A 72,089-nucleotide genomic window follows, 5' to 3' on the forward strand; every position below is an offset into this window, starting at 1 on the left:
GTGGAGTTGTTGATATAATTTAACCCATTCCTGGAAAATTATCTGCCTTCTACCTTGCTTTTGATTTATAATATATAACTACCATATTGTTGTATAAGTAGCTTAACAATTGGAGAAAACATTCTTTTCAGTTTCTTGTTGCCAATATTTTATACCATTAATTGCGCATTAAAGGAAAACCATCCACGGGGGCGTTATCACATCTGCTTCGTTATCTGTCTCCACAAGTTTTTAAGTGAATGGATCTGCCTCTTATACCAGGGCTGAATTATTTCAAATATCACAACAAAGATATGTTTGTTTGCTCTTCTCTTCTTTGGGCTAACGAGTATTAATGCACGTTTAACATCAAATATTCTATTTTTAATGTTTAATAAAAGGTTGGCAAATGAAATGTCAATATGGCATATTTTTAATTTGGGATAGGAAATATTTATGCATGATTTTTCCCCCCAGGGAGGACCTAAATAGAAGGAATAATGTGGAAAAGTGTATGACCGAGACAATCTGAATCTAACAAATAAGACTCCATTAATTCTTGAGAACTAATTCTTTTTTTTTTTTAAGATTTTATTTATTTATTTGACAGACAGAGATCACAGTAGGCAGAGAGGCAGGCAGAGAGAGAAGAGGAAGCAGACTCCCTGCTGAGCAGAGAGCCCGATGCGGGGCTCGATCCCAGGACCCTGAGATCATGACCTGAGCCAAAGACAGAGGCTTCACCCACTGAGCCACCCAGGCGCCCTAAACCACACAATCTAATCTAAGCACACTAGTCATTCAACCAACAAGCCTCACTCATAGCAGGAATTAAAGAAATCTGAGCCGGATGAAGAAATAATGAATGAGTTGGATCGTGAAGGTCTAAGAAGGTAGGAAATGCAAGGTAATGTGTTTATGAACTTTTTATTTGTTTGGTTATCACCGTAATGGCTGTCAATTTACCTACCTGTCTCTAAACCTCAGTTTCTTCTTTAGGAAAATATATATAGTAATAATACTATAAATTAATACTCCTTCCTACCCCAGAAGACTGTCGTAAATTTCAAATGAGGATACTCTGGAACTTACAAATGCTGTACACAATTAAGTAGTTTTTGTTTCAGTTCCTTAAAGAAAGTGAAAAGCCACTGGTATGTTTACACAGATTTTTTTTTTTTCCTCTCAACCCACCTTTCCGTATCTAGAGGTGTGGGGATGCAGTAAAGTGTGGAGTGTTAAAGGGAGAAATCGTTATTCCTAGGGAAGGCAGGTGGAGAATCTTCAACTCTCCTTCCCTCTGATGGTTTAGAGGGAATGTCTGCAGAACCTGGGAAATGAGAGAAGGAAGTCAGCATCGATTTCCTCTGCGAGTCCAGCACCGGACGGCTTGTACGGAGCAAGGTGTGGCCCCGGAAGAGAAAGGTGAGCGATTGCAGCTGGCAAGTTGAAGAACAGTCATCGCAAGTTCAAGGTGTGAGAGCACTATCCGTCCAACGGAGCTGTTTCAAGCCTCTCTTGCACTCTTGTGAGCACTGTGTGAGGGATGGAGCCGGCCCCGCCTGAACGCAGCGGGAAGACGGATCAGAAGGGGGAACCACAGTTTCCTGTGTTAAAATATTAATTATTTGTGGGTGGTACTTTTTAAACATAGCCATGAGTTGCTATTGAAATGCAAATGTGTGTTTATTGCCCTGAGGGAGATGTTATTAAAAAATTAAAAAAAGACAATACCCAGAGCTGGAAATTGCCCCCTGGGCCAAGGGCAGATGTTGGGCAAGAGCACAAAGTCTCTGGGAGGACAGGAAAAAAGGAGGAAGGGCAGGGGAAAAAGGTCAGAAAGAAGTAGACATCCCGTGAGAGCCCATTAAAAAGTCACAGCTGAGCCCAGTCATTGTCAAATCCAAGAAGGATTCACAAGATTCAACGAGGACAGTAGTCAGCGGGCGAGGACTGACAGACACCTCCCCGCGGGAGCAAGTACTTCGAAGCCCAACTGTTCTGCCTTCACGGTGGGAAATGACTCTGCACCTGGTGAGCCAGCGACCAGCTATGCCTTCCCCAGCAGTAGAAGTTGGCTTCGAAATAAAACAGCCTCTGAGCACCCGAATACAGAGCAGAACACCGGAACCACTTAGAGAAGCAATAGAAAAGAGACAGAAAAAGCCGAGTTTTGAAATACTTAGTGGAGAGGTTTTCCACTCACCTTTTTTGCCCACTGGATGGTGGAAGAAGAGAAAACCAGAGACTCACTAGAAAAGCACCTGAAGAAATCAGGGGAAACCAAACATCAAACTCCCATTGCTTCAGCCACACTGGAAGATAAATAAAAACAACAACTAGAAACAACTGAACAAACAATTAGAGATACAGGTGGACTTAGAGGCACTCAGTCAACCAAGCACCACGGCTATTTCCAAACAACTGAGTATATAAAAGCAAAATGTTGAGGAAACCCCAGTCCCTTATAGGTTGGCAGGAGGCAGAGCTGGAACTACGTTCCTACCTGCATGTCTCCTGTAGACTCAAAGCTCCTCCGTAGGTGACGCCAGCACGGTGACACGAAGTGTCCCAGAAATATGTATTTCTTTTTTTAAAAAAAGATTTTATTTATTTATTTGAGAGAGAGAGTATGAGAAGGCGGAGGGTCAGAGGGAGAAGCAGACTCCCCACGGAGCAGGGAGCCCGATGTGGGACTCGATTGCGGGACTCCAGGATCATGACTGAGCCGAAGGCAGTCGCTCAGCCACCTGGGCCACCCAGGTGCCCCGTATTTCATTTAGAAGTTACACCCAAGCCAAATGGAATTGAAAAATCGGGTTTTTAATTGATCTGTTCAATCAAAAATGATGCATGAGTGCTTCCTTACGTCCTGTGCCCTACAGGATCCTGGGGTAGCGCTGTAATGAGAGAGAGCATAAACTTTACAGTCAGACTGTAGACATGTAAGAGCGTTGGTGAGACACCCCTGTGAAGTTCATACCTTGAGGTAGTCAGGCTTTTTTTCCTTAATCAGATGGACGACAAGGAACCATGAAATGTGTTTTTATCAGAGGAAAGGCAGAAGCAATTTATACTGCAGAAAGACTGTGGATCAGGTGTATGCAAAATGGATGGACGGGAAGAAAAATCACGAAATTGAAAGGTCAGGGAGCCGGGGTGGCTCAGTCCTTAAGCGTCCGCCTTCGGCTCAGGTCATGATCCCAGAGTGCTGGGATCGAGCGGCACATGAGGTCTCTGCTCAGCGGGAAGCCTGCTTCTCCCTCTCCCACTCCCCCTGCTTGTGTTCTGTCTCTCACTGTGTCTCTCCGTCAAATAAATAAATAAAATCTTAAAAAAAAAAAAAAAAGAATTTGTAAGTTTGGAAAACTGTTTCTTGAGGTTGCCACATTAACTTAGTTGTCAGGACATAGAAATATGAATCCGAGTGTCAGTGAGAATATTTTTAAATGGATCAGATCTTTAACAGAAGAACTGGCAAAAGTTGGGAATAATTAGAGACAGAGGATACAAGAAGAGGGGAAGATTGCAAAATGATGGAATGTTTTCAGTTACAAGAGCCCACATGATAGAGAATAATTTGTGTGTGTAAATGACCTAGGTCATTCTTAGAACCATAGAAAACCAAGAAATCAGAAACTTTTCCTCAAACCGGTGGTAACTGATAAGACACGTCAGAATGCTCACAGCTTTCCAGGCACCGGGGTCAAATGTTACTTATCTTAAATTCATCGGTAAGATCCTTAATGTTAACATACGCTGCATTAGAGTCAACGGTTTGTTTTACAATTCGTGGAGATATCTTTCATTACACCAAAAAAAAGTAAGTGTTGGAGGAAGAAAAGCACATTTGAGAATGACCCCTTATTTATTCTGAAGGACGTGGACATGCTGACAGACTCACCACCTTTCACAAAGCAAAAGATCTCCTTGTCAGAACACAAAATAGGTCTCAAGGATCCCAAATGTAATGTTAGAGGGTAAAGATAAAGGATAAGGTGTGAATAACCTTGGATTAGAAAGAACAATTTTTTTGCTAACCCTGCCCTGTCCACTAGCTATGTGAGCTGAATTTAAAAAGCCCTGTGTTTTAGCTAACACACACACCACACACACACACACACACACACACACACACACAGGAGGACTTGAGTAGGACTCATTCATTCATTTATTCATTTAACATACATACTTTCATTAAGTCCTTTTTGTACCGAGCACCGTCCAGGACCCTGGGGAACAACTGAAGAAAACAAGGTACCAACAGTGAAACACAAGACAAGACAGCTTGTTGGGAGCATAACCAAAAAAGACAGTCGGGGTCCCTTGGCTCTGGCAGGACTTCACAAAGGAAGTCAAAGCTGAACTCTCTGGAGGCTTGACCAGGAGTTTCCCCCACGTCCCCTGCTGAGGATGACTTTCCTAGAAGGAAGCACTGCCTGGTGATCTTAACTTTAACTTGTAAATCATAAACTTGAAAGTATTTTCTTCCAGAGAATAATACATGTTCTTTTGAGAAGGGGTAAGAACATGTGAGAAACTCCCCTCCTTGAGAGAAATTATTAAGAAATTTTATGAAAGCTTTAAAAAAAGATGAACATGATTCACATTCTCATATTGTCTGAGGAACATAGATCAGGGACGTTTCAAAATATTGACTTATTAATTCAGTATTTATACAAAATATATTAAGTTTTGTTACAGGTTTTTTTCAGTGTGTTTCATTCTTTTTATTCTACTGAAAAGACCTAGTTACTTGAAAAAAAAGTAAAGGATTCTGTTCAATTGTACAAGTGTTTAGAAGCTTCTTAATTTTTTTTCGAAATTAATGTTTTGCTCTTATGATTGGGAGAATCAGGGCAATAAGAGTTTGTCTTTTGAAGTGGTAACAAACTTTTTGAGTTTGTCTTTTGAAGTGTCCTGTTCCATAATTGTATTTGTCTACACATAAGGATTCACAGTAGATCTAATAGGCAACAGTTTTTGCCATATATCTTCCAATGTTAACATTCCAAAAAGTTTCCTGTTCTTTCTCTGAGATATAGTTTACAACATATATTTTTCTTTTAATTTTTATTGTTATTGAAGTATAGTTGACATGAAATATATTAGTTTCAGGTATACAGCATAGTGGTTTGAAAATTCTCTACATGACGCAACGCTCCTCACAGTGAGCATAGCTACCATCTGTCACCGTACAAAGTTTTTACACTATTATTGACCAAATTCCCTTTGCTGTGGTTTTCATCCCCACAATGTAGTTATTTATAACTGAGGGTTTGTACCTCTCATTTTCACTTATTTCACGTATTCCATTGTAACATGTATTTTAAAGGTAGCTTTTAGAAGTGACGTGTATAGGAACAACATAGTAAGATTTGCATTAAATGATCTTTAAAATAGGATGAAGTGATACAGTATCTTGGAAGAGAAAAAGATCTTCAATTTGCTCAGTTTCTTTGTGTCAAGTGCACTAGATTATTTTATTTAATCTCTACAATAGTCTTAAGAAATAGTCAATTCTTTCTTATTCCCCATAGTCGCCTTCTATAAAGTCACTGTAAACACCGTATTGGAGAATATGGACACAATGTTCCTGGGCAAAGAAGTGTAGGGTTAGGTTCCTGCAAGCCTCTGACCACAGTTATTTTCATTAACTGATTGATGCACAGACTTCTTTATGAGTGTTTCTGTTTAAAGATACCTAATCTATTATATATTGCTGTTTTATTAACATTGAACTCACGGCCAACTTTCAAGCATAACTCACGCCTGGTAAAGTTCCTTATGCACATCAAGCCTTCTTACGCGTAAGAACACTAGACAGCACTTGAGCACACTTGGGGGCTATCATGGAGGCACGTGGATGCTTTTTTGGTGAACAAAAAAAGCACAAAAGTGTGAAAAAACATGGAATCCAGTAGACTGTGAAAAGGACACCTGTTTATAGTATGAGAGCTGAAATTAGGGGGAAGAGTGTTGCTTTGTCCAGCTTCAGCTGGGGTCGTGCACATTGGACAACTCACATTTTTCACCGCTCTGCACATGTCCACGAATGACCGCAAAGGTACCAAACACTGATTTTGAGGATACAAACAAATATTACAAGGAGGTGAATTTGCACATATAGAATCTGCAAATATGAAGACTGATTGCAATGACTGTTACTCCTATTTAATTGGGAAGTAGAGACCCAGAGAACTTAAATACTTTGCCCATGGTCATCCTGTTGGGGAATAACGGGCTCAATAATTGTGCAAAATTAGCCTCATCTACAGACTTCAACCTCAGCTAATATTTCCATATAGTCAATGTACTACAAGTATTAGGAGCATAGTGGTTGGGCTCAAACCCTACTTCTTTCAATTACTAGTTGTTTGGCCTTGGAATCTTGGTTACTACCCCCACCCACCCCCCCAAGTCCGAAGATCTGCTGATGAAGTGGGGACAATAACAATTGTAATTAATTGGGTGGTTGTGGGGATTAAAGGGACTAACCCACTTCTTAGCCTGTGGAAGTGCTCGGTGACTATTAACTTCATAGACTCCACTATGTAGCCACCATATATATATTGAATGTTAACGGAGTCATACACTGAACCCAGAACATGGAATTATGTACTCCTTCCAACAACCTAGGACAAAGGTTAAAACACATTTTACACATGAGTAAACTGAGGCTCATAGAGGTTTAAGCTAAGGCTAAGTTTATTTCTAAGCTTAGTAGAGAAATCCAGATTTGAACTCAATTCTGGTGCTCGCTTCGGCAGCACATATACTAAAATTGGAATGAACTCAATTCTGACTCCTGCCAGCTTGTTCCGGATGCCTTCTCCCATTGCCTCTTTGGCCCATTGTTGTAGGATCTGTATTCGAATAATAATTATTTAAGTGATTACATGCACAATAGTCTGAAATGCAACCCTCTTTCATCTGCTTTGTGCTCTTACATACAATTTCACACCAATCAAAAATTCTGTAATTGCAAGTACAATTATGTCAGCACTGTGAATGAAGTATCGGTTATACTTTTATGACCATATTTTATGACCTGAAAAGGATACCAACAATATCCATATTTTTCCTTGATTTCCTTTTGAAATATCTTATCTCCATTGCTTCCTTAAGACTGTAATGCTGTAGAAATTTGAAGTTTTCAAGAGTCATTTAAAGTGAGGCGATTGTGGGGCGCCTGGGTGGCTCAGTGGGTTAAGCCACTGCCTTCAGCTCAGGTCATGATCTCAGGGTCCTGGTATCGAGTCCCGCATCGGGCTCTCTGCTCAGCAGGGAGCCTGCTTCCCTTCCTCTCTCTCTGCCTGCCTCTCTGCCTACTTGTGATCTCTCTCTGTCAAATAAATAAATAAATAAATCTTTTTAAAAAATAATAAATAAATAAATAAATAGATAGATAAAGTGAGGCGATTGTGATGATTGATTTTATGTCAACTTGGCCAGGCTGGGCTGCGTAACTGTTTCATCAAGCACCAATCTAGATGTTGCTGGGAGGTATCTGTGGATGCGACTGATAGTTACAATCGGTTGACTTTAAGTAGATCAGATTATTCTCCATGTGTGGGCCTCATCTAGTCAGTTGATGGTTTTAGGAACAAAGCTGAGAATTCCCAATGAAGAAGGAATTCTGCCTGGAGACTATATAGAAATCCTGCCTGACTTCTAGTCTTCCAGTCCTATTCTAAGAATCTGAGATTCAAGACGGCAACAACTCTTACCTGAATTTCCAGCCTGCTGGCCTGCGCAACAATCATGTGAACCAAATCCTTCAAAGAAATGTCTTGAAGGATATATGATAGATAGATAGATGACATATATAGATAAATGATAGATCTGTGTGTGTGTGTGCACACATGTGTGTGTGTGTGTGTCCTATTGGCTCTGTTTCTCCAGAGAACCCCGAGTAACCCAGTGACCAAATATCTTATTTTTCCCAGGACAGAGAAGTTGTGTGGGACATGGATATTTCTGTCCTAAAGTCAGGATGGGCTTGAGTCAAACAAAACAAGTTGGTCACCCTACAATTATCTCTCCCCTGCAGCAAATTTCACAGCGAAAGGGGACATTAGTGTTACACCAATTTATAGGTTCCTTCTAATTATTGTTGGTACAAGGTATCCAGCTAATAACAAGTCAAACTATGTTAACTTTGCACTTTACTAGGTTGTGTTTGTTCATGGTAAAGCACACATAACATAAAATTTACCATTTAAACCAACTGAAAGTTACACATCAATGTGCAACCACCACCCCATCTACTTGCAGAATTGTTGCATTCCCCCCAAATCGAATCCTATACCTGTTAAGCAGTCACTCTTCCCAGCTCCTGGCAAGTGTTAATCTGTTTTCTGCCTATTCTAGATATTTCAAACAAATGGAATCATACTTGTACAGAAACTCTAGGAACACGGATTATGAGACAGAATGAGGAAAAGTGTTTGAGGATTTAAATCATTCATTTATGCATCCAGCAACTCTTTATTGAACAGTTACTACGAACCAGATGCTTTTCACGGTTCTGAGACCATAAACATCCCTACAGTCATAGCATTTACACAGAGAGCAAGCCTTCAGTGCAAAATGTTATTGAATTTATGGAAAAACGTCAGCAGAGGAGAAGCTGATAAAAGATAGAGGCCCTTGAACTCTGGACTGAGGAGTTCAAATGTTAAATACTAGCACTTAGACCGTCACTATAGGTTCCTGGAGCATAAAGACAGCAGCCAGACTTGGCTCTTCTTGGCTTGTTTGTGTGTGTGGAAAGAGACAGGGAATGCAAGCCAGGGATTGTTCTGAAGTGGCGGAGATACGGGTGCGGTCTGTCATCACACAGGAGGACACCGGTATGCGCCTGGACGTGGAAAAGAACGCCTTCCCTCTTTTTCACAGGGTTTTTAAAAACTCCTATCAAGACTGACTTTGAGCAGGGCTTAGTTACACATTCGGCTATTACTGCTTTCTGATAAGAAGCACCATAAAACACCTGTGTTGGGTAATAGAGGCCAACAGTATCTCCTCGGGATCAGGACTTCCTCCGTCCTCATCAGTATGCGCCAGGAGTTCTTCCATGGCCCAGCGAAGAGATACAAACCGGTCCACCTCTCCGCAGGAGTAGAGATAAGTACTTGCGCAGAATATTACTATAAGATGTTACTTGGGTCTCCTTTACAATCCTATAATAAAACCAATAATAACACTTTGAACTGATAAACTCCTTCACACTGAAAGTCTCAAGTGTTTTATAGACCATAAATTCTCCCAACACCCTTTATGAGATAAAGAATAATCACTCTCTCCAATTAACAGTTAAACTAAAAACTAGCTTGGCCGAATGACTTGCCCAAGGCCACTGACGTAAGTCAGAAGTCCACTTGTTCTGGAGACTAAAGCAGGGCTGATCCTCAACGCGGGAGTGCGGGAGGCAGTCCTTCACCCCAGGTACCATGCCCTCGTCCTCTCTCTTTCTCTACCCACTTCAGGCAACCTCCTCAGTCTCCCTCAAGGTGCTAACGGACACCAGTTGACAATTCTCAAGGTGCCAGCCTTCCCAGGAGTATCTGCCTTTTATTAGGTGGCTCTCGACAGCTGGCTGAATTTCAAGAACACACAGAACAAGCTCTTTGACTTGCTGAGGGAGAGTCTGTTCTCAGAGCTCTGGGGTCATTCACCCCTGTACTCTGCCACTAGGAGAGGAGCCTCCTTCCCCAGAGAGAAGCCGCCCCTCTTCCTACATCAACCAGTACGCTGGGGTTCTGCTTTGTCCTAAGGACAGAAATAGAAATGAAAGTCATCTTTCTGCCTAGAACTACCTGATACCAGGACCCATCTGGTCCTGCCTAAGCTTTTTGTAACTACATTCATTGTGTCCTAATATTGTTGGCAGGTATATTGTCCCTCGAAGTGTGCTGGGAATACAACCCAAACACTGCCACCAGGTGGGATCTCTTTCACCTAGCAGGACAGACAGTTTCACAGCATTTCCAAGTTCAACAGCATTGAAGATCTCTCCTTACTTGAAAAGGGGGGAAATGGAACAACTTGAAACCACTGGGAAATGCCTGGTGGCCATTGTCTTTCGTTAGGACTTAAATCCAGTTTTCTGTAATTTCACATAGCCAGTCTGTTTACACATGATTGAAGAAGAAAGTGGGAACTTAGGACATGAAGTTTGCTATATGGTCACTTGCACACCTTTTATGACCCGCATCCCTTCAAAGCTCTGGAGAAGGCAACCACACATTATGTATAAGGGCTGAATGCACGGGAGGAAATATTGAGCGTTTTTTCCCTCCCAACTGTAAGACAAGTAGTAGTGTGTTTCACTATCCAAAACGGAGAGAAATTTCTATTAACTTGAAGTTCGTCTGTGTAGCTCTGTGGTTGCTGCAGAGATGTAATAGACTATGCCCAGGTTTAAAAAAAAAAAACAAGGAAGCCTCTTTTTTCATCTTTCTGCCATCCTGGTGACAGCATTAGGATGTCACTGGTTTTGCCGACGTGTTCTTACTCCAGGGGCTCTCCTAAGGGACATTTAAGGAATACCTGCTGCAGGCAAAATGCTGTCCCAGGCGCTGTGCAGGACTCATGCTCAAGAAGCTGTGTTTTAAATGGACACGCAAATGTACACAAATGCCCATTTTATGTGGTCAGTTAACTTCTCATGTGTTTATGTATCAAATAATAATGGCCTTGAGTCATCAAGAAGCATTATGAAGACATTGAAATGTTTATATATTATACATTATTATATATTTTATATAATAAATACATTATTATATAAATATTTATTATCTATTTCTTATAGTTAATATTTATTATGATTTTATAATAATTAAATATTAATTAAGTTAATTTTATATTTGTTATAAATAATTTATTATATATAAATATATTACACATATTTTATAATAATTTTTTTTTAAGTTTGGTTTTGGCTGTGTGTCATATGAGGAGGAAGTTTGTACCAGAGTCTTTTCAAGCAAGAAAACTGCTACAGGACAGCATTCCTTGTTGATGCGTCAGAATTCAAAAATACATATTGACCTAGCTGCAAAGGTCATCATGAATCCTTTTTAAATTATTTATACTTCCTCCAAAATATGAACTTCAATAAAAATGTGTTGCATACGTAGTATAAATGTGGGAATTACAAAAATGGAAAAGAAGCAACCATTGGTCTCATGGAGCTTGAGATCTGTCCGCTTCCAGTCGACTGAAATTCCTGCCCAGACCTGGGTTCAACTCTGTTCACGCAGCACCAGCGGGCACTCCTGCTCTTTTTACGGCTCAGCAACAGTTACTACGATTGACAACACGGAGACCTGAAATATTTATATAGCTTTATTCCTAGGTATCTTATGGTTTTGGGTGCAATTGTAAATGGGATTGACTCTGAAATATTTATATAGCGCTTGTGCAGTCAATTCATTGCCCAGTAAAAGAATTGGTTTGCAGGACCTGGCTCCTTGCCAGAGTTATCTAGATCTTAATTTTATAAGGCAAAAATTTACCCTAGAGTTCAAAAATTGAAAAACAGGGTGGAGGAGTTATAGGGGGTGATCATTTGTGGCCGAAGAAAGCTGTTTGCTTTTCTATGGGCAGATTTCCAGGGGCAGTTTAAAATGACTTCCCACAAGGAAGAAATACCAGAAAAACACCTGGAAATCCTGAAGCAAAAGTAAAGAATAAAATTAGTTCCCAATGGTGATATTTATCATTTCCACACCCCATCTGTCCATATTTCTAGGGCATTCGTCACTGTACCTAAACAACGTTAATTGATCCTGCTCAGCTTTTACATAGGCGATCCGAGCAGCTGCACCTGGAAATCTATAGGGTGAAAAGGCAGATGCTTACAAGCATGACAATGATTGCATCCGTGGGCTGCAGAGGTGACAAGTGAGATCACCTCCCGCTAACGCCTTTCAGCCCCAAGTTCCTGGAGGGCCAGTTACCTCTTCTGTCCAGTGTCCTATTGCCTACCGTCTCCTGGGCTGTATTTAGGGGTAGTCTTGGTGGGAAGGAAAAGGGGCAAAAGGAACATGGGAGAAGGTAGAGAGAGGAGCTTGAGAGGAAGGAGAGAGTCCCCTGTATTGCAGCAGCGTTGCCAGCTGAGGGAGTTTGGAGACAGGGATCCCTGGGAAAGTTCTATGGAAATAGGAAGGAAAATGGTCTTTAACTGCTTTGGCACCATCGCTTGGTCACAAAATCATCTAAGTGTTATGCTTTTAGAAACCCAATTTAGAGGTGCCTAGGTGGCTGAGTTGGTGGGGCATCTAACTCTATTATTTTTTAAGGTTTTACTGATTTGCTTGAGCAGAAAACAAGACAGCACAGAGGGAGAGGGAGAAGCAGGCTCCCCACTGAGCAGAGAGCCCCACGCAGGGCTTGATCCAGGATCCTGAGATCGTGACCTCAGCTGAAGGCAAATGCTTAACTGACTGAGCCACCCAAGTGCCCAGGCATCAGACTCTTGATCTCAGCTCAGGCCTTGATCTCAGGGTCATGAGTCCAAGCCCTGCATTGGGCTCCATGTTGAGTATGGAGCCTACTTGAAAAAGAAGAAGGGGACGCCTGGGTGGCTCAGTTGGTTAAGCAGCTGCCTTCAGCTCAGGTCATGATCCCAGCGTCCTGGGATCGAGTCCCACATCGGGCTCCTTGCTCCGCAGGGAGCCTGCTTCTCCCTCTGACTCTGCCTGCCTCTCTGTCTGCCTGTGCTCGCTCTCGCTCGCTCTCGCTTGCTCTCTGACAAATAAATAAATAAAATCCTTAAAGAAAAAAAAAAAAAAAGAAAAAGAAGAAGGAGAAGGAGAAGAGAAAGGAAGAAAGGAATAAAGGGAAAAGATAAAGGAAAAGAAAAAGAAAAAGAAACCTCACTTAGGAAACTATCACCAAAATGATGAGGCAGAAAAGAGAGATGCATTTTAAGAAGACTTTTTAAAAGTAACTATTTTCCCCAAAAGACAAGAATCCGACTCAATAAACTGCCATGTACAGGAAGGGCTAAGTCCAAGAGGGAGAAATCTTCTGGTAAAAAAAAAAAAAAAAAAAAAGAAGGCTTTAGGAGGCCATAAAAATTCAAACACAGATTATAGAGGAAGGACGCCCTCTGGACTGCCTGCAGGAAGAAACGGGTAGGATAGGGAGGAGAGTCTGCATGCAGATCCTGTAGACAACGGGTGAAAACAATGCAAACAGCACCCAAGGAGACACCCTGACGATCAGATCACAAGGGCTAAATTAACAGCCAGGGGAAGAACCTTCAAGGTGGGCCTGCCAAATTTCTCCTGCTGTGATGCAAGCGCAACACAAAACATTCTACCAAGGAGAAAAACAGCAGTTGTTACAAGTAAAATTCTTTCCATTTTTTAGGGGGGAAGGAGTAGGTGTCGTGGTAAATTCTGACAGCACCGTTATCAGTAGAAATTTTCAGGATGGGTGGAGTTGTAAAACACAAGCAGAAATGGGACTAAACATGTCAGTTAATTATACAATCTTAGCGCATGGTTTTTCTGCTATGTTAACCATGAATCAGGATATAAAATAGCATAAAAAGGGATCCAGTCACTTCACAATATAATTCCTTTTTAATTAAATAGAAAAGGTGAAAATAGTGTATGACCATAAAGATATAATGAACACATGGAAATAGTCTCTGTTCTAGGTATAGAAAAAGGGAGACTGAGAAGATATATCCCATGACACTAATCTTGGTTTTGTTTGTTATGATGACAGATAATATGAAAATACATAAAACAGAGTTTCTTCCCTCGAGGAGCTAATTCTTTTTTTTTAAGATTTTAAATATTTACTTATCAGAGGGAGAGAGCACAAGCAGGGGAGCAGCAGGCAGAGGGAGCAGCAGGGTCCCCACTGAGCAAGGAGCCGGATGCGGGACTCCATTCTAGGACCACGACCTGAGCCGGCGGCAGATGCTTGACCGACTGAGCCACCCAGTGCCCAGGAGCTGACTAATTCTTATTCCTTATTATATTTGTTTAGTCATCTTTAATTTTAATGATTAAAGTTCTAAGGAATGTCTTAAGTGAAAAACTATTAAAATGAATGCAGAAAAGAAAGGAAATAAGCAAAGCTCAAACCAAATAGGAAGTAAGTGTATTTTTGTTCTGTCTATTTCTAGAGGACCACAAATTTACTGGAGGGAGACATTTGATAAAACAGCCCTTCAGCTTATCACTACGCAACTGAATTCAATTCCACAAATACGGGTTAAACACATAACCGGGGATAAAGATACCCGGCGAAGGCAGTGGGGGCGAGAGACGAATGGTTATCTCTGCCTTCAAGGCTCTTGCTTCCAGTAAGAAGTAAGATCAGACATTACTTCTACCTCTTCCTACCCCCAACCTGTGCCTTCAGTTCTTGTCTGATTTTATTTACGATCAAGAACAGGGCCAAGCATTGGGTAAAACCCTCTGAGTGACTAACTGTTCTCCGTGTAAAACATTAAGAAAACGGGAGATCCTCTATCACTGGATGGCTCTCAGCAGGGTCTCCTTTCCAATTTTTCCTGGGGCTAGAACATTTTTCTGCCAGACCCTCTTCAGGCTGACTTTTCCATCATTCAGGTGTCAGCTTCTCAGAGACACCTCCTTGACCACCTCACCATCCTGGAACAGCACCCCTGCCGACATTCCCTTCCCCATACCTGCACTACTTTTGATCTTGTTCTTTTGTTTTATTGTCTCCATGGTAATTCAGTGAAATCCTTATTTTTTTTTTGGTTTGGGTTTATTGCCCATTTCTCTTAGAATATCAGCTCCATGAGGGTAGGGATTTCAAAGTCTTTTACAAGGCCGTGTCTCTAGCTTCTAGAATAGTATAAGGTTTACGATGTATAGTCATTGAATATTTATGAACAAATGAGAGAGAAAACGCCTGCCTCTCTGGGTCTTACTGTTTTGACCCTAGATTTTCTTTAAAAAAAACAAAAAACAAAAAACAAAAAAACCCCACTCACTCACTTTGTTCCCAGCTGCATCTGCAGCATCCGAAAGACTTATTAGTACATAATGATGTTCAGCCAAAAAAAAAAAAAAAAAAATTTTTAACAGAATAATGACAGGATCCAGGAAGAAAAAGACCTAAAAAGCAGAAAAATCAAGAGGAAAAATATTGTTTAAGCCAGATCATGGAGCTGCGTGTAGATTTCCTTGTGTTTATTTTCATAAACCTTTTGTCCATTGTTGTTTGCAAGTTCCAGGCTTGCCTCAGCTGTGTGACAAAAATCACACATTGAGGATGTGCTGTGTGTGTAAACTTAACCAGAGTAATTGAGGAAGGAGGAGCAGAATCCTTTGTGCAGTGCAGTAGTAAAAACCACGATGAGCCAGAGAAGGTCGGACAGATGGGAAGTCTCCAGGGATGGAGAGTGGGACAAGAGATCCAGATCCAGGTGGAGGTTCTCCCATCACGGCCACCCCTGGGGGAGCCTGGGTTTATTAGAGAAGGAGCCGTTTCTTCATAAAAGTCAATAACAGCAGCATCAGATAGAATCTCTTAAACACTAAGAGAAGTCCTGAATGCTCTGGTGACTTAAAGGATTAAGAGCTCACAAGCCATTAGACTGATTAGGAAGCACTTCATGGAAAAGGGACCATTTTCAGATGGGTCTTGAGGAGCACAAACCAAGCGTATGAAAACGACACGCGAGGAAAGTCGAAAAGGACCATCCAGTGTGGCTGGAGCACAGGGGACACGTGGAAAAGAAGAGAGAGACACATAAAAATTAGGTCAAGGACAGATTATGGAAGCCTGTGAATACAAAACTGAGGTTTGGTTTTGTTCAAATTTAGTTTCTGCTTTTTGAGAATGCTTAAAATACTACTGAACTAAGTTCTAGGAAGACCAGTCTAGTAGTATTCAGATGATCACTAGGGTAGGCAGGATTCTAAAATGGCTCTTGGTCATTTGCACCATCACCTCCGTCTTTAGTTCCCAGGGTAAGAAGGAGCTCCACCTTCAGTGTAAGAGGACGTTGTGCATATGCTGGAGGGTCCGTTTGGTGATGAGTTTATGATATATGGCAAAACTGAGTTTAAGAAATGAGGTTATCCTCAATGGCTCTGAACTCAGGCAAGTTCCTTGAAAGAAAGGGAGCTCTTTCAGGAGAAAGAGATTAGAAGTACTATATTTAACACATAAGACACTCTCCACTGGTGGCTTGAAGATAGAGAAATGACAGGTGGCCTCCAGAGGCTGATCACAAGCCCTGGTGATGCCCAGCAAGACAAGGAGACGCCAGTCCTGAAACTGCTCCGAGCTGCAGTCGGCCGGCAGCCGAACGAGCTTGGAAGAGAATTCTCGCTCAGAGCTTTCCAACAGAACCCCACCTCCCCGACACCTTGAATGTGAGATCCTGAGCAGAGAAGCCGGATGAGCTGACCTGGACCTCTGACTCACAGACCTGTGAAATAATGGCAGTGGTTGTAAGCCCCTAAGTTTGTGGTGACTTGTCACACAGCATTAGACATCAAATACAGCTGGGAGTGAGGAGGAACAGAGAACCATTCGGGGGACTCTGAAACTAGTCTCCGTTAGAATAAACTAGCAACTTAAGGAAAGAGGTTGCAGTCAAGATGAAGAGAGGAGACGGAAGGGAGATGGGAGACATCGCCTCTGTGGGCCTCAGGGACGGGGCAGCCATAGCGGTCGCGGCAGGGGAGGGGGCGCTGCGGGTCTGACAAGGGGGAACTGGAGAGCTGAGAGGACGTTCACCGAGGACCGAGGACTGGAAACCAAGAATAGTATTGGGGGGGTGACCAATCATCTCAGATGTGCAGAATTTGTGATGACAACAGCCTATCCACAAGTTTATAAAAAACGGAAGTCAAAGATCTACAGAGAAGCTTAGGAATGTTGGTTTTTGGAGTGTCTACTAAGTAAATAAATAATGCATAGCTACCGTGAGTTAACTGAGGAAATTACTGGAGAAATTAGCATGAAGTCGGATGAGGATTCCCAGAGGCAAGTCCCCTCTCGCTTCTGTACTCTTGAAACTTCCTCTGTCTGGAATATCCCATCTGAAATTGTCTTGGAAAACCACCGACTTCAAGCATCATCTCCTTCTTAAAGCAATTCCTGCCTCACACCGTCTTTCAAAATTATCTGGAGGTTCCTTAAGTGACAATATCCCTATCTCCCCAGCAGACTAAGTCTTCAGGAGACAGCGGCCGTCTTATTTCATCTGCGCATTTTCAACACCAAACCAAGTGTCAAGAGTACGACAGACACTAAGTATTTGTTGAGTGCGTGAAACAAAGATAGGAATAAGCAAAAAGATAGGAAGGAACCAGGATAGTGACACATACATAAGATAAAAAGGGACGAGTTCCCAAAAGAGGGTGGTAAATAGTGTCAAACGCTTCAAGATAAAGGATGAAGGCTCGCTGGTGGAGATGTTGGTTTGGTCATGGGAAGTGTAGTGCCTAACACAAGAACAGCTTGAGTACCAAGATCACATCACAGATGGTCAGAAATAAAACCAAGTGATGGGGTTTAGAGGTAGTGAGAAAGTGAAATGGTAGGTGAACTTTTTAAAGAAGTTCAAAGATCAAAGAAAGGAAAGTGACAAGGTGATAGCTTGTGAAATAGATAAGGAAAGGGGTTTTCATTGTCATTATTATGTTCAGCTGGCCACTGTAGAGTACATTCTTATTTTTCGATGCAGTTTTCAATGGTTCCTTAATTACAGAAAACACCCAGTACTCATCCCAACACAGATGTGTGTTTTGTTTTCTTAAGATTTCTGTAAATATCCTTTTTATTCTCTTGACAGATGTATGCTCTTGGCTTGGGACTGGAGAAAAGCTAAACAAGTTCACAAGCAGAATAGAAAATAACCCATAAATGGGTTGAAGACTCATAGACCGTTCATGTTGGATGGGTCCTTATACAAGACCCTGTTAGTTACTTTCTATTTTCACTGTTCCTTCTTCCTTGACAATTGAATTCAGAGTCCTCTTGCAACGGCGGTGCGCCAGGGCCCAGACAAGATGCGAGATTTCCCAGACATCCTTGCAGCTAGAGATGACCAATGTGACAAAATTTTGACCAGTGAGATAGAAGAGATACCTGCCAGGGCTTAGAGAGCTTTTGCTTTTCCCGATGAAAAGGAAGAGATGGAGCCAGGGCTTCCCTTCTCTCTCCTTTCTCCCTTGAGAAAGCACTTGATGGCTGAAGTTGCAAGAGGCATCTGGTGACCCTATGGCAGTAAGAAAGAGGAAAATAAGTGAGTCCCATAAACACTGGCAATGACATTCCTCAAGCCACTGAGCAGATACCAACAGCTCCTTAGGCAGACTTTCTGCAACAGGAAGAAAAACGAACCCCTAAGTGTTTAAGCCTCTGCGAATCAGTTACACACAGACAGATACATCGATGCATTGATACGGATACAGACTTTGTGCATAGATACGAATTTTATTGCCCCCAAATAACTTTGCAACTAAAAAGGCGTTAAATATCTTCAGTCAGCCTGCCGATATTTGAATCAGCCCTAAACTCTCTTTAAGTTGTCATCAACCTTATGTGTATCTACTTCCAGGGGCAGGACACTGATGAGTTAGTAAAACTGTCCAGACCATTTTGGAGAATTCTGACCATTAGAAAGCCTTCTCTTCTCAAAAGCTTTCTACAGTTGCCTCCTTTCCCTGATCCGGGCTCTGCAGAAACTCATTCCGCCCCGCATCCGGTCTCTTTCCGCTGTGCTCTCCAGCATACAGACTCTGTACAGCCAGGTCAGCCTTCGTCCCAGGCGACGCGGCCTCAGTAACAGGACAAGCTCACGCTCACTCCCACACCTTCTCTCTAAATTGCAAGTCCTTTATGTTTGAATCTAAAAGGTCACCCATTTTTCAAGGTTAAATAAAGCCCCGCCTATTCCAGGAAACCTTCCCTGGCTCTCCTATTCCCCACCGATCTCCTCCTGAGGCTGGCCCAGCAGACTGTGACCCGGTCTACAACGCACGGTTGATCTACAACGCACGGTTGATCTACAACGCACGGTTGAACACCGAACCGATCCTTCTCCCCTTGTCCCGTGTGGGTTTCTTTGGCTCAACCACTAGAAGGTAAACTCCTCCAAGCCCAAGACACATTCTCCTCACATATTCTGCCCACAGCCGCTAATGTGGCCTTACAGATGTACTCAATAGTTTGATGGAGTTTTGGGACATGAAGGTGTATAGTGTTTAAAGGAACTAACAAAGACACACAGAATACACATTAAACACACAGGATGTTGTGGTCAAAGTAGAGCCCAACTCAACAGAACCCACTGAAGGTCAATCTAGTGTTTGCTTTACAAAAATGTCTTTCTTTAATTCTCCTTCTTTTTAGGAAAAGAGACTGATAAGTATCCTCTGATTCACTGATGGGGAGGAGTGGTAACCCTTATTCTCTAGCATAACATGGGAAATTCCTGTTATTAAAATATAAGGCAAACTTGTTAACAAGACTCAAGAAGAAATCAGACGCAGGCACGTGTACCACCATTCTATTCAATTCTGAAGTTCTCCTTTCTGGCTAGTTCTACATCCTCCGCATGTCCAATAAGCCAGTCGCTCGGCTGGAATTATGAGTCCTCTGATCTACCCCGTGAGGGGGGCAGGAAGGCATCTGAAGATGCCAGCCTTCAGAGACTAGTTCGTCCATCCAGACCCAAGCTTCTGCGGACTTTGGTTAAAGAAACACTGTCTTGAAGCGTCACAAGATGGCGTCTCCAGATGTTCTGATGAAAGATCGGTTAATTCCAACTCCATTTGCTCGCAGTTTCCCAGCAGATCGCTCAGCGGGTCTGGCATGGGTCCCGTGAATGTGCCATAGCCGGACGGGCTGCTGCTGGCTTCCTCTGTCTCATCCCTTGCTCCAGCTTCTCAGGTGTAGGCCAACTGCCAACGAGGCTTGCTTTGGTCCAGCATTTCGTGGCCACCAGTGTTCCTTAGCTCGCTGGCGGTCACCCACACTTTGCTTTCCAAACTTGCCCTTACAGCCGCAGGCCCGTGCGAGGGATCATTCTACCTGCTTATCATCTTCTAGTGACCTTGTTTATTCTGAAGGTGCTGGCTGGGCCCTGAAATGTAAAGGTGCGTATGGCTTTTCCTCGGCTTTACACAAAAATGCACAAGCAATATCTCAGCTCACGGCTGACTCCTGTTAAGCGTTTGCTCTGTGGTAGGGGCTGTCTCCTGACACGGACTGCTCAGTGATTCTCTACAAGGACCTTGAGAGACAGGAACCATTATTCTGTACTTACAGCTCAAATAAGAAAATAGAAGCACAAGAAAGGGAGAGTGCACGGGGCATCTGGGTGACTCAATTTGCTAAGTGTCTGCCTCTTGCTTTCAGCTCAGATCGGGGTCGGGGGTTTGAGTCCTGAGCCCTCTCCCTGAGCTCGATGGAGAGTCTGCTTCAGGATTCTCTCTCCTCTCCTGCCCCTACCACCTGCTCACCTGCACTCTTTCTCTCAAATCAATAAGTCTTTTTTAAAAAAGCAGGGGTGGGGGGAGTATGTGAGTCTAAGAAGTGAAGGTCGGCATTGAAAGCACGCGGCCAACCCCAGCACCCACAGCACAGCCCCACCCATGGAGAACCACATCGAACGTGGCGTTGCAAAGGTTGCCACAGATACACACGAGCACTCAAGGAAGACAAGTCTCAGGGATGGTGACACAGGTGAGAAGGGAGAGATTTGGGCATTGCAGAAAGGGTGGGGGTTGCTGGTAGAAACCCAGGACAATATAAATTTAAAGGTCAGAGGTGACCACCAAAGCAGAAGATTTTTCTTCTCAATTTGGCATCTTCTGGGACTGAGTATACAGATGTGAGGAGCACTGGAGGCAGCCTGGGAAGAGGAGGCCGCTCCCAGAGCCGAAACAAAGCAGAAAGGAGAAGGAAAGAACCAAAGAGTCACAGAGAAAAATCAGAGGGACAGAGTTTCCAGGGCCTCTTGAATTTTGCAATTGGGTCTTCATTATTAATCACGAAAGCTATTATGTTCTTTATGCCAAGCGAAGATCATACACATGAACCCACTGAATCCTCACCACCACCCTTGAAGTACGCGTTATTATCTGCAGAACCGTTCTGGGGGTGGCTCGGGGCAAAATCCAAACCGCAAGGGGCTGGGGAGTGACAGAGTCGGGAGGATGTAGTCTGCCTTTGGGATAAATTTGAGATAAAAGGGGATTGAGTCCCTGCTAAAGGCCAGTCGGGGAGCCAGTCATTTCAGCACTGGTTTCCAGTCTCATCCAAACTAAACTCTCAAAGGGACGCGTCCTTATTCTCCTTCAGAGAAAAACGTGGACGTGGAAGCCCAAGGGGACGCGGGAGTCTATCTTCCTTTCAATTAGGCCCGCTCTGCGCCCCCAGAGGGGACAGCTCGCTGGAACAGAGGCTCACCGAGGGCTTTACTGCGCCGGGCTAGGCTCCCGCGAAGAACATTCACACAGTTGTCACACTGGAAGTCAGTTTAAATGCTAGTCGCATTATTAAGTCTGTGGGGAGGGCCAGGAGCCGCACTCCCTGAGCTGGGAGTGTGTTTTTCCTGTTTCCACGTCTGCAGAATGGGCTTCCCTCGGAAAACTCTTTAAAGAGAGTGAAGGGCACGAGGCTGGCTGGGTTGGTACGGCCGCGCCTGCCCTCGGAGCTGCGGGTTCGAGCCCCGCCTTGGGGGTGGACGTTGCTTAAAAAACGCGCGCGGCGTGCGGTGCGCAACGGGTGCTTCGCGCGCGAGAAGCGCGGGGCAGAGCGCTCGCGGGTCGTTAAACCTCCATTTTGCAGCCAAACGTAGGAGAATGAGTGACGGTCTCAGAATCCGCGACCCGAGAGCTTGCCCGGGACCCCCGGCTGTCGCGGGGTCACCCCCAGCCGGCGGAGAAGCCGCTGCGGGAGGTCAGCGGCCGGGGGGCTGCGGTGTCGCGCGTTTGCGTTTCTCGGGAAAGACGGACTCGCACGTGTGTTCGTCGTGGGGCAGGCGAGCGCGGCGGCTGCGCCGGGGGGGGACCGGGCGGCCGCGCAGGTGCGGCTCCGCCACTTCCATCGGGGCCGCGCGCGGGGCGAGGCCGGGGCCCACGTCGGTTCGGCCGCGTCCGGGGAGGAGGGAGCCGGGCGGACGCGCGTCCCCCCCGCCCCTCGGAGGCCGGACCCGAGCGCGCTCTCCACGGGGTCCGGAGAAACGCCCCGTCCCCTGCCCGGCCTCCGCGCACTCCCTCCCCTCCTCTCCCCGGCACCCACCCCTACTTCCTCTCCTCTCTCTCCCCCTGCTGGTCGGCCGTGGCTTCCCCGTCCCGCGCCGCCGCTCGTAGCAGGGGCCGCGCGGCCGGGAGGGACGGGGCGAGGCCGGCGCGCTCGGAGCAGGAGGCGGCTCGCGCCTCTCCAACGCGCACACACACGCGCGCACACGCACACACACACGCGCGCACACGCACACTCAAAACTCGGGCCGCGGCACCAGCTGCTCCAGTCCCTGGAAGAGGCAGGCGGGCGCCCCCGCCCCGCTCCGGCCCCCGCTCCGGCCCCCGCCCCGCCCCGGCCCCCGCTCCCGCCCCGCGCGGCCGCCTCCCCCCTGCGCGGCGCCTCGGCCGGGCGCTCCGGACCAGACGGGCAGGGAGGACAAGACAGACCCGAAGGCGCCCGCGCCGAGGTCTCGCCCGCGTCCCGGAGAGGTCGGCGCGCCCGGGGAGCCACCTGCCGGGCCGCGGTCGGTCGGCGCCCGAAGTGCGGCTCGCGGCGTCCGGCTCGGGCAGTGCGCGGAGCTCCCGGCGCCCCCGGCCCGGCTCACCTGAGTCCCGGCCTCCGCCGTCGCGGGCGCTCGTGGCCCGGAACGTCCCCCGCCCCCGCCACGCGCGGAGAGGACGCGCGGCGGCCGGAGCTCGCCATGGCCGGGGCGCGCCGGCTGCTGTGCCTGTGGCTCGGCTGCTTCTGCGCGGGCCTGGCGCGCGGGGACCGGCTGAGGCAGAGCGTCCCGGAGCCCCGCGGCGCTGCGACCGGCGACCGCGCGGCAGGTGCCGACCCGGGCCCCGCGCTGCGGCCGCACGACCCGGTGTCCGCGCACATGCTGCGGCTCTACGACCGGTACAGCGGCGGCGGCGCGGCCGAGGCGGAGCGCACCCCCGGGTCCTCGGAGCGGGGCTCGCGGCCCCCGCGCCCCCGGCCCCTGCGCGAAGGCAACACGGTGCGCAGCTTCCGAGCCGGAGCAGCCGGTGAGTGCCCCCGGCGCCCCCTTCCCGCGGTCCCGCCCGGATTTCTCGGGGACACCCCCCCCAGCTTCCTCGCCTGCCCTCCGCTCTCTGATGCCACCGGAGCCGCTCTCTCAGCCTCCGCACTGGCCCACCGAGCCCCCTCGGTCCCCAAGCACCCCGCGTCCGGCCAGCGAGGAGCCCCCGTTTAGAGCCTGGACCGAGAGGGGATCTGCAGAGCCACCAAGGAGGTCGCGGGGGGCTGGACGGACGGCCCGGGGAGGGGCAGGGGCTCCCCCGCGCCCCGCAGAGCCCTCCTGCGCTGGGGTCTGCGCACCCCGGAGCGCCTCTGCGGGTGTTCCCGGCGCTGGGCCCGAGCCAGGTTGCCCCGAAGGCAGATGTCATTCCATGCCAACCCCAAGGCACCAGAGGGAAAAGTCACCCTCGAACGGGACGCCTTCCCCTCGCCTTCGAGACAGTCCCTTCTCCAGACCGTGCGCGCCTCTTGACTCGCGTCCCCTGTGCTCCTGAATTGGACACTTTCCCTCTCACAGTCCCGTGGTGACAAACACAAAAACTAACCCAGGTGGTCGGTTTCCGATTCCTTAAACCCATCGGGACAGACGGGGGCTGCACCTATGCCGCCCCGGGGGAGCGCGGGGGCGGGCGGCGGTGGACGCGGGCACCTCCTGGAACCTGCCCGGAAAATCTGCTCATCCCGTGTCAACACAGATCCCTGCGGGCCGAAGTTCGAAGTTCGTGGCTTAGCAAGGTTCCTCCGGTCCCCTGTGGGGAAGCCAGTAACTTAAGGGATCAGCCTGCCTCCCTTGTGCCAACAGCTTGAGGGAAAGTTTCCTGGACACTGACTCGGTTTATATGCTTTGAGGACGCATCAGGCTTTTTCTGCTCACTGCAGGCATGGCACAGGGAAATGCAACTGCAAAGCCTCCAGTGAACCGTTGAAAAATAGCCAAGAATCTTCAAGGAAGGAGGCCTTGCCTCGCGCTCTGTCAGTTCTGTCAGAATCACTAGAAAGAAATCTCCCAGAGCTTTGATAGGTAGGACTCCTGGAAAAAGGAAAACCAGAGCATCCATCAAGGAAAGCCCTAGGCTGACCCTGTGAATACACTCTAGAGCCCCAGGCAGGACTCCCAGTAACTGTGAGTTATGCTTTCTGACAGAGGAGCTGGGCCAGATTTCACTGTCTTCCTAAAACCCTGAGCGTACTCTGTAAGGGGCTGCCCTCTGCGAAGGAACAGGAAGCTTCTCGGAGTTCTCCACAGCCGGCCAGCCCCTCCAGGAGGCTGACCGCTGACCACACCAGCGCATACCCTGTTTATTTCCGTGCAACTCCGGGGGCAGAGCTCAAGGCAGGCGCGGTGTGGGAGCCGCAGGGATGGGGAGGACGTGGGCTCGGTAAGGCAGGCGGCCGTCCTGAAGATGCACTCGGATTGCTCTTATCCTGACGTCATTTTCTCGGTGATATTCCCAGGGAGTAGCTAAAGCACCCAAGAGAGGAGTAGTACTTTTTGTATCAACAAGTTTCATTTTTAGTCTGAATCACAAGTTTGGGAGGTGGAATGTGCGTTTTTTCACTCACACCCATTGCCTGGTTGTTTGTCCGTCTGTCGTGGGCTGAGTGCCAGGTGCGTGGGAGATGGGTAAGGGTTTGAATAAGGTGGGCCGTGTTCTTTGGGGCTTTGGCTCACTCTGTGCACTATAATTTCTAGTGCCCTTGATCAGCCTCACGGGTCTTACACCCGCAAATGACAAGCTCTGATAGGGAGGCCAGAAGTCCCTGGAAATGAGGGATGGCAGCCTGACGCATATATACAAGGCTGTGTGCCCTGATAAGAAAAGTAATCCCTTTCGCATCCCGGAGACGGTCTTAATGACTTATTCATCAACTGTAGACACTGGTTTTGTGGAAGCTGAAGTGTCGTGTTACTGCATTGGATGGAGACTCCTGGAGAGGTGGTTCGTGTTGGACCCTTTCCAAGCGTGTTTGGTTACTGGCACACTCAAAAGCCCTTATTATAAGGCGGTCCTGGCTCCGGGAAGGCACGACTTCAGGAAGGTGCTAAGGCTTTCACGTGTCCCTCTCCTTCATCCATATCAGCGTTTCCAGAACACTCTTTGTCTTGTGACTGTGTTCCGATGTGGGTGAAAGATGCTGTCTGCTTTAATAAATCAGATGTGTTTTCTAGTCTGTGGTGTTTGGGTTTCACAGCCTATGGGTTTCTCTGCAGCAGCGACGTCCCGAATGTTAGTGGAGGGTCAGGTGGTCTGCTGGGTATGTGGGGTGGCGGCTGAAGGGCGGACTTTCCACGGGCTTATCCAGGCTGACTTACAGCCTTCCAGCCCTGCTTGCTCCTTGGAACATACCTGATTAAAATTATTTATTGTTCTAAACCTAGAATATCTTTGGTTGAAATTTAGCTGCTGTGGTATCCCTCTGATTACTTTCTACTTAAACCATTACTGGATGGTGGGTGGCATCGATCCTAAGTACACTTTCTCCTCCCTCCGTGCTATGCCGAGGGTGTGCCAAAACCCGAGGTTTGGAACACTCCTCGGTCTTTTTGTGATGTGTGAGGGCTTACAGAAAGATGGGTTTTCTCTTTCCTTTCGTGTAAGGTAATTTACAAAACTGTCGATGACAGAGAAGTTTAGCTCTATCAAAATATACCGTCCTGAAGGAAGATAAGAGGTATATGAAGTTAGATTTTATTCTCTTCTTAGTTTAAGGTGTCCTGGGCTACTTTGTAATAAAAGAAGAGTATTTTGCATGAGCTTTCTTCCTGGCTGATCTGAAGATGCAGACTTTGTGCTCGTTAGTGTCTCATCATTCCCCTACTCATAAATTTAACTTCTTCAGGAAAAGTGATTAAAGCACACGTGTTCTTAATAGGAAAGTATCATTATTTTACCTAATGACATGTAACTACAAAAAGATTATATTTCGGTGGATATTTGTCACTTAAAAAAAATCACACAGACTTCATGGATAAAAGAAAATTGAGGTAATTAAGACCGTAAAGTGAATCTTGTCATTCAATGATTTGAAGGGACAGTGTTTCCTAAGGTGACCAAAACTCTTTAAAAATGAAAATTACCATTTGATGTGTTTCTGAAGGGCAAGGCAAACATATAAGGCTTTGGAAAAGGCAGAGGTGAGGGCAGAATGAGCGTCCTGTAAGGTACACGGGTCAGTGAGCGAACATTATTTTTGATGGGTTTAATGGCAAGGGACCAGGATGACTTTACTAAGATACAGTTACCTTAAAATCTCTGGCACCCAGAAACTAGGCTTGAAATTAATGAGTACCCAGGTTATCTAATGTTCTCATTCAAAGGACAACCGTGCATCTGGAGAAAGGGAGCTGGGTGCGCAGCTGCTTCGAATTACACACTACTTTGAATACAGGATAGCCCCTGATGAAGTTTTTACTGTAATAGGCCAGGCAGCTTTACAATCTCTGACATTTAAAAATCCATAATGCCACGAATGCTTGATTATCCATACTAACGAAAAAGAGAAAGAGAATGAGTTACATGAAAAATTTATTTAAATCTAGCTTTTTAGTATAGTTAGCCACACTCAAAGAGACCAAGGGACTATAAGGGTCAATTAAAAAGTCCCCTAAGTAGATAATCCACTCAGGATATATTTATCCATCAAAAATATATATGTAATTAAGAATGTATTAGGAGGGTTACACTCATTTTATCTAAACAGTGGACCTCTGTAAGCGTTTGGCCCAGTTCTGGTATCTCTAGAAATGAAGCAGGGACATGAATGTCAAATCTGCTCGCGCATTTTGGAGTTCTACAAGTTTGTATTTGAAGAGAGACTTCAAGGAAAGCAGGCTCAACCCCCCTTACATGGAAGAAGAAATGGATGTCATGATGTATTTACCAGACAATTTTTAAACATAGTGAGCTCATCTCAAAACCTATTATTTCTAACAGTCCAGTCTAATTTTCTAGGAGAAACTTTGGTAAAAAGGGGTCTTTGGAAGATGTTAGCAGGTGTTATGTATAATTGGGTCCCATGGTCAAACAGGATCGGAAAAAACGATCATTTTTACTTGCTTTGGGAACTTTTGGGGCTTTAAATACTAGTGAGTCCTCTGGAGAGTGAGTCATTTTCCCCCTGAGAGCATTTTAGAAAATTGTGGTTCTAAGATACCAAGTTGGGGAAACGGTGGTTCAGTGCCTTCCGAATTTCTCAGAAACGGAAGATACACAAAATTTAAGTGAATATTACAGCTGAGAACTGTCTCATTCCTCACTTCCCGGTGAGCACCAATCTCAGGATGTTTACTCACGCTGTTCCTGTGGGGACCACCTTCCTGCTTTCACCTTTTCAACTCCTCTGACTCTAATTGTAGAGTCTGTCTGTCATGAAATTTCCATTCTCTTGATTTCTTTATGAATTCGCAGCCACTGTTCTCTTCTATAGGAAGACATCTTCTATTTCTTAATATTCATCATTTCACAGCTAGCGTCGTGCTTTTAAAAGAAAAGCTGCTCTATTTGTGGAGGAATTCACAGGAGATCCTACACATCACTTTGTTTTATCACCATTAATATCTTGATGAAAGATGCACTCAAGACACCTATCATATCCCTTCTAAAATCACCCGTGTTTGTTGTACTTATGAGAACAATAAAAATTGTTCCTATCAAAAAGCCTCCTGAAAATAATTGAGCAACTTTGCATATACTTTCTAGTCGCTACTCAGGAGGGTTTTTGTTTTGTTTTGTTTTGTTCGCTACATCAGAACTTTCCTCCCCAAATGTGGATGGTTTTCCCATCTATTCAATTTGCATATCCTAACAATCTGTATCACTGATCTGATGTTGGTGGGAGTGGTGGAAATGAATTTGGAATAGTCTCAGCTTGCACGTCCCCCTGCCAAGCTCCAATTCAAAGCGCGTTGTAATGATTAGATTCCGAACCCATGAACACAGAATCCTGTCATGGAAACACTGACCCGGTATCAGTCGAGGGACACACGTATGCAGGACCATAGTTCCCTGGACAGCAGTCCTGACGACAGTGCACGAGAAGAGCGCTCAGCTAGGGAGTGTATTTAGGAATGCACAAGGTTGTTGGTCTCTTCACAGGCTCATAGCGGCTGTGTCCCAGCACACTGGTACCTCAAGTAGGACTTTCGGTGACACACTTTTTAGGGATGGCAAGTTTAAAGGCATAGATGTCTGCATTCATTTAAAACACCTAAGCCCCTAAGTCACGGAGCCCGTTGAGCATGGTGTGTTGACTGACTCCTTCAGTGATGGAACTTTAAGGCCATCATTTCCAGACAAAGAACCACAGTAAATGCAGTGCCTCGATTTTATTTGGGCACAGTATGAATACAATTTTTGGACCAGCTCATGCTGCCATATTACCATCGTCCATAAATACTTCTTACTTTACTGAGTGAATTCTATTAAATGTTCTTTTTATAAAATAAATGCATCTGATAGTTGTAGAAATACAAGATCCTTCGTCCAATCTTCCGATTTTACAGTTAAAACAACCGAGACCCAGCATTATCTTATTTGTTTTCCTTTAAAGGGTATTTTAAAACTAAAACCACCCATGGAATTAAGCTGTAGATGATCCGAATTAAGTGTAACTGCTGTACTTAGGCATATGTAAAGGAACATGGTTTTCAAGTACAGAAGAGATTCCTGGTATTTTACTTTTTCTATTCCTTGAGGCTGAGTTAAGAAATCTAATGACTAATCGTGGCTGAACTGCCAACTAATGAAGATAATAGTGCTGACTCCGTTTCTTCATCTATCAAATGATTAAGTCACACCTGCTGTGCCAGTCTCACAGAAAGATGTTAAAACTCAACTGAGATAATGAATGTGAAAATGCATGAAATGGTTAGAAGCTCTCTATAAATGAGATATTCTTAATATCGTAAAAGGTATCTCTCTCCAGCTTCCCACAAGCCTTAAACATACCTGACCTGCTGACCATGTGTAATTGTCTCTGGTACAAAGGATAATATCTCAGCACTGATGTGAGTAGAAGGAGGTGACAGCCCTCTTGTGACACAATCTGAGATACCCCAAACCTACATTTAAGAAGTTACTGTTTCTGTCCTGACCTTGGCAGCTGAATGGAGCAGAGCTGCACCTTTTTAGAGTGATTTCTTGAGGAGAATTGTTCTAACGTGCCATCTCTGGGTCAGCAGAATCGGCATCACCGGGGAGCTTCGTGGGATTCTCCAGCCCACCCAAGATCGTCCAAGTTAAACTCTGGGGGCGGGACCCAGAACTCTCTGTTTTCACAAGCCATCAACCTGATTCTGACGCATGTTTGAGACACACTTGTCAAGCCCATGTCCCTCAAGTTTTGGGGATCTTAAAACAGCATCTGAAATCCAGGATTGACTAATGTGTAAGTCCTGGTCGCATCCGGCACTTTCGTGGGCCTCTCTGTGGACAAATGGTTTATTCATTTCCATAATGGTGAGCTTCTCTCACGGTAGAAGGTAAATCTCCGTCTTTATGGCAGTTTTTTCTCTGGAGTGGACTTCAAAGGAAGTTAATAAAGACTTCGAATCCTCCTTCCACAGCTGCAGAGAGTTTGGGGCCTAACAGATTTGGTGGAAGAAGATATGGGACAGGGATCTGTGAAGCACATCTGAAGCACGTCTTGTGTTCTGAGGACCCGGCAGAGTTGGCCACGGAGCAGGCGCTCAGTAAATATTTCAGTTGAGTGGAATTAGATGTCCAGGGGACTGGATAAGAAGAGATAGTAGAAAGGCTATCAGCCAACCAAAGGATCATTTAAAAACAAACTTTAAAAAATAAACTTGCCATGAATGACGTTCCCATGAGGCACTTTACCATGTGTAGGTCCGGTCCCAGTACGTCTTCTCCATATACAACGGTTCTAATGATGCCTCTTTTCCAACGAACTGAGAGGAAACGCCGTTTGGTACCTCTACCCAAGAAGGGCTTCTGCTGACTTCGGAAAGTTGAAACGACTTGAAAGTATTTTCACTTTGGTGTTAAGTAGGAAACATTTTGAATCTGGTAAGTTTACACAGTTGTTCACTCAACAAATCAGACAGACATTTTTCAGGATATAAATATTCCAGAGCGCGCACAGCACTAGGAGCTCAACGATTTACTGGGGCTCGAGTCGGCCCTCCGAGAGCTCACGGTCTAGGAATGCCCTTCGGCGGCGGCTAAGAGTAGATAAACTGATGGACGAACATGTCGCTCTTCCAGAGAAACATACCTTAGATCATCCTTGGCCACGTTTTACTCTGGACACAGAATGGCTGTCTTGAAATTCCAGAAAACTCAGTCGTTTGACTGGCACTCTGTAAGGAGAACCCAAATGCTATGACTTTGTGTTCCAGCTAGGAAGTCTCCGTCTTGCCTTGCCTGGGAGCTCGAGGTAGCTGAGCGACCCTGTCTTCTCACTGGGTGACGGCAAGCACTCAGCCGTGACTGGGGGTGAGCTCGGCTCTGTCCTGGGCACCCCTGGCATTTCTCGCAGCTGTACTTTGTTTGGAGAAAGAAGTAGGGGGAAAAAACGTTGTCCTGACTTACATATTTTCTGTATGACTAAAATGTTTTCCCTGCTTTCTGGGGATTTAACTAATCATCAAGATTTCATTTAGTCTATTTGTTTTAAAATCAGACTTTACATAGAAAGCTTTCCATCGTGTGTTCTAAGTCCTCTTGAAAACGCTCTGTGTGGACCAGCAGGAAGGTGAACTTCCACTTCGCCACTCCCCGGGCACCGCCCCAGCGGCTCCGGGCCAGGGGCTGAACCCTCGTGATGGCGACAGGGCCGGTCCTGAGTTGTAGCCTCCTCACTGTGTCCCTGGTCTCAGTGGGCTCAGGTGCTTTGTTTTCAGATGAAAACAGAAATAAATCTTCTGCTTTTATCTACGAATCAAACTCTGAGGAAAGTCTGTACTGTTAAGAGCTGGTTAACTCACTCTCCAAAGGTAACTCGCAGGTGCCTCATGTTTGCATTTCTGCGTGGATCGGTTGGACTCAGTCTGTTTATTTGTGAAAGAAGCACTTACCGAGCAGGGCGCTAGAGTCAAGCCCAGTGCGTATGGCTGAGGAGTCGGTCCCATGAGGTTAGCAGGATCTTCCTGTAAGGAGTATATGGCCATAGGAAGGAGCAGGGGTGCTAGGAGAGTCACGTTCGATGCCGGGCTCCAACAGAAGGAGTGCGCTGGCATGACAAGCCCACCTCAGGAGGTGGGGCCTCCCCTCTGCCCTAAAAAACCAAGTCTGGAGTATGAAGCAGAACAGGGGGACGAAGCCACTGCAGGGAGAAGCGGCGGCAGGTGCCACGTCCTGACAGCTGAGCCGAGAGGAGGGTAACTTGAAACTCACCTGACGACTGAATCTCTTGCAAGTCACAGATCCTTTGACTCTAGAAAAGTCAAAGTAAGAGGATAAAGGCCATTGGCAAATCCTAACTAGAGGCCGGCACGTTCCCCGCGAGGAAGCTCCCCCGGGCTCCCGCCGGCGACCGTGAGAAAACAGCTCCACCTGTTGGTAGCAAAGCTTCAGCATCGACCGTGTCCGAGCAAGAGCTGGAAAATGAAGAAGCCTCGTTCCTCGGGGCGACCTGCGAGGTTGTTACCCCGTGAATCTCTGCCCCCTCCCTCCCGTGAGGGTGTCCTCCTGCCGTCGTCGGAATCAGGACTGTCGCAGGGAGCCCAGTCTCCCCGACGGGCCTCACCGCCATACTCCACACTTAGAAAGTCATTCCTTACACGTACCCGTCGGGATTCTGCCTCCGTGCACCGGTCTGGTTTAGACCTCAGTCCCGTCTCTGACCCTGGAAAGAACAACCCTGGGACCACCCCCCCTTCAGCCCCTCACGTATTTGTCAACAGTTTTCATGCCATCGGCAAAACCGTTGTTTTCTTCCTGCAGGCCGTGCATCCTCTGTTTACTGAATTCAAACTCGTAAGGCAGAGTTTCCAGACGCTTCATCATCTTGGCTGCTGCTCTCCCCCGCACCGACGAACTGGTCAGAACGAGGCGTTCAGAATGAAGCACGCGGCCCAGACGTCACTCGCGGGTGCGGCGCTGAGGGGCTCCTCGTGCCCGAGGACTGCAGGCCGCCTGCAGACGCACACGCGATTGTTCTTTAACCTGGAAAAACCCACCATTGTGGTTGCCTTATGCCAGTGTGTTGTTACTACTCAGCAGGCGTACCTCGGTTTCTACTTCAGTAATTCCAAACAGGTGCGTGTCAGGGTGTCGCCGAGCCGCGGCATTTTCCGGGCACGGAGACCGAGCTGTGGCTGGACCGGTACCAGCCGGAGAGCAGAGACGCCTGCCGCGGAGCTCCTGCTCTTACACGTGTGAGGACTCTAGTTGGGAAAGTTAAGTCAGTTTACAAAATCTGTCAAATAAGAAGCGTGAGCGTCACTCAGTAGATGTTATCACGCGTGTCCCTCTGCAGGGCGGCGTCCGGCTCCTTACGGAGTTCTCGGTACTCCCTGGCTCAGCTGCTCGCTATCTCGTACCCCCGTCTCTTCCTCTGTAAATACCACGTACTGGTCGGGTCCTCTGGAGGGAAAGAGTATTAACTTGCCCAGAAACTGAGTACTTTAAGGTGAAAGAAGATAAAAATACAGGATGGGTTGGGGAAGTCAAGACCTGTTCTGGCGGGATGCTTGAGCGTGTTGTTAAACCAGAGTGGGAGAGCAGGTCACCTGGAACGGCCAGCATGCGGCGCCCCCCGGTCTGGGTAGGAACGGTCAAGTGTCACGTGCTGGGCCTAGGAATAAAATGGGACCTCGAGTTAGGAGCTGAATAGGAGCTGGCCGTTCCTTTTCTGAATTTTGGCAGCTTCGATGTCTGTTAGGATTAGATTAATTTAGGACGTAGTAAATTTCTCTTTAAAATACAGGGACTATTGCTATGCAGTAGCCTCTGGCTGTGCAGCATTGCCTGCTGCCAGCGCAGGCTCCTTCCGATTCCCACCCCCATCACCCTTGTCTCCCTTCATTCTGAAAAGTCTGGTTCCCCGTGTGCGCTTCTTCCCTTGACTCTGGCAGAGTTAAATGCTCGCTTTGGTGCTGCTCCAAGAACGTAGTTAACACCTTCGACAGCAAGTAGGATCCTTGTGGCACAGTTACCCCCATTTTGCTTCTCGGCCCCCCCCCCCCCCCCCACTTCCTTCCACCACCAGCGTGGACCGCAGTGGACGTTTGCGCGGCCGAGACCCAGCCCAGGGGCCAGCGCCTCCTAGATGTTCAACTCGTGTTTGTTAATGCGGAACATTTGTTTTGCTTCGGTTCTGGTTCTTTGTTGGCTGTAGTGGATGTACTTGCGTCCTACACAAACAACACCACTGAAGCCATGTCTGGAATCACGGTGCCAGGAAGCACTGTTGCTGACCTGCCCGTTTAACTCTTCGGGCTCTGTCGTCGAGCGGTTTGTTAATCGTAGACCTCGGACTGCAGACTGAACCGATTAGCCACAGCTGGAGGGAAAATTAAAAAGCAGTTACCGAAATTATCTTTGTCTAATGTTCTTGGTAAAGGAAAGCCTGTTGCATTCCGAGAAGGGAGTCTTTTGCCCAACTTAGTTTCTGGTTCGAGGATTCATGCTCAGCAAAATCCTAATTCTTCTCTGCACGTGGGAAAAAAAAAATGCTTTTTTTTCTTTTCCTTCTGGACTATATGACGACAAAAGTGACAGTTATCCTAGACTGCCATTGTCCGGTAGAAATGTCATCTGAGCCACAAACGTGAGCCACATACGTAATTTAAAATTTTGGATGTCCACATTTAAAAATATGGGAAGCAACCACTGACATTAATTTTAATCATATATTATTACACTGAAACTATTCTGCACCTGATTCTGGTGTGGGTGACTTGGGTCAGAAGTGGCCCGCACTGACACTCCGTTGTCAGACACCAGCGGGGTATCTGAGAATCCTACCCTGGCTCCGGGAGATAACGTCAGACCCCACAGGACCTCCCTCCACTTCAGAGGCGGATCACGAGCCCAGGTCGTCGCCTGGAGTGTAGGTCCGGATTGGAGGTTCCCAGGAACCCCCTCCTTGGGTTTTGATTAATTTGCTAGAGCAGCTCGCAGAACTCAGGAAGCCCGTTTGCTTTCTGACTTACCAGCTTATATGAACAGGATGTAACTCAGAAACAGCCAGATGGAAGAGGTCCGGAGGGCAAGGTGTGCGGCAGGGGTGGAGAGTCCATGCCTCCCCCCGTATGTTGCTTTCCCAAAATCTCCATGTGTTCACCAACATGGACGCACTCTGAACCCCATTCCTTTGGGGCTTTATAAGGCTTCCTAATACAGGCGTGGTGCTTTAAGTCCTTGGGGAGGCTCTGTCTCCCACTCCTCTTCCCTCCCTGATCAGGGATGGGGCTAAAGCATCAACCCTCTAATCAGTGGCTTGGCTCTGGGGGCAACCAAACCCTTTCCCTATCAGGCCTCTAAATTCGCCTCATTAACGTAACAAAAGGCACCGGTGTGGTGCTCTTTGGAATGACCAAGGGTTTTAGGATCTCTGAGCCAGGCAGGGGACAAGGACCAAACATATATATTTATGATAAAATCACACTATCATAATATTCAACCCAAGACATCTGAGTCTTGTCATTTTAGCGTGCGGTCCATGTAAACCTCTGGCCGTGTGATATTCTATATTCTTTTTTGAACTGAGTCTGTGAAATCCCGAGTGTATTTTACTCTTACAGCGCATTTCAGTCCAGCTGTAAACGGCGACTCTTTTGGACAGGGCAGTGCTGGCTAGCGAGCCTTCACAGAGCTTTTCCCGGGTGCAAGGTGCGTTCCCTGCCCCGTGTCGATTAATTCTCACACCCCTGCCTTTGATGCAATTGGGCTCTTTTCCCAGAGGAGCAGACAGACTTACGGAGCTTGGGTTGGTTATTTGCCCAAGGACAGCGAGTGGGTGTGGTGGCGCTGGGCCTGGGCGACTTGGAAATCGTGTGCCGAGCTACACTGAAAGCACCACCAGAGGCGGGGGGCAGATTTACGAGAGGACATTGAAGATTAGACACAGGGCTGGGAGCTGCTTCACAGCAGGTCACAAGGTGTCTGGAAACATGTTTGGAAGAAGGAATTTTTTTTTTCTTTTTTTTTTGAGGAGGAGGAACCGTTTGAAACCAAAACGTTGGGGGCGGGAGTGCCCTTACCTTACCCGCTAGGACACCACCACCAGACCCCTTGGAGTTCCCGTCTCTCCCTGCCAAGAGGTCTGTTGGGCAACCACTGGCTTGCAACATACTTGGAACAGCGGCTCCCTCTCCTTCCATTGGGAGCCCCCATCTGCGACGAGAAGTCTGAGTCAAAGCACGCGCTGTGGGGACTGCTATGCATTAAGGCAGGAGTCTCCGAACAGCCCTGATGCCGTGGCTTTGTTATGAAGGTCTGCGAAGTATTATCCTGCTCTCATGCATCGTACAAATGTGCACAGATGGCAGTTCCCTCCTCTTCCTTCACATGGTGTTAAAAATGAGTAAAATATGTTTCCCATTGCACTTCCCTTGTGCTTGGGGACTCCATGAACTCATTTTAAGTTTCCACGTCTTTATAAAAATGTTTTGTTTTTACTGAAATATGTTTCTGATCAGGAACATAACTTCAGGATCGCGTGTATGTTCCTGAACGCCGTATGTATAAGGAACAAGTGCACGGAGGAGGCTTCGGACGCTGGTGACGGATCCCGGGACAGGGCGTTCTTGAGTCCAAGCGCAGCCTTACCACTGACTTGGTAGATGATCTCAAGAGAAGGCATCAGCCTCTGCCCTGACCGATAATCTCTTGTTCCGTCGCTCTCTCTCATGTTTGAAGGATTGAAACACAATTGACCAATTTCAATAATTTTCATCAAACGACATGGAAGAAATTCAACTCTTAAGTTCTTGGGATGATGTAAACCCCGGGCAGACTCTACACGGGCATTAATGCTTTAGGATAATTTGAGTGTGTGGCTCATTGCTTCACATAAATTACCTGAATATTGACCTCTATGGTCTTGCTTACCAGCCCTCACTGCACCGTAAACGCTGTGAGGCGGGTGAAGACACAATCCCGCAGTACAGCCCGTGCCAGCACTAACAACAGTGAGAACTTGTATGGGAACTGCTTTACCCGCATCTCACGTAGTCGGGCTGGAGGAGAGGGAGGTGTGGTCTCCGCGTTATGAACTATGAACGAGAGCCCTAGCTTGCCCGAAGCGGCTGAGCCTCCGCTTGAATCCAGGTGAGTCTAACCCCACCGGTGCTTGTAACCGGAAGGCTGTCGGCGGCCACGGATAAGAAGCCATTACAGTCCGGGGCCGGATTTAGAGGACTGGTTCTCGGTGCTCTTATAACGAAGGGCCCGAACTCTCAGCTCTCACGGCAGGAAGTTCACTGCTGAGTCACAACTTCTACACATCCGTGCTGCTTCAGGAAAAGAAAAACCAAAAACCAAATTCGTAAACATGGCTCATCTTTGCTTTAATCTTTCTGTAGCTTTCTCTAGCTTTAAAAAAAAAAAAAAAAAAAAGATTTTATTTATTTATTTGACAGACAGAGAGGCAGGCAGAGGGAGAGGGGGAAGCAGGCTCCCTGCTGAGCAGAGCCCGATGTGGGGCTCGATCCCAGGACCCTGAGATCATGACCTGAGCCGGAGGCAGAGGCATAACCCACTGAGCCGCCCAGGTGCCCCACATCTTTCTCTAGCTTTGAAAATTACTCCTGTTTTCTTTTTTTTGCTTGTCTGTCTAGCTGAGGTGAGACTCACGTAGCACAAAGGTAACCATCTCTAAGCGGACAGTCCTCAGCGTTTGGTACCTTCGCACTGTTATACGACAACCACTAATTTCAAAATAGCTCCTTAATTCCAGAATGAAGCCCCCCACCCAGTAAGAGCTTCCTCCCCCTTCTGCTTGCCTCCGGTCCCCGGAAAACAGCACTGTGCGTTCGGTCTCTACGGGTTACCGGCTCTGACTATTCCGTGTCAGTGCAATCATGCATTCTGTGACCTTCTGTGTCTGGGTCTTTCATTTAACACGATGTTGTCAAGGTCCCGCGTTCTAGCATGTGTCAGTCCTTCATTACTTTTTATGGATAAATAATATAAACATTTTATAACATTATATGTAAATATACACGTATGTTATATAGAATATATACATGTTGACTGGATGGATAAATAAGCATCTCCCGCGAGGACACGGCGCCGCCGTCCAGCCGTCCCTCCGGGGTGCACTTGCGCGCCCTTCACTTGGACTGTTGTGACCGTGTACCTGCAGGGAAGCTTTCGCGTGCACTTGGCTGAGTGTCTGTTTTCCTTTCTTTGGGCTTCAGGGGAGTAGCATTGTGGGGTCACATCGTATTTCTGTGTTTGACTCTTGGAGGACCTGCCAGATGTTTCCACAGCCGCGGAAGCATTTCACCTCCCAGCCGGCAATGTACAAGTGTTCCTTCTCCGCCACATCCTCTCTAGCACTTACTTTGGTTCTGATTACCAAAGCCCGGCAAGCGCACGTCACAGGGTACCACAGTGTGGTTTTGACTTACATTCCCCAGTGACTGTTAATGTGGAGCATCTCCTCATGTGCATATTGGCCCTTTATAGATCTTCTGTAGAGAAGTGTCTACTTGGTGCTTTTGCCCATTTTTTATGGGTGTCTTTGGCCTTCTGCGTTGAGTCATATGAGTCAGTTGTATGCTCTGGGTGCCACAGCTTATCCACAGTATGATTGGAAAATATTTTCTTCCTCCTCTAGGTTGGACAGACTTTCTTGACAATGTCCTTTGATGCATGAACGTTTGTTAGTCGTGATGCAGTCTGATTTACACATCTTCTCAATTTATTTATTTATTTTTCCTTTGCAGCTTCTATTTTGGGTGTCATTATCTAAGAATCCGTCACCAAATCTAAGACCCTGAATATTTTACTTGTATGTTTTCGTCTAAGAATGTAATGGCTCTAGCTCTGTATTTAGGTCATTCATTCATTTTGAGTTACGTTTTGTATGTGGTGTTAGGTGTTAGGTAGGGGTCCTGTTTACTCCTGTTAATTCTTCTTCTTTTTTTTTTTTCCCCTCCCTAGGAACCCTTGGAAGCAAGGGACTGCACATTTTTAACCTGACTTCTCTAACCAAGTCTGAAAACGTGTTATCTGCCACCCTACACTTCTGTGCCGGGGAGCTCATCAACGTGAGCTTGAGCTGTCCCGTGTCCAGAGGATGCTCACAGCAGGCGCAGGGGAAGCACTTACAGATTGATCTCTCTGCGTGGATCCTTAAATCCGACAGAAACCAAAGTCAACTCCTGGGTCATCTTTCAGTAGAGGTCGCCAAATCTCGAGACTTGGGATCCTGGCTGTCTAAAGACATCACTCAAGTCCTGAGGAAGGCCAAGGAAAAGGAGGAGTTCCTCATAGGATTTAATATTACCTCCAAAGGACACCCACTGCCAAAGAAGATGTCCCCCTTCCCCGAGCCTTATATCTTGGTGTACGCAAACGACGCTGCCATTTCTGAGCCGGAGAGTGTGGTCTCAAGCCTACAAGGACACCGTAATTTCCCCACCAGAGCTGCGCCTCCGCTGGACAGCCATATCAGGGCTGCCCTTTCCATGGAACGGAGGAAGAAGCGCTCGGCTGGGGTCCTGCTCCCTCTGCAGAACAATGAGCTTCCTGGGGCCGAGGACCAGTACGGGGAGGACGGGCCATGGAAGGAGAGGAAACCCTACAAGACCCTTCAGACTCAGGCCCCAGAGAAGACTAAAAACAAAAAGAAACAGAGAAAGGGACCTCACCAGAAGAGCCAGACGCTCCAGTTTGATGAGCAGACCCTGAAGAAGGCCAGAAGGAAGCAGTGGATCGAGCCTCGGAATTGCGCCCGGCGGTACCTGAAGGTGGACTTTGCGGACATCGGCTGGAGCGAGTGGATCATCTCCCCCAAGTCCTTTGACGCCTATTACTGCTCCGGGACCTGCCAGTTCCCCATGCCCAAGGTAGCCCTCGCTCTCTGTCCTGTCCTTCCTGCTTGGGTAGAGTAGAGACACGCTCACGGAGTGCGTGCTTTCATGTACAAACCCGTCTGGACGCTCACTGATTGCATCCGGCGCGCACCGGGCAGTCGTGGTCAGGCTTGGTGTTTTCCTTAACGGTTGTTACCGTAACACGAAGTCAGTACTGGTCTGAAGAAGGATACGAGGGAAAATGTTCGTGTGAAATGTGCTTTTCGTGTGCTTCCAAACACGGCGTGTGTTGAGGGATGTGCCGTGGTCAGCTCTGTGCGGCTTGGCGCCCGCAGTCACAAGCCCCAGGGGACAAAAGGCTGGTCTGGGAGGGGCTGGTCAGGGAAGGACTAGATGTCGTGGGAAGAGGGACGGGCAAGGACTAGTTGGAGTGATGCCCCTGTAGGGTATTTCTTGACGAGTGGTCCCCGTGGGATGAGCCGACCCCACCAGTGGTCTCCCGTGGGATGAGCCGACTCCACCGGTGGTCTCCTGTGGGATGAGCCGACCCCACAGGGTCGGGATCAAGGCCGGGCCCGGGGACTCACTCCATGAAATCCACCAGGTGCGTGTTTCGTCTGCATCCCTAGTAAACATCCAAAAAGGAATGCAAAGGAGGGTGTTTTGACCCTGTAAGTTTCTTCCAAAACTTACTGCAACCAGTCAGAGCTTACCTGTGTCTCTTCCCAAGTCAGCAGAGACAACTTTATCCCATCAGGCCTCAGTATCCTAAACCTTTACCCTCAGAAGCTTCCCCAGTCCTGCCTCGGCCTGCACAGCACATCCTGGCGACTCCTCTGTCTTTGGATCTAAAGTTAGGAAGAGACAGTGGTGCCCTCTGGCCTTCAGTCAAACTTATCGCCGAAATTCTGTTCTTGGCTTCCAACAGTCTGAATCTCTGACATACAGTGAAATGGGGCTGTAGGAGGATCAAAATTCGGAGAAAGAATAGAGTTGGGTTTTTTTTTTTGTTGTTGTTGTTTTTCAATTTTTGCTGCTATATAATAACGGAGGGAAAAAATCCTTTTCCTCCAGGAGTGAAGAGCTCCTGCTTATAGTTCTTTAACGTTTCCTGTTCTCGTGCTACTAGTCCCATGACCATTGGGTTGTTAAATGGAGCACATGCAGAAGGTCTGGCTGAACAAGGCCAGGTGGCAGCCTCAGGGCAAGGAACTTGATTGAAATCCCCGTTTTCTTACTAGAATACCTCAGAAGGACAAGCTTTCTACATCTAAGACTTGTCTTTCCTGAGGATTTTTGCTGATTCCGTGTTTCGTAAATCTAAACACTAAGTAAGGATTATGTACATGTACTATGATATAAACAGCCTTATTTTCTCTAAATATTCATAAAGACTGCATCACTGATCAAATAAAACTTGTTCCAACTAGGGAAGCATTTAGAAACACACCACAAAGACGCAGAATGTAACAGTGATGAATTTTTACAGTGTGGGTTGCTTCGCGGCATTGAGAGGTGGAATGAATTCAAATCTGTCTCTAAACTCAGGATGACTGAGTCTTCCAAATAATCTCTCACACTCGTGCACTGTACCTTCTTCTATGTAGCCTGGGGAAGGAGTTTTCCTTCCTGACTCCAGATTTTCCTTCCTGAGCCAGGGAGCCCTGACCATGTGGAGCTCTTCAGTGCGTTTCCAGCTCCTCCCTCCGGAGGCCGGGTCCGGTCGCCACTCCACAATAGTGACCCCCACTTGCCCGCCGGTTGGTTACGCCTGCCTTGACTGTTCAGAATCCTGCTGTTGCTTCGGTAGATCTTCCTGACAGTTCTCCATGATCCAAAGCATAATTATTTAAAAACTTATGAGGGATAAGTTAAGAGGAACAGAGATAGGTTTGAGTGTGTCAGTGCAGTGGAATGACTAAACATACAGGCTCCTTGCTGGGCTGCTTAACCTTAATGTGGCTATAGCTTGCCTGGGGCTGTGTCGGTTCTGATCCAGTGGTTCTGAGCATAGAGCCTAAGAATCTGCATTTTTAGTAGAGTTCCTGACAGTTGCTGGTGCCGCTGGGCCGCGAAGCCCTCTTTGAGTAGCCACATTGAGAACTAAATCCTTTACCTCAAATCTTGGCTCTACCTCTTACCAGTTATGGTTTTGGGGAGGAATTATTCATGTTCTATACAGATGACCCTTGAACAACATGGAGGGTAGGGGCCCTGATGCCCTGCGTGGTCGGAAATCCACCGATAACTTTTGATCCGTAACGTAACTACTAACAGCCTACTGTTGATTGGAGACCTTATCAATAACAGCAACAGTAGATTAACATGTATTCTCTATGTTGTATGTGCTCTGTACTGGATTCTTAGCAATAAAGTAAGCTAGGAAAATGAAAATGCTTAGAAAAAGTCAATATGAGAAAACACATTTACAATACTGGGTTTATAAAAAAAATTCACATGTAAGTGGACCCGTGCGGTTCAGACTCATGTTGTATAAGGGGCGACTCGGTGTTAGTTTTATCATCTTTGAAATGGGTGCCATGGTCCGTAATAAAAACAGCAGTACCTCCGTAATGACAGCTGTGGGGAAATGGAACACGTTGCACATAGCAGGCCCTCACTCGACGCAGCAGATCCTTGCTGTTGACATTATTGGTAATGGTCGTTGTCCAGACGGAGGAGAACAGGACATTAAATACAGGGGCTGCAGAAAGACCGAATAGCGAGAAGGATCAGGAGAATACAAGATGTTAGGCCAAGAAAGAGCTGCTTCAACGTTTCTAGCCCCTTTTCCAACACCACAGAGCCTAACGTCGGGTTCTCCCTGCGGGTTCAAGCCCGTAAGCTCTTCCCGCGACAGCCCTGGGGAGCCGTAGAAATCAGGACGGCCGTGGCGCAGCGGCTGAGCTCCTCGTCGCGTTGTGCGGACTCGGACTCGGGGCGCGCCGGGGTAAGGGAGGCGTCCCTGTGCGAGCGCGGGGACCCGAGCCCGGCGGGAGCGGAGTGCGCTCTCCGTCTCTCCTCGCCTCCTTCGGGTCGGCCTCCCCGGAAGGTCCTGGCGGGGCCCATTCGGCCCTGCAGGCCTCGCGGCCCCGGGTGTGCGGTGACCAGACGGCGGGGCGGGCGGGGCCGCAGGCCGCGGCTGCTGGGGTGACCCATACGCGTCCGGGTCACCGCCCGGCTCCCGGCGCGGCCACCGGAGCGAACGACCGGCAAGAAGGGGCCGGACAGCCGCGGACAGCGAGGCCTGCGGCCAGACCCCGAGGAGCCCGGTGGGGCCCAGCAGGCGCCGCAGGACTCGGCGATGTCGGTCGGACGCTCGGACAGACGTTCTCCCGGCCGCGCGCCCTCGCGGCCCTCCTTCCCCGGGGCTCCCGAGTGGACGCCCGTGGGCTCTCCGGGCCGGGCTCGGGGCGCCCTCGACGGCCGGGCCCGTGACGCGGGGCTGCTCCGCCTCCCCAGACGCCGCGCGTTCCCTTGCAGGTCCCGGCTCGACGGTGTCGGGCGATGGCAGCCGCGCGGGCCGGGCGGGCAGCGGACCCCGGCCGCGGGCGACGAGGGGCCCCGGCGAGGACACGGTCGCCGTCGCCGTCGCGGGCGCGTCCGGAACCCGGTGAACCCGCGGCGCGGCAGGTGCTTCCCCAGGCTCGGCCGCGGGCCTTTCTCGGGTCCCGCCCCGCGGCCGCTCCGGGCCCGGGGCGAGGCCAACGGCGGCCGCGCGACCTGGGAAAGGCCCGGGGAGCCCCGACGCGGCGCAGCCGGACACGGGCCTGCGGACCCCGCGCGGACACGAGCCGAACGTGATGGACCCGCAATCCGCTTCCTGAGTCTCCAGGCCCAGCCTCGGGGCCTGAACAAAATGACCTAAAACCCTCCACCTTGGTGTCCGGTCCTCCACGCCCGAACCCCCTAGACTGACGGTGGAGGCACGTGGTACTCTCATTACGGACGAGCGAGAGGGGCGCCCGGGGGCTCGGTTAAGCGCCTGCCTTCAGCTCAGGTCGCGGTCCCAGGGTCGGGGATCGAGGCCCACAAGGGGTTCCTTGCGCAGGGAGCCTGCTCCTCCCTCTGCCTGCCGCTCCTGCTTGTGCTTGCTTGCTTTCTCTGACAAATAATAAATAAATAAGATAATCCTAAAAAACAAAAACCAAAACCAGAGACTAGGGAGAGAGAGAACCCAGACGACAGGTTTCGTAGGCTATGCAGAGAGCTATGAGAAGGATGGTCTGAACTAAAACAAAACAAACATTATAGACTGGCAACCTGTTTCAGAAAAACAATTACTGCATGGATCTTTTGTGCATGACGTAATGATTCCCAGTAAAGGCGGCTTGATCAGGGGATTCTGTACTGAAGAAACATGGGGAAACTCCCTAGCAAATTGAAGGTTCCTGATAAGACAGGCCAACCCGGAATCAAGGGCCGGTGCCTACATTCCAGCGAGCCCACCAGAGACTGCTCCGAGTTTCTGAATCTATCATTTGTGAGTTAGAGCTTAAAAAAAAAAAAAGACAGGAATTTTCCTAGGAAACACCCATGAATATTTTCCGTATCTACTCTGGGTCATTTGCACAGAACCTCTCATTTTTGTTGATGGGAACAATTTCCACAGTAATAGGTAAAATGGAGAGCATGTTATTTCTTGTGTATTTTGTCCATTTAGCAAGTATTTTTCGGTGTCCAGCACACGCTGTGTTCCAGGCCCCGGAGACCAGAAACACACAGCAGTTTTGATCAGTCGAGACCCCTTCTGCTTAAATAGATCCACTTCATATGAAATTTAAATATTACAAGTGTCATTAAAACACTAAGAATAACAGAATAATGATGTCAGAAAATCTGTGGTTTAAAGAAACTCTTTGGGGATCTCTGAGTCTTAAGAATAAATCAGTAGAGAAAAGTGGATGGTTGCAAAATTTTCTTTGGAAATTACCAGTACCGATGAAGTCACAAACAGTGGCCGTGGGTCTCTCTGGCACAGTAGTTACAGTCTGTACCAGTTACACAGTTTACGGATGTGCCAGACACATGACGTGCGATATCGGACATAGACAAAGCATACTTTGCTTTGCAAAGCGAATTGAAAGTTAATAATCCTTTCCAACACATACTTAAAGTTTTTAGGAAGAAAGAGGAAAAAAAAAAAACCAGTTGCCCACCATTCAGACCATAATGTAAATAGTTTATGCCCATTCACAGTAAAGTTAAAGTTTCATATATGGATAATTTCTTTCATTAAAGTTGAAAGATGAGGTGAGACAAATCGGACTTGCCCTTTCTCTGCCAAAAATAATCCTTTTCTTTTCTTTTCTTCTTCTTTTCCTCCTCCTCCTCCTCCTTCTTCTTTTAGTCGTATGCCAGCTTTCTGTGTTGTTTCCTTCTCCCTTGGTTTGTATGTGCCTTAACCTATTGAAGTTGTCCTATGGGAGTCTTTAGGAGGTTGAAATTAAAGCACCAAGTCAGAGGTCCCTCTCAGCCATGAGAAATATGGCTCGAAGTCTTGAAATTAAAAACCCCGAGTTTTGGCTCAAATCTCACTTCTGAATTGACATGTGATCTCTGGCAAGTTGCCCAATTTCTGTTTCTAAATGTGTGTGGGACAACACTGGGTTCACCTGCCCAAGAGAGACGTTGGGGAACACGGATGCGGTGCGGCGGGCGTCCGTCCTGCGGTCTGCAGCGCTCTGACAACACCTGCGTGTCCTGGGCTTGGACGGGGCATCCTTCAGGGCGCAGCAGAGCCCGAGGGAGCCCCGTGACAGTCGCCTGTGTCACGTGGGTGTCGGCATCTTCCCAGGAGAGGACTTCGCCAGGCACCTTTGGTCCAACTTCTGATACCCATGGAATAACCTCGGGCCCCCTGTTCCCAGAGGATTTGGCCCCCCATGAAAGGGATTTCCATTCGGCTGCCTGGAGTCAGAACCCATGGAGCGACAGTGACCCCCAGTGGCCAGTGGGGCGGTCGTCTTCACCTCTGTGCTGCCAGGTCAATCACAGTGCAGAGCGATTACCGTCCTGTCCATCCTGGCAAACAGATCAATGTTCCTTGATGCTTGGTTTTATTTTAACAGCGAAGTGTCAAACCCTAGAGCGGGGGCGATCATATATCTGTGGGAAGCGTAGACTCGAGAACGAACGGGGTGTTTTGCAACCCTGTTGTGGAAGACATCCGAGGACGTATTAACACCCCGTGTGGGGACCAGGTTGTGTTTAATTAAGTGACTCTGGTCTAGGTAACTGGATTCAAATCCTCACTCTGTCACTTCCTAGCCGGTCGACTTTGGACATGTCATTTGAGTTTTCGAGACTATTTCTTTACTTGAAAAACATAAACACTGGTCGTTGTGGTTGTAAGGGCGTGAGATAGCAGGTCACACACAGCTGGCGCGTATATATGCACACACAGCCGGTGTGACGGATGTGTGTATCGGTCACGACAACCGTCATGGTGGGGTGTGATCCGAGCTCATACTGCACAGGTGACATCACGGACGAGCTGAAGCGCGTCCGCCGTGGTGCCGGTGAGCTCAGGTGACGGGCAGTGAAGGGTGGGAAAGCAGCCCACGCTAACCCCCATGTTCTCCCATTTCTTTTCCAGTCTTTGAAGCCATCAAATCACGCTACCATCCAGAGCATAGTGCGCGCGGTGGGGGTCGTGCCCGGAATCCCGGAGCCTTGCTGTGTGCCCGAGAAGATGTCCTCGCTCAGCATCTTATTCTTTGATGAAAATAAGAACGTGGTACTTAAAGTGTATCCTAACATGACGGTCGAGTCTTGTGCTTGCAGATAACCTGGCAGAGAACACGCACGGATGCTTAATTCTGTCAGTACTTTATTTAATGGACGCCCCCTCCTTTTTTTTTTTTTTTTTTTTTTTTTTGCACTGCCAATGCATTTCACCCCAAAAGATCTTTTTATAGTTAAAGATAATGAGCAAATAGACTGATGATTTCCACCAAGGAGAACGACTGTGCTTGTTTTGAATGTAACTCAATGCAAGATTTTAGTAAATATGGACATTTACTTCTTTTTTTAAAAAAAATCACAAAAAAAGATCACTCAAACTGTTTTTAGAGCTATTAAAGGACACACTGATTTATTTTTGTAATGGGCTTTGAAAATAGGTTGGGAAAACACCAGTAACTTTTCACTTATCTCTAAGTAGGCTTACTGCCCTAGATTCCTGAGCGACTCGGCGAGTGCCGAATTATCCAATCAACATTTATGTTTATCTTAGAAATGTTTAAGACTCTTGTTTGCCGGTGTTTGTCCTCCATGTGTCCTTGTGTGAACGGATGACGGAGAGCGTGTGCTGAGTGTGGGTGTACAGATGCAGGTGCGTTGCCGGCTGCCCTGGCCCTTCTGTAGGAAGGTTTGCTTTGCACAGTTTTGTAATTCAGCCTACACGGGATTCTTTGTTTTATTCCTTTCTCCTTCTGGCAAGCACCATTCAATTATGAGAACTTTACCAAGAAGGAGAGAGTGATCCAAGAGCACAAGCCTGGCCCTTCAGTTTGAAATACACTTATTTTCATTTCATTGTCTCCAAGAAAAGGGAAGCAGCAACCCAATTTTCAGACCGAGGGGGAGTTCCCCTTCTGTAATCCTTTGTCACAAGTACCTTCATTTGTTCTTTTAAACTGAATTCAAAAATTTAACTGAGGGGCACCCCGGTGGCTCAATTTTTGAGCATCTGCCTTTGGCTCAGGTGGTGATCCCGGGGTCCTGAGATTGAGCCCCGAGTCGGGCTCCCTGCTCAACGTGAAGCCTGCTTCTCCCTCTCCCACTCCCCCTGCTTGTGTTCCTTCTCTCACTCTCTCTCTGTCAGGTAAAAAAAAAAATAAAATCTTTAAAACACAAAAATTCAACTGAATTTTTAAATTTTGATTAAAATTGTACTTCTCTGGATATGCCTTGGCTTCCTGTGAAGTAATCCATAGATACCAAGGCTTGAGAACAGATGGCTTAAATGAATGAATCACAGTCACATGTGGGATGCCGTTCTTCAGCCACATCCAGGTTGAGGCAGCTTTTCAGGTGGATCAAGGCTGAGCCTTGAAGTCAGTACGTGAGCAGACTCACTAAAAATTATTCACCAAAAAGAAGGAAGTCAAATACAGACACTTTGTTTTTCTCCCCACTTCCGTTTGTCATAAATATCCTCTCATTGAAAACTTGTTTCAAAAATCTCTCCTGCTACATTCCGTGGGTGACAAAAACGTTTTCAGACCCTGGGCTGGTGAGGATGTCACGCCGGAGGGTCACCGTCCTCTTAGTCGAGCCTCACCTGATTGGAGACAACTAAGCCGTCTCCGAGACCATGAACTATCAGCAGACGTGGGGTTTTCTCTCTCTACCTGTAGCTCCGATCTTGGTTTATCGTTTAATGAATATTTACTGAGCATTTATTTTGTAAGAGGCACTGTGTTAACTGTGTGTCCTCAGCAACCTCACAGTGCAATGAAGGGGTTGACGGGTTGAGCTAGAAGCCCTTTTGGATACTCCGTGTTGGGGCGTATGACACCGGCTGTTTCATACACACCTTCCTCGAATGGATGATACCGGCAGATAAAACACTGCCCGGCTCTGCTCATAAACCAAAGGCAAGAATGTGCTCGTCTTCAGTGTTTGAGAGTGAGTATGGAATTCTCTGTGGTTTCAGTCGTATTTCTAACTTTCTAACTTCCTAGAAATCCATTCAAAGATTACCATGAACAGAGGCTCTTTACACTTTCGGAATGCACAGAGGTCGGCGTGAGTGTCTATTAACTCCGCTAACTTCTATTAACACCCATTCTGAATAGTAAGTTAAGCTCTGGGGCCGGAGTTACTGTGATTTCTCCGAGTTCATTTTTTATTCTGGCTGCGCTATGTTAGATATTTGAAGTGAGACAGGTGATGGAATCACTTTTAATAAACTTTATCAGAAGGCTGAAAGCAAAATTATATAATAGAAGCGAGCCGGTATGTGGCTACCCTATTCTGGGCAGCCCATCTTTCAATAAAGATTTCTTTTTCGTTGGTAGAAATGATGAAATTCTATATGTAGTTTTTTCCTCTAGCAGTTCCAGCATTACTTTTCAGCCTTCTTCCCTGATGTCTGTCTGTTACCTTTCTTAATTTTAATTGATGACCCTTTTTACAGATTAAATGCCACAATGGGCAGAAAAGCCTCTAAATAATAAAAACTTATGAGTATGAACTAAGTAAGATTTTATTTTAAGTAGCAGTTTATATAACAAAATGACAACACAATTAAAGTGCATGGTAGTCTTTCAGTAATCAAAATATGTTTTTGACCACTAGTTAGTTATTTCTGGGTGGCCTTGTGACCATGATTTGACAACCACATTGAAGATGTGTTATGCTATAAACAGGAAAAGTTTTACGCCCTCCAAAATAAAGGAAGATTTCTTTTTAGTAAAAGGAGTTGAAATAAATGATATTTTAACTAGTAAAAGTTTACTTGAAATAGTTGGAAAATTGAGTGACTATTTCACAATTTCTTGGGTACTAATATATGTGTAATTCTTACGTGGGCTTTTACAAATCTCCTGCTATAAAAATGGCAATGGTGCGAGAAGAGAAATCATGTCTAGAAATGACGTGTCTTAGGTCGTGCGTCTGTCTCTCCCTCCCTCTTCTCTCTGTCCCGTTCCCCACTTTCTTTCCCAACCACCAGTGCACCCACATTCCTACTTGTGACAGATGCACACACACAGAGTCACTTAAAAAGTGAAATTTTTTTCAATAACTTTTCTTAAATTCATATTCAGGGGCTGCCGATGTCAATACAGTATTTTCAAAATATCTTACTATAAACAGTGTAGATAATATATAATTTACAGGATTTGGGATATTGGAATTTAAACTGGAAGATTGGATTCCCTAGATCTCAGGAATACAATTCTCCAGATACATTTTTACATTCACCTAGCTCTATATTAACTGTTGATCATTTATTCATTGAAAGAAGATTTTTTACTTTAATATTTCTGGAGCAACTCTTGTCACCTGCTTAATATTTTTATAGACAATCATATGTGTATAGTACTATTACCACCCTGCCACAAAATTTTTTTTCTATAATTACATTATTTGGTTGAGTCTTTCTGCTTTCACTTTTCTCTGTGCTAACAAGTAACTAACATCTGCTTATTGACTTCTTTTTGAATCAAGGTTGGGTTAAAGAATAGCTATGCACATGTGATGTGTAAGATTAGATACGAAATTAAATAAGAAAGCTTGGATAAATCTGACTTCTCTGCACAGCTTTTTTTCCCCCCCTGGAGAATCATATTTTAATGTAGTTTATAGGTGATTAAATGACCCCCCTTTTCTAAAAACCAAACCTTCCTCAGCTTTTCACACTAGTTTCTGTAAATGTGTTAGTTCAGAATTTAATGCTTGTACAGTTGACGGCAATTTAAAAAATATATATATTATATATATATACACATATATATATATGGGAAAACTTTAAAGATGCTTTTAATTTATTTAATGACTGTTGCTTTTCTATAATGGTAATTTTCATCCTTAGATGGTGAGAAGAAATTCTTTTTACTATAGTTATTACATGGAAAGTGAAATTTGGTTCTTTAGTCAAATCCACTGCTGGGACATGTCGCAGTGAGACTGTGCAAGACACGTCACTACTGATGGATAAGTTTTGCTGACTTTGTATCATTTTCCTCCTGTAATGGAGAGCTTTTCATTATACAATATGAAAATAAAAATTGCTTAATTGAATGCTTCCCCATTCTTCTCTACTATACTGTGCTGCGTTTGAAAAGAAGTTACAGAGGTTGGGCACAGAGTTGAACATTTTCACATGGTGTTCTGAGTGGGGCGTTGCCACCCACTATCAACAAAGTATGGTTACCTCGTGGAAAAAAAACTGAAACACACCCAGAAGGAGGAAACTTGTCTTCCGAACTGGAGAAACTCCACTTGAATTCTTTTGTGTTTGTTTGGTTTTAACCACAAAGTCCCCATTTCTTATTTGGAGATATTTTTCCCCCCTCTGGGAGCCTGACTCCCTGTTTTGACAATAACATGACCTCACCACATATTGTTAGAGTATTCTAGTACATTTTAGACGATAAGCATTTAACTGTAGTTAATCTGATCATCGGGGTAGATTGCTTTATTTTTGTTTAAGCTCTTGTCTTCCCTTGAAGAAAAAGAATGACCTGATGTTAAGAAGTAAATCATAATTTCCTATTTTTGCACTCATTTAATCTATATCAGATTTATTCAGACTGTGAAGTTTAATTAAAATCTATAGCATTTTGGAATTTTTAGACACTTTAGAGATCATCTTGAACAACTTTCTTCACCCCTTTGGGTCTCAATTTACTCATCTATAAGATGAGGCGATGAATTTCCTGCCTCATAAGCTTGTTGTAATGTTTAATAAGACAATACATGCAGATGATTTCACCAAGTGCTTGAAACAGAATACTTGGTTATTGTCAGTTATTATTATTATCTTTATAATTATTATCTAATTCAGTCTTCCCATTTTCCAAATAAGGACTTGTAGACATGTTAGAGTTTACACCCACTGGAATGTCTACTGACTGTGCCCTCCACTAAAAACTCGCTCCCATCAACAAGGGATGGTTTCCTTGACATGACAAACATGGGCATCGGACAAACGCTGGACCAGGGCTGGTAAACCTGGGAGGAGATGCAGCAGCAACGCTGCCCGGGAGGGTTGTAATTCTCTTACATCAGGCAAGCAACGTCTAAATTGTTCAGTCTCAGAACTGCAGATAAGTTCTATGTCACTATTATCAAGTGACTATCGACCAGTTAAACTAAAACATACCGTAAGGTTTTATACATTCAGATCTGCAACACACAAGATTACGAATCCATGAAACTTTTCTTCATGGTCTTTGATCACAACTGGATGTTCTCAGACCTTGAGTTTTTAAATTCAATTTTTTTTTTGTTCTAGTATTTGTCTTTTTCATTTGCATTTGCTGTAATCCTGGAGTCCAGCCCTGGCCTTGTTAAGCTCTGGGCTTGTGCACTTTGCTATGTTCCTTCACCTACTTTCTCTTAGGGCATCTTACAGCATAAGGGACCTAGTCAGTGGTATTGTGACAGCCTTGTATGGGGGCAGAGGGTGGCTGCAGTGGTGGTGAGCACAGCCTCACGTGTAGACTTCTCGAATGGCTATAGTGTACACTTGAAGGTAACGTAACGTTGTGTGTCAACCACACTCAAATTAAAAGAACATAAAAAATAGATTTGTAAAGAGAGTACAGCGTGGAGTTAGGAGCTCAGGCTTGGAGTCAGACTGTCGCATCAGAATCTCGACTCTGTCACTAACCACATGACTTGTGCAAGTTGCAAAACCTGTGTCCACTTCCATGACCTCATGTGTTAAGTAAGAATGAAACATAGACCCTCTTGCAGAGCTGGAAGGATTACTTGAGTTGTTGCCTATGAAGCTTTACAGCTTCAATGTTCTAGAAAATATTATAGATATATTATATTATAGCTTTTTGATGTATTAGATGTATTTTATGTGTTTCTGTGAATGAGTCCTTTGACCTGAGAAGTAGGATTTCAGGTATTATTCCCAGTTTATTCACCAAGGAGAATAATTGCCTCCGCCGAGGTAGGAGCCGTGTTGGTGGCAGAGCTGGGGGTCACAGAGTAGTGGACTTGCTCTGATCGTCCCGTTCTCCACTTTGCTTCCCATGCCTCTTCCCAGAGAAAGCTGTCAAGTAAATATTCTCTCAGAGTTCAGAGAAATATGGAGGAAATGGACCAAGGCCTCAGACAGGGAGCAAAAAATAAGCTTCAGTCTTTAGTAAGGGCAACATTTGTTTAATGTTTGGGTCTGAGCCTGTTTGCCTGAATTGGATTTCCTGCCTCATTGTAGGTCAACCCCAGCGGGTATGGAGACTGTCCGTGGAGCTAAGGTCCCGAAAGATGGAAAAGGTGTGCTTTGCGTAGATGATCCTAAAAAGGAAAAAGTCAAAGAGGGGCTGAACTTCCGGTTGCCATTTTCCCCCATGATCAGTCAGACAAGTTGACCCCTTAAAAAGAAAGAGTGGAGACAGGAACTGAAAATATCATTTCACTACTCTCCTGGAAGAGAGCACACAGGACTCTTTTTCCCTGTATGGGAAACTGGAAGTCCAGTATTACGAGGAACCTCCTCTTCCAACTCCTGTAGTGCCGTCGCAATGGGAAGCTATGCCCTTCCGCATATCCCATTAAGCATGAAGAACCCGAAAGAACAAGTTTATGATGTTTGCGTGTAATCTTCAGTCTTCACCTCTCCCCACTGAGGAATATGGGCCCATGGGTAGACGGCCAACTCTCAGACTTTCACGATTTGGATCAACCACTGCCTTCCCATGAGGAAGAGCCAGGAGAGGAGAGAGAAGTAGGACGTGTCTTCTACCACAGTGTCCTTTTATCCAGCAGGGGTAAAATTGAACCCCATTTATGGAAAGGTGAGGAATGGGTAAAACTGACCCCCCAAGATAAACTATGTTATGAACTGTCTCCTATCACCTTTTTAACTTATACTGAACATTTATTACGAATCTAAAAGGAGCAAATGTGGTATACGGTAATCATTTCAGTTAGTGATTGGGATGTGGTTTTGTAAGAATTCCTCGGTCCTGTTTATTATTCCTATTTTTCTCCAGGACAATCAAAAGACATGGAAAAAATAATCCAACTTTGGTTGCCTTGAGTCGAAGGCCAGAGTGGTCTGGGTGTTGGAGCTGCAGCCTGCAGGAGAGTGAGGTCTACCTGCGAGACAGTTGGGAGCTGCTCCCATTAACGAGGTTAGAGCCTGAACCACACTCTTCCTTGTGCCCTTAATGTTGTCCATTTTAGTTTGCAACAACTTGGCTTTCATTTTGTCCTCATCTCCTTCTGGGACACCAAACTGCTGCTCTGAGGGCAATGAGAAATCCAGTCCTAGAAGAAGTTAAAATCAGAGAGTGGCAGGTGTTTTCCTCCCCCACAGTGCCTTCATCTCAGCCCCGTATGCCATATCTCACACACACTCACACTCGCACACACGCGCTGGCTCTACAGCGGTGTCACTGAAGCAGAGAGTGAGGTACGGTTATGTTCCAACCCCTGAGCTCAAATTATCAGCCAACTACATTTTTGAACTCGAAGCATGGGCAAACTGCCATCGAGTTACAGTGAACCACCCCCCCATGAGGGCTCAGGCCAGATGTGAACGCAGCAGTCCAGAGGTGAGGCGATTATGTGCAAGAACCATGTGACAGAGCTTTTCCCAAAATGGACTGACTTAAGAAACATTCTGGTGTTTTCAGGACTTCAGTCCTGCTTTCTGGAGATGTTCCATCACTATAAACACGAGTATACATACACACGAGCAGACTTGAAGCTGGGTCCAACATATGTCGTTTCATTAAATAATCTTGTTAGAGATGGGAGAAATCAATGACACAATCTAAAAGTTCTGCCAGTTGAAACAGTCAGACAAATGCTACGTGGAATCTGGAGCCCATATTCCGGTGTCAATAACGTGGATTAGAAAGCCCAGAGCTGTTAGTAAGGTTTGGATGATTTTATAATGCATGAATAGATGGCCAGCTTGGCAAGCTTCGAGTGGTAACAGAGCCCTTTGGAGCTGTGCTTTCTACTACCTTTAATTTGAAGCTCACTTTGTACTACTTCCATGGAGAGCAGCATGTTGCAAAGAGAAATTTCGGCTGTGATAGGTTGGGCCGAGAGCATTCTGAAGTTGTATTTGCCTGTAATGTCCTTAGGAGTTCCCATTTCCCCTAGCAGAACATTCTAGAAGTTATATTAAAATTTTACTCCACTCTCTCCAGTTATGAAACGGAGATCTAGAGTTCATCATCAAGATGAGATATTTCTGTCTTGTAGCAGGCAGACTCTCCAGTGCCTTCTGCTTTGAATCACCCGTGAGACACACAAGAAAATGACTCAATGCTTTGAGAACAAGGAAGAAAGCACAGAAACATGAGTATTTTGAGCTCAACGAAAATGTCATATTTTAAAGTCAAAAATCTTAATGAAACTTAGACTTCATGATTATTCTTCCTCAAGTCTCTAATAGCTTTCTGGAATAAAGTTTGAATTTGTGAGACGGACAAACAGCGTCTATCATGGTTATCCGGCACACGTAGGTACGGACAACATACTTGAGCTAGAGCCCAAAGAAGAATGAAATGACAGAATCTACACATTGAAGATTTACTAACTGAAGGGGTCTTCTCTTAAGTTTATTGATTTTATGGAAATGCCAGAGCCAATTCCTGGATATTTATAACTGATGAGAGATAGTTGTCTTGACTGTAAAGCCACTTACTCAAAAAAGGACAGACAAAAGAGGAAAGGGAAGAGAATGAAGAGAAGAAAGTAGAAGAGAAAAAAAGAGAAGAAAAGAGAAGAGGAGAGAGGAGGGGAGAGGAGGGATCTTTCGAGTCCCTGGGCATCTGAAGATGGTTACCACGACCACGGATGGAGACACAAGGCCCTGGACAGTAATTTATTCATTCATCGACATAAACCGGGGGCTAAAGGTGGAAGGACCCTAAATAAGAGATTCTTCAGGTTCTGGGATGACAGGCAGCTTGAGTTTCAGTTCTGGCCAAGGTTTTAAGGGTCTCGTATCTGACAACACTGAACCATCCAGAACAATGCCCTCAGCATCGAAAGAGTTAGCAGAGCTCGAGTCTAAAGCTGTATGAATACTGTAGCCATTAACCAGATGTTTAACTTTATTTAACTTCAAATTGATTAAAATGGGATAAAGATAAAAATTATTTTCCTCATTCCAAAAGACCACATTTCAAATGCTTAATAGCCACACGTGGCTAGTGGCTCTCTGACTGGACAGCACAGACGTAGGACATTGCCGTCATTACGGAAGCTTCCGGACAGTGCTGATCAAAGGAATAACCATGAGTAATTTCACCTGGGCCCTTCAGGAAAACATGGTCTATTTTAGGCCCTCGTCCGAACAAGCACATTACTACATAGGGAGGTTCTTGTCCGAGAGTCAAGCCGCTGAAAACTGACAGAAGATGTGAGTGCCCTCACAGCTAGTTAAAGTTGAAAACTGTTATAAAATGTAATTTAATCCATACTTATTTAAGACTATATGTTAATCACTGTCTGACCTAAAAGCTGCCTCAGGACATTTGTCCCGGCACAAGATCCAGTTTTTGCTTCCCGGCTCTTTAAAATACAGGTGTTAAGTACCGTTCAGGCCCAGCTGGGCAACTCCTGCCCCCACCTTGGGTTCCACGTGGCTGAACGCCCCCAGGGGCCTCCCATGGACTCAGAACAACTGCCTGTGATAACGTCACACCTGCCCAAGGTTGTTCCGCATTCAGTAAGTCCACGTTCCCATGTCGCTGCCCTTTTGTCCTTTCTGAGCATTCGGGACATGTCTACATGGTAGACGATGATGACAGGTAGATAAGTGAATGAAGTTAAATACCAGTAAAGTATTTTATCCTGTCTCTCATCAACAGTTACTTCAATCCCTTCTTGATAACAACTCCGTTCAATAAGGTTTCTATAAGCAAATGATTTGGCAAATAAAAGGTATCAATTAAAACATGGAAATGTTAACAGAAAAAAATCACAGTATTATTAAAGTTATATTATTTATTTGTATCTTATAAAAAGTTGTAGAGTTCTCCAAGTATACCATCAGACCTCCCTCCTTTGAGATAGACTGCGATCAAAATAAGTCATAAACAGTTAAAAATAATTATCTCAGAAAGGCAGCCATTTTCAAGGCGAAGAGAGAAAGTTGTGGGGATAAACTAGACAAACGCAGTCGGTTTCAAACTCTCTTACTGCCTCTCCATGTAATACTGGGTGTTTGCGCAGAGAAGCCTTCATTTTGGGGGGGACACTTCAGTCTCTATAATCCAGAGAACACACTTGCTTTCTGTTTTCTGGAAGAGTTACGCTCCTCTAAGACCCTTTTCAAAAAGTGTTTTTTAACTTTCCAGCGTACAAGAGTTTGTGTCAACTGACTGGATGTGTTAATGTTTCTAGCCTTGGACGGGATTCTATCTGTGAAACACCTCTTAGTTATGTTTTCAGAAAGTGTGTGTGTCGCTCTAGGGTTTTTTCCCTCAGTATCCTAAGGAGATGAATGGAAAAGCAAAATGAGTACTGAACTGTCATCTTGCTTACAAGTCAGTTTTGAGGAAAAAATTCATATCTGAAGCAGGATGTTTTAAAATGGAAACTGCGAGCAATGCTGAGTAATCAAGATGATAACATCATACCGTGTGGAGCTATAGAGTGTCCCCAGGTCTGACTGAGACGTTAGTGAGTGAGCGTCTGAGCCAGCAAGAGACCCTAAAGACCAGAGAGTCGAGAGTCCTGAGACAAAGATTCTTTGTCTCCGACCCTGAATGCAGAAGGAGCTCCCTCCACTCTTCTAGCTCCAGCTCACGCGGGCTGTGTAGACAGAGATGCTCGTGCGTTCACGCACCCACACACATACACACGCATTTACAGAGAGGGTTTCTCCGGGTTCTCCCCCACCGAACAAATCCCATGGAACTCCTTCCCGTCCCTGTGACGCACCTGCATTTTGGTTTTCTGGCTGGGAAAGAGAGAGTGGAAACTTTTGGAAGCTCTCAAGCTCCTCTTCAATCAGCCAGGAACATGAGTCACATGCGGCCCTCCGTGTCCGTGGGAGCTCCCGGGTAACGTGCTGAGTAAAGGCGAGCCGCAGTAACGCGTGGAACCTGCCCTCCGCTTCGTAACTCGTTCCAACGCTGTGGATCCTGTGCAAATGCTTTGTGATGCTGTAGAACGTTCAGTATTTATTGGTTTCTGTGCATTGTATCTCTTCCCTTCATCCTCAAGTCCCAATAATCCAAGCCTAATAAACCTTCCTGGCTTTCTAATTGTGAAGAAGAGTGTTAATATTTTTTAATAAACAAAAAAAGACACTTTTATTTTACATATGATAGACATGTAGATAATAGAAACAAATGCATCAAATTCTAAGACCTTGCGGTAAGCTTTGATCCGAGTCCTGATACTGATAATCGTGTGCTTCATTTGTTACATATTCATTTCCTTTCACAATGTCTGATTTACTCTTTTCCTTTAAAGATCTATATTTGATAAGTGTACTTTTTTTTTTTAGAGGTCGGGAGGAGGAGGTGGGGGAGGGGCAGAAGGAGACACTCTTAAGCAGGGCCCATGTCGGGTACACCCGTACGCAGGGCTTGATCGCGCAACGCTGAGATCACGACTTGAGCCAAAATCAAGAGCTGGACACTTAACTGACTGAGTCACCCACGTGCCCCTACCTTAGTCTTCTTCTTTTTTTTTTTTTAATTTTGATATGGAAAGTCTTTATTCTTTTAGTTTAATTTAATTTACAGTTGATTGATTAACATGACAGTGGACGATGAGTTTCAGGGATGGAGGTGAGGGATTCACCAGTCGTCTGTAACACCCAGCGCTCAGTACATCATTTACCCTCCGTAACGTCCCTCCCCCGGTTACCCCAAACTCCCACCCACCTCCCCTCCAGCAGCCCTCAGTTGGTTTCCTATGACTACGTGTCTCTTTTGGTTTCCCCTTTTCTAATTTCCTTTTGTTTTAGTTTTCCCTCCCTTCCTCTATGCTTCTCTGTTTTGTTTCTTAAATTCCACGTATGAGTGAATCTTATGATGACTGTCTTCGTCTGATTGACTTAGTTCCCTTACCAAATACCCTCTAGTTTGAACCTCTAAACTGTTTTCCAGAGTGGCCCCTCGCTTAGTCTTTGCAGGAAACTGAGACTTGGATGAACTAAGTTAATGTTCAAATTCTAACCATGACTAAAAAGTAGATTCCATGGGAACTCAGACTGATCTGAACCCAAAGCTATTAGCATTGCCACTACGACTTACAGACTTATTGTCTTAATAGTACTTATACCTAATACCTTTTGGTGACAGCTGGCGTACCTGATGCCACACTGTGAGATTTTTTTTTTTCACATTGTGAGGTTAAAAATTCTCCCTTCTACAGATTTTGGAAAGATACGTGAACTTGTCACATTTATATGGCAAGTTACAATACTCCTTTCAGTTTTTATCTCTGGATCTTTATTTCATAACCACTTAATTATCACAATCTCTTATGTTTCATCCCCCGAATATTTATTGAGATCTGGAAGGTCTGGGAATACACATGTGAACAAAACCACCCCGCTGCTTGCTCTCCAAGGGCTCACAGTCTTACGGACGCAAGAGATGATTCTGCAGGCAAAGCACGGTGACCCAAAAAGATGCCAAGAAAGCCAGGTAGGGTCCGAACCCCTCAGAGAGTCCCACTGCCTCGTCTGGAGAGCAGCAGCCAGCAACTCTCTTCTTGACCCAACAGGTAGTACGGATGATTGCTGCTGTCGCCGGCGGACCATCGGGGTGCAATTTTCCAACTGCTAGGAAGCTGGGCTTCCAGCCAGGAACCATCCGGATACTGCAGGAGCCATTTCCTGGCACCTGAGACTAATGGTTCCAGAGCATCTGGTCATAAGTTCAATAAACATTTATTGAGCACGTACAATATGCTAGGCACCATGGATGTAAAGTCACACAACACACCATGGGGATGCTGACATGCAAGTGAGTAACCGAAATGCCCCGGAAGTGCACCACAGACTCGTGCTCAGGGCATCCTCAGAGTCTCCTGCCCCACCCCACAAGGCAGTCCTTCAGACTCCGCGCCGACGATCACGCACCAACCACCAGGAATGTCGCACAGTCTGAGAGAATCACATTAAGCACCAGAATGGCCACCTGTCCTACTTGGCCCAGGTCAGTCCCCAGATCCCATCTTGCTCTGGCGTAACTAAAGCATCCCCTCTTTCACTCTCAAAAATGATCCTGCTTGTTTGATAAATGATACAGTCAACCAACCGAGGTCTCATGAAGGTTGATATCTGCTTGGCTCTAGCACACAGGAAACGGTTTCCTGCTCTTTTCTGGAACCCTGACTAGGCGCGGAGCCTAGTGCTGGGTGCTACGGCCCCCCACTCTTCCAGAGAGCCAGAGGCAAGGGCATTATCCTGCCCTACTGATGAGGACATGAAATTTTAGGGAGTTCAGTTACTTCCCAGGAGTCACAAAGATATTAAAGGGTAATACTGGGATTCAAACACAAGTGTTTCTCGCTTCTTGTAGCCACAGAAGGGTAAGTTTGACAACTACATTAAGGACCAGAGAAGAGTGATTCTCAGAGAAGCTGTGGAAAACAAAGTAGTTGATCGGGTGCGAGACCCTCTGGACCTGGACCTTCACGGTAGAGTCAGGAGGTCTACAGACGCCCCAGCCTGTGAAAGGCCCGATCCTCCCCCACCCCCACCCTCTCCTTGTCTAGGCTGAGCCCTCCACCACCATTTCTTCATCTCAGACGGCGGGATTCGGACCACAGCGCATGCACCGGCGCAGGGGTGGCTGACTGAGGAAGCTGGTGGGGGTGGGAATGTGTCCCCACCACACAAGCTCTCTGCTGGGCTGCCTCCCTCCGAGACAGACTTTGTGTCTTTGCAAGTTTCCTTTTCCCTCCTTCCGTATGGAGACTTAATCTAACGCCTCCGGGATATGAGAAGAGAGAACTTTTCACCAGTGAAATGGAACTTTCATGGTCTGTGAAAGATACATCTCTTTTGTTAGTCTCTTTATTCACCTCTGCAGTACTATAAACCGAAGCAGGAAATTATACTTTCACATTAGGAAACATTGCAGAAGGCACAGTTAGAGCGTTTCATGGAAATTTGTCCCAGTTGCTTAGGCTTTATTTCCTTCTTCCATAAAAATTGCTTAATTGGTTTATGTGATAATAAAACTAATCTATCATAATTGTGGGCAATAGAGACAACAGAGAAAGGTATAAAAATAAAGTGGAAATTGTAATCTCACCACTGAGAAATAACCATTAGTAACGTTTTAATGATATGTTCCTGGATATTTTTCCATGCTAATTCATGTACATATGCTATTTATTATTTCAAATAAAATTGTGGTATACTTTTCTAAGCTATGTTCTCTGTATATGTATGAATATCTGTAGAATGTTATGAATATTTTTATGGCATAAATGTAGATCTACCCAAATTTTCTTTGCATTGTAATAGTGTACTATGTGTCCATACCCCATTATTTTTATCATTCCCAAATAGCAAAATATTTGGATCGGTTGGTTGTTTCTTGCTGTGTTCTGTTTTTAGGGTTGTTTTTGTTTTTGTTTTCGCTATTCTATAAAATCCTACAATGATGATTATTACAAATATATTTCTGTATAATTGTCCACTCAGTTGTTTCTTTTAGATTCACTCTTAACAATGACATCTTTTCTTTGTTGACTCACGTCACCAGACTTAGATACTTCACATTCCCATCTTCAGTGCACGAAAGCCTGTAGTCTGCACAGTGCATTCAATATTAGAGCTTTCGACCCTTTTAAACTTTGCTGCTCTAACAAGAAATTTTATTGTTATTAATAATTAACTTGAGTTAATTGAATAATCAGGAATTCACACTAATTTAATTACTTAAGAGTTAGACTGATCTATCTAACTGCTGGTGAGCTTAATATAGTTTACATGGATTTTTAAACATGTGTAGTTCTTTTTTTGAGAGTGTTCTGTTCATATCCTTTGCTCATTTAGTCACTAAAAAGAGTTTTTATTATTGTTGCTGTTATTATTACTATTAATTTCCATATACGTGAATTCTTTGTATGTGAACAATATAACAATATAACAATAACATAATATATATAATAATATAACAATATAACATAATATAACAACATTGATCTGTTGTTCATGTCCTAAGTGTTTTCCCTGGGTGGTCTTCTGTCTTTTTGTGATTATAAAATTTAAAATTGGCTTTTGCAAGTGCGTACGTACAGATGTACTTGTGTGTGTCTCTCTTTGTATGCATGCACACACAAGGAACAGGTGTGGACGTGGATGTAGCCACGGACGGGCGCAGACATTCCACGTTCCCTGTCACCGCTCACTGCTGTGACCTCCAGCGGTTACCTGACCTCACGGAACGTTCCCTGGTCTTCTGGTGTGGAACTCTGCCCCTTCTCTCTATTGTCTTCAGCTGGAAGCTCCCTGAGCTCCACACGGCGTCCAGTGACGGGGAGTGAATAGGGCAGTGGAGGAAGCTTCGTGTCTCACCTCCTCTCAGGCACAAGGACATTGTCCCACCGACGTTTAGCCTCAGGGATCTGCCCCAAGTCCCGGCGCAGAGCCCTTGTCCCAGAGCCCACCACTCCTCTTTCCAGCATCTTCCCTTGGGTCCCGAAGCAACGAGAGGCCCCTCCCAGAGCCACGGGACTGCGGCCTCCACGGCTCCCCCCACCGGGGTCCCAGCTGTGGCAGGAGGGAGGGACCCGATGGGCCCCGCGCCCTGCTGCTGTCCCGCTCGGTCCCGCAGGCCCTCTCCACTCTCAACAGCACCGTCCCCGCTTGGGAGTCCCTGGAGGCAGCTGAGCCCCAGTTTGTCGTTGCGGCCACTAGATGGAGTCCGGCCATTAGCCTGAAGGGACAAGATGCTGACGCGTCCCCCACCTCCGGGTGGACCCAGTGGCCCTGGGGTAACCAGAATGCGACCCTGCCACTGCGCAGAACGGTCTCCGGTGGCCCTTGCTTCCCTCGGGGACAATTCTAGGTAAAGCTGGAGATCAAAGGGCTTTGTCTGTCTCCGGGTCGTGAGCGAATGATCCACTCGTGAAGCTCCTCGGGAAGAGTGGAAATCGCACGTCCGGTGTTCCCGGACCCCGTTCCCTGGACCCCTCCGGTGCCCTCTCTCCTTAACCTCTGCTTCCTGCAAAGACACGAGTGTTCCCTGCATCTCTGTCCTCAGCCAGAAACGTCTGCCCCGAAGTCTTCCGAGCTCTTAGATTCACCTGGTGAGGAAAGGTTGCTGCGCTGAAGTAGGAAAAATATCAAGAAATAGGTTGACCTCTTAATTTTGTCTAAAGGATGAAACGCCAGACGGACCCAGAGCAGAATTCCTCGTGGTCGCGTGTGCTCCGTCAGAACCTGGTCAGGAAATGATATCCGGGAATGCTCTTGTCACGTTCCTATTTCTCTGTTAGTTTTCACAGAGAAAACGGCACACATTGCAATTGCCATCCTATTCTGTGCTTTATTTCCTAAATTCCCAGTTTTTAGCGGTCACCTGCATGTCCCTGACCCATCAAATACAAACTACAAATGAGACACGGGTGCAGATAAGACAAACAGAACAAGGCCCGGCAGTTACAACCCGAGCACTCTCGCTTTTGAAAATCCAAGACCATGTGCTTCCCCCGGACAGAAATGAACGGCCCCAGCTGCCCCAGGAGGCTTACAGCAGTCAAGTCAACCTCACCCTCATTTAGGAATAGAGAATATATCACTTTACAGACTTACACTAATAAGTCTAACTATTCCCCCTCGAAACGGCTCCCGTCCGGAGTGATTATGACGGAGGTCCCCGCATCAACCTTCGTATTATTAAGCTTGAGAATGATGGAGACATTTAAAAGGCAAACTTGAGAAAATAATCAATTATTTAACTGGCCAGTAGAGGAGTGCCGTTTGTGTGAACTCCAAGACAGAGGAAGCTTTCAGGTTAAAACAAAAGACCCCTCGTATATCCTCAATGCTTTTAAAAACATATGTTATCACTTATTCCTGTAGGTGTGCTTTTCAGGTATACAGTTCAGGCTTTATTCTTCTGTCTGTTCTCGGATAAATACTAAGAGTCTCAGGCAAAAATGTGCAAGGACAGGTTGGGTCTTGCAGCTTGATGTGAAAGTCAGATTGTTGCATAATAGTGATGGTTTTATAGAAAAATGTAAAGTTGTCATCCCCCGAATTTGCTGTAAATCATGACATTTCTAGAGAATTCATCTCCGTCCCATTGTATTCATAAAAAATAACATTTTGTGTATCTATACACTTGATCTGACGCAGTCTTCTATTTAACATGCTAATTTGAACATTCTAGGGTCTTTGTCAGGGTATAGCTCTGATTTTAAAAAAATAACAGTCAAATTCTAAAAAGATAGTATTTGAGAAATGAAGAAATGCAAGCTATACTCTGAATTCTGTGGCTCTTGTGTTAGGAAACAGAATTTATTCATTTGAAAATACTTAAAAGTTACAGTTGACCAAAATAAAGGCAAATTCAAACATACGATATGGATATCGTAGGGATAAATGAGTAAGCTGGAAAAGTACCGTGGATTTGAGAATCTGAAGATGGAGGTCCTGATGAAGTCTTGCTAGCACAGGGCAGGTTATTTAACTATTTTGGGATCGGTTGCTCCATCTGTAGCTCATGCATTCACCCAAGAAATTCTTGTCAAGAGCTCACGTCTGCTTAGCACTGTTCTAGACACTGGGCACCGAACACCCTGTCTCCATCAGGGTTACAATGTGCTGGAGAATGACAGAAGGTAAGTCAAATGTGTCAAATGTGTATTGTATTAGGGAGCAGGAAAGGCTGTGGAATCAAGCAGCAAGGGGAAGAGGGACAAAGAGAACCAAAGCACTTGCCATTCTAAGAAGGGTCATCAGGAAAAACCACTCTGAAAAGGTGAAGTTTGAGCCAAAGTCTCAAGAAAGTAAATGTATTAGGAAAAGCATGTGTCAGGGGTCAGTGCAAAGACCCTGAGGTGGGAATAGAACCCTCCTACGTGAGGAAGGGTCAGGACGCTAACGTGGTTGGAGGAGAGCGAGAGAAAGAAGTGGGACAGGAAGTGAGAGGGGACAGAGGTGGGGGTGGGGTGGGTTGGCTATAGGGAAGGAATGATTTCAGCTTTTTCTCTGAAAGAGATGGGAAGTTATAGGGTTTTGTAGAGAGACATAATATTTCCTGGCTTGTATTTAAGAGATCACGTGGGCTGCCGTATTGAGAAGAGATGAAATGGGACCAGAAGCAGAAGCTGTGAGACCAGCACGGCAGGGATTTCAACACTCAAGGTGCAAAGACCAAGTGACTTGATCTAGAGAACAGCAGTGTCGGTCTTATATACGTTTCAGATCAAATTTAATAATTCACATGAGAATGACTTGGAAATTGTACGTTCTTCACAAATATGAGATGGTCATAATGTTCTTATTTATAAAATTTTTGACTTTTCTTCTGCATATGCTATTCCAGAGCCACTTTAGAGACAATTTGTGGGTTTCATTTGAAAAAATAAAAAGCTGTCAAATTCTAAAAAGAGGATATTTGAGAAATGAACAGCTTCAAGCTATACTCTAAATTCTGTGGTTCCTATTTTAGGAAACAAAAATTTCTATAAAGAGACTTGTCCCAATTGGATCTTAAATCTTATCTCTTAAAGATTACCTGTCAATATGATTATATATTTTTCCATTAATCCATTTATTTTACAGATTACATTAACATATTTCCAAATAGGACTAAACTCTATCTGGTACAGTGAGTCTTGTAATGCTGTTTTTGGATCTGATTTGTAATATCTCATTTAAGACTTCACATTTATTGGGGCACCTGGGTGGCTCAGTGGGTTAAAGCCTCTGCCTTCAGCTCAGGTCATGGTCCCAGGGTCCTGGGATTGAGTCCCACATCGGGCTCTCTGCTCAGCAGGGAGCCTGCTTCCTCCCCTTTCTCTCTGCCTGCCTCTCTGCCTATTTGCAATCTCTCTCTCTGTCAAACAAATAAAATAAAATAAAAAGAATACTTTACATTTATTTTTACAGATAAGATTGGTGCATGTTTTTGTTCCTAAAAAAAATAAAATAAAATAAATAAAATAAACCACAGCTGGATAGTTGGATGTCATGGTTATAGTAGCTATAGGGAATGAGTTGGGAGGTACTTCTCTTTCTCTGTACAGAGTTTAACTATCATAGGAATTGCCTATTGAACACTATTAAATTATCTGAGATGATTGCCTTGTGGAGAGAAGTGGTTATCATTTCATTTTGGACTATACGGATACTCTACCTCTACATAAATTGACTTTCAGCGATTTACATGCTCTTGGAAATTACTTTTTTATCTACCTTTGTAATTTATTTTCTCATTTCCATTAACTCAAATCTGTTGTTCTTCCTTTTCTTAGTCCTGGCATCATTATTTATTCTTTCCCTCCTGGGTCAAGCGTACATATTTTCTTTTCTGTTATGATGATTTTTTTTAAAAAATTAAATTTATTTATTTTCAGCATAACAGTATTCATTATTTTTGCACCACACTCAGTGCTCCATGCAATCCATGCCCTCTATAATACCCACCACCTGGTACCCCGACCTCCCACCCCCCTGCCACTTCAAACCCCTCAGATTGTTTTTCAGAGTCCATAGTCTCTCATGGTTCACCTCCCCTTCTAATTTACCCCAACTCCCTTCTCCTCTCCATCTCCCCATGTCCTCCATGCTATTTGTTATGCTCCACAAATAAGTGAAACCATATGATCATTGACTCTCTCTGCTTGACTTATTTCACTCAGCATAATCTCCTCCAGTCCCGTCCATGTTGCTACAAAAGTTGGGTATTCATCCTTTCTGATGGAGGCATCATACTCCATAGTGTATATGGACCACATCTTCCTTATCCATGCGTCCGTTGAAGGGCATCTTGGTTCTTTCCACAGTTTGGCGACCGTGGCCATTGCTGCTGTAAACATTGGGGTACAGATGGCCCTTCTTTTCACGACATCTGTATCTTTGGGGTAAATATCCAGTAGTGCAATAGCAGGGTCATAGGGAAGTTGTATTTTTAATTTCTTGAGGAATCTCCACACTGTTCTCCAAAGAGGCTGCACCAACTTGCATTCCCACCAACAGTGGAAGAGGGTTCCCCTTTCTCCACATCCTCTCCAACACATGTTGTTTCCTGTCTTGTTAATTTTGGCCATTCTAACTGGTGTAAGGTGGTATCTCAATGTGGTTTTGATTTGAATCTCCCTGATGGCTAGTGATGAAGAACATTTTTTCATGTGTCTGATAGCCATTTGTATGTTTTCATTAGAGAAGTCTCTGTTCATATCTTCTGCCCATTTTTTTTTATATGATTGCCTGAGAGAAAGCCCAAATTCATGAAATTATGAATAAAAAGGGAAAGATCACAACTAACACCAAGGAAGTATAAACAATCATCAGAAGTTATTATCAACAGTTATCTGCCAATAAGCTTAGCAACCTAGATGAAATGGATGCATTCCTGGAAAACTATAAACTCCCAAAATTGAACCAGGAAGAAATCGACAACCTGAATAGACCAACATCTAGTAACAAGATTGAAGCAGTGATCAAAAACCTCCCAAAAAACAAGAGCCCAGGACCTGACGGATTCCCTGGGGAATTCTACCAAACTTTCAAAGAAGAAATAACACCTATTCTCCTGAAGCTGTTTCAAAAAATTGAAGCAGAAGGAAAACTTCCAGACTCTTTCTATGAAGCCAGCATTACCCTGATCCCCAAACCAGGCAAAGACCCTACCAAAAAGGAGAATTTCAGACCAATATCACTGATGAATATGGATGCTAAGATTCTCAACAAGATCCTAGCAAAGAGGATCCAACAGCACATTAAAAAGATTCTCCACCATGACCAGGTGGGATTCATCCCTGGGCTACAAGGATGGTTCAACATTCGCAAATCAATCAGTGTGATAGAACAAATTAATAAGAGAAGAGAGAAGAACCACATGGTCCTCTCAATTGATGCCGAAAAAGCATTTGACAAAATCCAGCATCCGTTCCTGATTAAAACTCTTCAAACTATAGGGATAGAGGGAACTGAACTTCATCAAATCTATCTATGAAAGACCCACAGCAAAGATCATCCTCAATGGGAAAAAGCTTGTAGCCTTCCCGTTGAGATCAGGAACAAGACAAAGATGCCCACTTTCACCACTCTCGTTCAACATAGTATTAGAAGTCCTAGCAACAGCAATCAGACAACAAAGAGAAATAAAAGGTATCCAAATTGGCAATGAAGAAGTCAAACTCTCTCTCTTCGCAGATGACATGATTCTTTATATGGAAAACCCAAAAGACTCCACCCCCAAACTACTAGAACTCATACAGCAATTCAGCAACGTGGTAGGATACAAAGTCAATGTGCAGAAATCAGTGGCTTTCTTATACACTAATAATGAAAATACAGAAAGGGAAATTAGAGAATCGATTCCATTTACTATAGCACCAAGAACCATAAGATACCTGGGAATAAACCTAACCAAAGAGGTAAAGGATCTGTACTTGAGGAACTACAGAACACTCATGAAAGAAATTGAAGAAGACACAAAAAGATGGAAGACCATTCCATGCTCTTGGATTGGAAGAATAAACATTGTTAAAATGTCTATACTGCCTAGAGCAATCTATACTTTTAATACCATTCCGATCAAAATTCCACCAGTATTCTTCAAAGAACTGGAGCAAATAATCCAGAAATTTGTATGGAATCAGAAGAGACCCTGAATCGCTAAGGAAAGTTGAAAAACAAAAATAAAACTGGGGGCATCACGTTACCTGATTTTAAGCTTTATTACAAAGCTGTGGCCACCAAGACAGCATGGTACTGCATAAAAAGAGACACATAGACCAGTGGAACAGAGTAGGGAGCCCAGATATGGACCCTCAACTCTATGGTCAGTTAATCTTCGACAAAACAGGAAAAAATATACAGTGGAAAAAAGACAGTCTCTTCAATAAATGGTGCTGGAAAAACTGGAAAGCTATATGTAGAAGAATGAAACTTGACCATTCTCTTACACCGTACACAAAGATCAACTCAAAATGGATAAAAGACCTCAACGTGAGACAGGAATCCATCAGAATCCTAGAGGAGAACATAGGCAGTAATCTCTTCAATATCAGCCACAGCAACTTCTTTCAATATATGTCTCCAAAGGCAAAGGAAACAAAAACGAAAATAAACTTTTGGGACCTCAACAAAATCAAAAGCTTCTGCACAGCAAAGGAAACAGTCAAAAAAACAAAGAGGCAACCCACGGAATGGGAGAAGATATTTGCAAATGACAGTACAGACAAAAGGTTGATATCCAGGATCTATAATGAACTCCTCAAACTCAACACACACAAAACAGGATTAATTTTTTTTTTTTATTTTTTCTACCCTCTTGAGGTAACTATGGAGTTCCCTTATTTTCAATTCTTACAGTGTTTTAATAAGTTCATGGAAGAATAACCGTTTTCCTCTGGGTACTATTTCACTATATCCCACAGGTGTTTGAAATGTATTGCTCACATTCTTATTAATTTCTACCATGAAATCTTATATTTTAAAGTCATCTTTAAAACTCAGAGTCATTTTGAAAAACAAAATATCTCATTTCCTACTGAATAGTTGTTTGGGGGTTACCTGACTTTTGGTTCCAGCTTTATTGCAGTGAGTGCTGGATTTTTTTTTTTCTAATCTCTTTATGAACACAATAAGCACTACTTTGAAGAATCTCAAGACCTTTTATCCAGAATTTAATTTAACATAAAAGTTAGTTTTAATTTGGATGAAGTGCTTTTAAGCAAAATGAAATTAGACAAATTTAGACAAAACAGAAATACACATGCTAACTGAGAGGAATCTAGGCTGAATGCAAGGAGAGAAATCCTAAAGAGTTCAAAGAATCCTGGCAAGAGATGGTGTTAGCCTGAACAGAAATGGAGACACAGAGGTCAAGTTCAGTTTAGGACTGAGCTGGTAGTTTCTAGAAAATTAAGGTGAACACAATCAGAGGACTATTGGTCGGGAGCTCGGCAGTCAGGTCGGCCTGAGGGTAGGGACTTGAAGTCACAGTTACTCAGGTGATATGAAAAATTGAGTAGGAGGCACCACCGTCTGTAAGGAGTGGTGGGTCAGAGGCGTGAGGAGAGTGGTGAGGGTCTGATCATACAACCGCTGGGAAGGACGAAGAGAGGGAACACTGGAGTCCCGAGCAGAGTGTTAACTTGGAAGTGTTGAATTTATAGTTGAATCTTTGTATCAGCTGGTTGGCCTGCGTTGCGTGGAGGTTGAGTTTAATAGCTCTTCAGCTCCCTCCATGGAGAATTGACAAGAGAAGCAAGATCTGGAAGACGAGAGATGAGGACTGGTGTTTTCGACATGTTTAGTACAAGGTACCAGGTCTTCTTCTTCTTCTTCTTTTTTTTTTTTGCTTTTTTTTTTTTTTTTTTCTGATTCTTTTCTTTTCCTTGTTTTTTTTTTTAATTTTGTTCAATTTATTTATTTTCAGAAAAACAGTATTCATTATTTTTTCACCACACCCAGTGCTCCATGCAATCTGTGCCCTCTATAATACCCACCACCTGGTACCAGATCTTCTAATACAGGAGAAGATGAAAATCTGAGCGCCCAGGGCTGCCTCGGTGGCTCAGCTATTTCAGTGTCCAACATGATGCTTAATTCTGGCTTGGGTCATGATCTCAGGGTCCTTAGACTGAGCCTCTCTCCCTGCCTCAGACTTGACACTCAGTGGGGGGTCTGCAGGATAGTCTTCCTCTCCCTCTGCTCTCCCCACTGCCCCCCTGTGTTCTTGGTCTCTCTCAACCTCTCCAAAATAAATAACCAAATCTTAAAAAATAAAAAAGAAAATACGAATGCCCAGAGTTTGATTCAAGAGTTGTAGTCGTACTGAGCCTTAATCAGGCAGTAAAAAAACAATAGATAAGTAAAATCCGGCAAATAGAAGAAGATGGTGTGAGGGCAGTATGACCCCGTACCTGGCGAGCATACTAGAATTTACTCTCCTCCGTGCTGCCCTCAGTGCCTGAAGCAATTTCTGTGGGAGGCTGTACACGTATTCCAAACTTTCTGGCATCCTACCCCCTCCTCGTTTATCAGAAATTAAATTTCTTCTCTTGATAGCAGCACATTATGTTGAACAAAATGGTATTGCTTATCATTCCTTCTGGTCTGTATTTTCAGGATTGCCTTGTGCCTATTTCCAAGTTGTTTCCATACATCCGAAGGTTGCCCTTCGCTTTTGGAGACAGGCTGGAGTAAAGGGCGCACTGATCCATTACTTGATTCTGTAGGCGACTTCCCTGAACGGTCAACAGTCTTCCAAATATAGCTTTGTACTATTTAAAAGTAACCTTGTTCCTTCCTTTTCATACTTGCACACCATGAATGCAAGGCATAGAAGCAAAGCAGAAACAAAAACAAGAACAAAAAAGCACACAAAACTAAAAAAGAGCCAAAAAGTTCTACATGAAAATAAGAGACAAATGTGATGACCTAATCCTGCTGGGGATAATCAGAAGTAGGTTTAAGTTTGACAAAAGTGCAGTAAAGCAAACGGAGGAGTGCTATGGAAACTGCGCTGGCATCTGTGGGTTGGGTCTACCCCACGGAAGGGAGGTGTTCCGGACTCCTGCAGAAGAAGGACACCACGTACAAGCAACTGCCCAGGACTCTTAGAGCAGCTGGATGGAAGCCAGTGTCCACATTGCTGATTTGTTACAGGGAAAACTAAGGTAGCGGAAGTGGAACCTGGCATGGAAAAAGATAAAAACAAAACAGAAAAAAAAAAAAAAAAACATGCACAAAACCAACACAATTAAGTTTAAACCCTCCTACCTTGGTCACACTCCATCATCTAAAACCATAACAACATTGATTTATACAAGACATTATGTATTTCAGCGGCCACCCTGCGACGGTGCGTGCCCAAGAATAGTTTGACCGCAGGTGCTCTGTCTGGGTCAAGTTAGTGAGTGGAAGGCAAAGTCTTTTGTTTTAACTAATTTGGCACCCAGAAAATACACCACCCAACAAGGAGGGTTGGAAACTTCTTTTCCCAGTGAGTGGTCAGCGTGCCGTCTCTACGGTAACGAAGGCACCCGTTTGTAGCCTCACTATGAATGAAACACACACGGTGGGTCCTTTAAAAAGGTGGGTTGACTGCATGTTTCAAGTCTGTTAGTCTGTTCTTTTCCCTCCAGGATAAAGTTTCCTCACCTATAACATAGTAGAAACAGTAATTTCATTACTGTTGAATTTCATTTATTTTCATTACTGTTGAGGCATTAATGTATGCCTCAAAACTGAGGCATACATTTCAAGCGAGGTGACCCGTGTAAAGTATTTAGCAAACTACCTTTCATGTAGGTTATTAAAATGTTAATCATTTTTTTTTCCACCTGGGACAGTGTGATTAGCAACATGTAGCAACCCTACTTAAAAAATAACTGAGACCACAGTCTGCACACTGGTTTTAAAAGAAAGTGTTTTTTTAAATGACGTTATATATCTAGACACACACACAACCTTGCATTTTCACGTACACGCGCGCACACACACGTATACCTGCGTCCGTACATTTACTCACCTAGACGCGGGGAAACCCCGAGAATCATCCTGGCTCGCTTCCTCTTCCTCTGGTTGCTCACATGTGGTCCTGTCACCTCTCTCCAGACACTGTCCCACCCCTGGCTCCTTGAACGTGACCCATTTGACATTCTTGTCGGAGCCAACTTCCATTAGTTTCCCAAATTAAATAATTCAACGGCCTGCCGTCTGGGTCTGCCTGCTTTCTGTATTCCCCAATCTACGCTTCGTCATGGCGTGGCCACCATACTGATCTTCTGAAAACATAAATCAGATCAAGTCACTCCCCTGCTCCAAAAGGAAGGAAAAAAAAATCAAATAGCTTCATATTTCATTTGGGAGAAAAATCGAACTCTTTGAGGCTCTCACAGCCTGGCCCTGCCTACCTCCCTGAGTGCTGGCTCTGCAGGAACTTCCAAGACTTCTTCCTTTTCTCCAACACGCCAGACTCATGAATAGCCCCACGGCTTTTGCGTTTGATTTCTTTGCCTGGAACACTTCTTCCTAGACGGTCTCAAGCCTGTTTCCATGCACCGTTCATGTCTCAGCTCAAATGTCACCGAC

General features: G+C 45.4%; 1 protein-coding gene and 1 long non-coding RNA gene across 2 annotated transcripts; both read left to right on the forward strand.

Annotated features, from left to right (window-relative positions):
• Window positions 1-22,564: 22,564 nt before the first annotated feature.
• On the forward strand, window positions 22,565-49,930 carry BMP3 (bone morphogenetic protein 3). The gene is made up of 3 exons (XM_059385780.1): window positions 22,565-23,213; window positions 38,304-39,211; window positions 45,777-49,930. The coding sequence occupies exons 1-3, from the start codon at window positions 22,889-22,891 to the stop codon at window positions 45,966-45,968; spliced, it is 1,425 nt and encodes a 474-aa protein (XP_059241763.1). The 5' UTR covers window positions 22,565-22,888; the 3' UTR covers window positions 45,969-49,930.
• Window positions 49,931-52,728: 2,798 nt separating this feature from the next.
• On the forward strand, window positions 52,729-60,231 carry LOC132016146 (uncharacterized). The gene is made up of 3 exons (XR_009403892.1): window positions 52,729-53,001; window positions 58,362-58,497; window positions 58,577-60,231. It is a non-coding gene; the product is annotated as an uncharacterized LOC132016146 (long non-coding RNA).
• The last annotated feature ends 11,858 nt before the right edge of the window (window positions 60,232-72,089 follow it).

Source organism: Mustela nigripes, chromosome 1, assembly GCF_022355385.1.
Source record: "Mustela nigripes isolate SB6536 chromosome 1, MUSNIG.SB6536, whole genome shotgun sequence".
NCBI lineage: Eukaryota > Metazoa > Chordata > Mammalia > Carnivora > Mustelidae > Mustela > Mustela nigripes.

Excerpts from the sequence above, each read along its gene's own strand:
- BMP3 (XM_059385780.1), top strand. The coding sequence starts at position 22,889 with ATGGCCGGGGCGCGCCGGCTGCTGTGCCTGTGGCTCGGCTGCTTCTGC. Across the intron at positions 23,214-38,303 it reads CTTCCGAGCCGGAGCAGCCG|GAACCCTTGGAAGCAAGGGA; the intron begins GTGAGTGCCCCC and ends TCCCCTCCCTAG. Across the intron at positions 39,212-45,776 it reads GCCAGTTCCCCATGCCCAAG|TCTTTGAAGCCATCAAATCA; the intron begins GTAGCCCTCGCT and ends TTTCTTTTCCAG.